The sequence below is a fragment of the Capra hircus genome, chromosome 5 (genome assembly GCF_001704415.2).
Source record: "Capra hircus breed San Clemente chromosome 5, ASM170441v1, whole genome shotgun sequence".
Classification (NCBI taxonomy): Eukaryota; Metazoa; Chordata; class Mammalia; order Artiodactyla; family Bovidae; genus Capra; species Capra hircus.
Window position 1 is genome coordinate 73,317,150 of NC_030812.1, and position 57,232 is coordinate 73,374,381.

At 46.8% G+C, this 57,232-nt stretch overlaps 1 protein-coding gene and 2 pseudogenes across 1 annotated transcript; 2 read left to right on the forward strand and 1 right to left on the reverse strand.

Moving 5' to 3' along the window:
* Positions 11,191 to 28,747, forward strand: LOC102172041 (apolipoprotein L3-like). Its single transcript, XM_018048277.1, has 4 exons — positions 11,191 to 11,305; positions 20,105 to 20,213; positions 24,791 to 24,917; positions 27,421 to 28,747. Exons 2-4 carry the CDS (start codon positions 20,183 to 20,185, stop codon positions 28,223 to 28,225), a joined length of 963 nt encoding a protein of 320 aa, XP_017903766.1. The 5' UTR covers positions 11,191 to 11,305; positions 20,105 to 20,182; the 3' UTR covers positions 28,226 to 28,747.
* LOC102171768 lies at positions 47,176 to 48,150 on the reverse strand (annotated as a pseudogene).
* On the forward strand, positions 51,525 to 52,616 carry LOC108636111 (annotated as a pseudogene).

Here is a 57,232-nt window from a genome sequence, read left to right on the forward strand (position 1 = left end):
CTCTTCCAACAACACAAGAGAAGACTCTACACATGGACATCACCAGATGGTCAACACCGAAATCAGATTGATTTTATTCTTTGCAGCCAAAGATGGAGAAGCTCTATACAGTCAACAAAAACAAGACCAGGAGCTGACTGTGGCTCAGATCATGAACTCCTTATTACCAAATTCAGACTGAAATTGAAGAAAGTAGGGGAAACCGCTAGACCATTCAGGTATGACCTAAATCAAATCCCTTATGATTATACAGTGGAAATGAGAAATAGATTTAAGGGCCTAGATCTGATAGATAGAGTGCCTGATGAACTATGGACTTAGTAATTGTTGTTATTAAAGCTGAATTCCCTAAGATTAGTAAGCCCATAAATTTCCTGCTGGCGTGAAATCTTGTAGTTGTTTTAACACAGCGAGACCATAATTATCATACCAATAAGTAGTTACAGTTACAGGCACCATAATGTAGGATGGACGTTTTAGCACCACAAAGGAACAAACATTATATTGAGGAGTTAAGCAAGATGAAAGCATACATTGTTCACGGGACACTACATTAGGGCCACCTGAATAATTCATTTGTACATTGAGTCTTCCGGAATCACTGGCAAAGAGAAAACCATAAGGAGCGTGTAAACAAGCCAAATCAGAAGAAGTAGAATTATTTTCTGTCGGAGTTCGCGCTGCAGCCGCTCTCAGTCCCACTGGGATCTGGATGCTTATCTTGCCTCTCCTGCCGGCGGGCGGGGCGGCCCTCGCCCTGCCCTCCGCTGAACTGGCCTTGGGCTCAGCAGCGGCCAAGCAAGCACAGACAGATGCTGGCGGGGCTACCGGCTGCGACTGTTCCGTGTGGTGGCAGCGGCAGAGGAGTGCCCTTTCTTTGTTTTTTTTTTTGGCGGTCGCAGCAGTGGAGGCACCAGGTGCCTGGGGGGCTGTGACATGACGAATCAGCCTGCCCGGGATCCAAATTGGCGAATCTGCGTCCTGTGGAAAAATACAAGCACATCCTCCACCGCTAGTTAATAATGGGTCAGGACCCCTCCATTGTCCAGAGAGGAGGTCCTTCCATTTCACCAACGGCTTTGCATTTTGTTGTTCCAGACGAATCAGCATTTAGATTATTAATTACAAAGAGAGCATGGGGTAAAATCTGATGGGGGAAAACTATACTTAAATTCCCTTTCCTTAATTTTTGAATTAACAAAGCATGTGAGGGTAAATGATGCAAAATTGGACCACAATAGTTTCCTATAGCAATCTGCCAGTTTTCATCAAACATTAAATCTGTTTAATGTTTGCATCAATCTGTTCCTTGTTATATGGAATCACCATCTCTGATGGCTCTTTTCCAAATAATTCAATGCTCCGTTTCCTCCCTTTTAATATCAATGTTGCTATCAAGCCTGGATAGAAGCCACTACTTTTTTAGCTTGAGCGAGAAGGTGGACCCATTCTAGGGGGCCGTTTTGCCATAAACCTAATTTTTTTTTTTTTGGTCTGGCTACCCCAGTTACACCTACGGGGGTTTTATGGCAAAGGAATTATCAAGCAGTTGTCAATTTAATTTTTTAAATTTTTAAAATGTATGTTTTAACAACATAAATTTAGGGATATGTTAATTTAGATCTAAACTCCTTATCTCATTTAGGTATACAGATATACCTAAATGCAAAATGTATTTATATATGACAACAAGTATAAACTTATTGACATATAATATATATAAATCAATATACTTGAATTAATCTTTATAATTAATATATTAATTAATATATATTACAGCAATACAACATGTGCACAACTAATACCAACCAACACAAACCAATGTACTGTAATAATACATGTCACACGTATATATTATACAGTATACATAATATGTGTTATCACAGCACACCAATCTATACCAATCAATATCAGCCACATACACATTATATTACTGCAATATATATATAATTATACAGTATATATATAATATGTCTATATAGTATACATATTAATTCATATACAAAAATTAAGTATAGATTTATAAATAGAATTAGGAATACCTTTATTATATTTTATTTATACCCATACCTAATTAGGCAAGCTGTAATTAGGCAAATATATTTATATTCTGCTTTTATAACAATATATAAAGTATTGTTAATTGTTCCACCTATTGATAACTAAGAAATTGAGAAAATCCTTCTCCAAGCAACTCCTATTTGAGACAACACGTCCCTCCCCCATAGGGTAAAGGGGAGCATAGGAACTACATAGGGTTGGAAAGTTCCACAGGTATCCTCAAACCGCCAACCAAATATTTTTGAACTTTTAACTACTGTGGGGGCTTGAGGGCTAATAAAACAAAATTTGACCCCTGAAATCTATCAGGGCAACTTGCCAATCATCACTATTTTGTAAAAGACTTGCAGTTGATCCTCATTGAATGGAATTAATATATTTGCTACTTCTTTTAAAAAGTTCCACACCACCTTTTTTAAATATATATAATTAATTGTGCCACCAAGCTGGGATAAGATAAAATTATTTTTCTTGGGGTCACTGGTCGATGGAACCAATGGGCCTTCTTGTCACAAGCATCCTGTAGGTGTATGTTTTGTGGCAAGAATAATTTAATCTCAATTTTGGTAATATTAATCCTAATTAACTGATCATTTAAAGACTCATCCACTTTAACAAGAGCCGACTCTGTCTCATTAGTCAACTTTCTCTTAGAACTGGGATTAGGATCGCTTTTTAAGCAATCAAACAAAGGCTTTAAATCTGCAGTAGTCCATTTTAAATGTTGGTCGGTTCAGTCACTCAGTTGTGTCCACTCTTTGCGACCCCATGAATGGCAGCACGCCAGGCCTCCCTGTCCATCACCAACTCCCAGAGTTCACTCAGACTCAAGCCCATTGAGTCAGTGATGCCATCCAGCCATCTCATCCTCTGTCGTCCCCTTCTCCTCCTGCCCCCAATCCCTCCCAGTGTCAGAGTCTTTTCCAATGAGTCAACTCTTTGCATGAGGTGGCCAAAGTACTGGAGTTTCAGCTTTAGCATCATTCCTTCCAAAGAACACCCAGGGCTGATCTCCTTCAGAATGGACTGGGTGGATCTCCTTGCAGTCCAAGGGACTCTCAAGAGTCTTCTCCAACACCACAGTTCAAAAGCATCAATTCTTCAGCACTCAGCCTTCTTCACAGTCCAACTCTCACATCCATACATGACTACTGGTAAAACCATAGCCTCGACTAGACGGACCTTTGTTGGCAAAGTAATGTGTCTGCTTTTGAATATGCTATTTATGTTGGTCATAACTTTTCTTCCAAGGAGTAAGCATCTTTTAATTTCATGGCTGCAGTCACCATCTGCAGCGATTTTGGAGCCCAGAAAAATAAAGTCTGACACTGTTTCCACTGTTTCCCCATCTATTTCCCATGAAGTGATGGGACTGGATGCCATGATCTTCATTTTCGGAATGTTGAGCTTTAAGCCAACTTTTTCACACTCCTCTTTCACTTTCAAGAGGCTTTTTAGTTCCTCTTCACTTTCTGCCATAAGAGTGGTGTCATCTGCACATCTGAGGTTATTGATATTTCTCCCGGCAATCTTGATTCCAGCCTGTGTTTCTTCCAGTCCAGCATTTCTCATGATGTACTCTGCATATAAGTTCAATAAGCAGGGTGACAATATACAGCCTTGACATACTCCTTTTCCTATTTGGAACCAGTCTGTTGTTCCATGTCCAGTTCTAACTGTTGCTTCTTGACCTGCATACAGATTTTTCAAGAGACAGGTCAGGTGGTCTGGTATTCCCATCTCTCTCAGAATTTTCCACATTTTCTTGTGATCCACACAGTCAAAGGCTTTGGCATAGTCAATAAAGCAGAAATAGATGTTTTTCTGGAACTCTCTTGCTTTTTCCATGATCCAGCGTTGTGGGTGTATCTAATTAATATTCCCTAATAATTTCTGGAAATCATTTACAGTTAGTAAACAATCTCTCCACAGCTTCAAAGGGGCATTATCAGTTTTCAAAACTTTTGGCAGACCTGAATATGAGAAGCAAGTAAAGAGGTGTTGCACAATATCTTTATAAGCTTCTCCAGTTATCCTTCTGTAACCTAAATCTGGTGTATAGTTTTTTAGATGACAAGCTGCCATCTAATCTTTGATTGAATACCTCCAGCAACGGAGAACTCACTACTCTCCAAGGTTCTAAACTCTCCCTCACCTTTTTCTCCGCAGCACCCCCATCCTGCCTACCACTTTCTCTAATCCCACCAACTCATTTTCAGTAGTAAGTGTGGGCCAGAAGCTGGGCCAGTCTTTCCCAGCAATGCAAGAGACATCTGGTCTAGTGTCTAACAGCCCTGACATTTTATTTCCTTGAATTAAAAAATCTTTTAAAGGCCTAGAAGCTGTAACCCTCCTGCATGCAAAAAGCTAGATCACGAGATCCAAATCCTCTGGGGCCCCTAGCTTGAGAAGTCAAGGTTTTTCTTGTATGATAATAAGGTAAAAGCAAAAGCTGTGTTCTTCTTTAACCTTTATTAATTTGCACAGTTTTAGTAGGCAGTGAGATTAAAACTTTAATTTCCTCAGTATAATCAGAATCTGCTACACCAGGCACCACCGAAATTCCTTGAAAAGAAAGCGAGCTACGCCTAACACAAGTGCAGAATGTCCTCAGGCAGGGGGCCAGCCACTCCCCTTGGAACTGGAGTAACGGCACTTCAGGGGTTAATATTGTTGCCAAGTCTCCTTTCTGCTCCCTTCTCTCCTAGCCTGGGTGAGCACCACCCCCCCCCCCCCCCCCCCCCGCCAGGGGATTTTCTCCTAGGAGCATGCTCTGCATATTGTGTCATGTCCGCTTTCAAAGTTACTTTGTACAAAAAAACTTTTTATCTTTTTCAGCCTTAGGCATTGCTCTGGGAGGTTTTGGAGGCAAACTGGGGAAGTCTTAAGCCCTGGGGAGGCGCAAGTGGAGGAAGCGGTAGTCGCCTTAAATCAGAAAGTATTGGATAAATTGTTAAAGGTTTGTGTGGAGGGGGAAGGGGCTCGCCAGGGCGCCCAGCCACCGCATCCTGTAAGCCCTCTCCTTCCTCGGGAGGTAAAGCACAGTCTCCCCCCTTTTATTCGTCAAGGGCAGAAAATATGATCTGCGTAGAAGGTGGAGACCCACCACCATCCACCGCCATAGCCTCTCCCATAGGCTATCTAACAGCCTCATGACAGGGGTCCAGAACATTTCTAATCATATTCCACAGATCAAAAGCATAGTAAGTTTTTAGCTGTTTCCCTGCCTTCACCCAAGTATCTAAAGTAACAGTGCCCTTTTCTGGAAGCCAAGGACATTGTTCTTATACAAATTTTAAAAAAGGATTTGAACACTAGCCTTTTTAACTTAAATTTCTCTTTTGTTGAACAGTTGCAAAATTAGTTCTATAAAGAGTTGTCATTCTTTTGACTCATTGTTACCCATGTCAGAAAATTAAGTTTAGTAAAGAAGATTCTGTTTCTACATTGCCAAGGTTTCTAACTTAGCCAAGGGGGGTTTCTTTCAACCCGTCGGTTTCTTTCAACATTTAAAACACTTCCCACTCCTTCTAACCCTACCTATCTTATGCAGGGGGGTCCTAGGAACCCGAGTGGCATCCTATCCATCCCGAATTACTGAGCACTTCTGAGACCTACCTTCGAATAGCCTGTTCCAGGCATCACTTGCCAGGGTCCAGCCCCGGTGGATCCAGAGTAATTCGAAGAGGAGACAGAGTCGGCATCTGGGAAAGGACTATTTAATTAGAAAAGAGAGATTAGGAAAGAATAGTGTAGTAGGAAAATTAGTGGAGAAAAGAAGCTGAATAACTTGGGTTACGCGGAAAGCTAATAAAGTCTCAAGACAAGAAACTTGCGCCATCTACATAGGCCACCGGCGCCACCTTGAATAGCAGAGGGTGCCCCTCCTTGAGCTCCCTCTCACGTGGGTCTTAGAAGCCAGGGCAAGTAAGTAGACATGACGAGCCTCCACACTCCAGATGGGAATTCAGCCAGAAAAGAAAAGAAGGAGAAAAGACCACACGGGGGAAACCAGCCTTTCCAGAGGCTGGTCCATCCTTTATTGTCTAGGAAATGTTTTTATACTTTTGGTTGTACATAGAGATCAATGGATAATACAATGCAGGGTCAGCAGCCCTGACTCTTATCGAGACCAGGCTTTCTCTCTGCATACCTAGCTGTATGCACAAGTCTTAGGTGATTTACATCATCTTCTGGCCAGGAGGCCTATTAGCATTTTATGGCCCTTCTCTGATAAGAGTCCATCAACCAGAAAACTTATTTGCCTTAAAAGTGTTGTTCTTACTAAAGTCTGGTGCCACTCTCAGAAAGCACTAATTAAGGTTACATTCTTACGTAGCAAGGACACAACAATTTATAACAAGGAAAGAGGAGCACAGTGATTTATAACAAAGAGAAAGTTCATTAACTCAAAAGTCTAGTATTGCTAACATCAAAACTGCTATATTCTTTTTCTACATCCCAATTACATTGATTAATATCCTCCAGGTGCCTAAAAGTTAAAGAATATGGAGGCCTGGCAGCAGTCATTAACTCAACAATGAAAACTTACACTAATATAATCCTTAGCTCTTTAGAAAAGGCCCTGTATCTTTAAGATGTTTTAAACTTCATGCCTCTCGCGGTTGGGGGGCTGTAAACAATCACAGGCATAGTTGTAATAGTCCGGACATACCAGTCAGGTAAGTTAGAAAGCTCTCAGAGGGGTTTAAGCTGAGACTTTCTTTTTATGCCCAGGAGACTTATTGACTGGAGCTCTAAGTTAATTCCTATTAGAGGAAGGTGGTGGGGGACAGCCCCCTGTTAATGTCAGAGGAGTTGGTGAAAGCATAATGCAGTAAGGCAGGCAGACTCTGGTTTTGGGCATAGATGCTTGAGAAAATCCAACGAGGCCCCCTTAAGGCCGGACTCGCCTTTGCCTGTCGGACCCCTTAACCTCATACCTTTGCCACGGGCGGGACTCCTCGTGCTGGCTCCCGGCATGGAGCTGCTGGTTCCTGGAGGTGAAGCACATCTGGGGGCTCTGGAGGGGATCCCGGCACAGTGGAGGAGGAGGGGGAGGCCTCCAAAATCCTTTCTTATGGCTCCAGGATTACTTATCCACAAAAAGCAGTGAACTACTGATACTCGCAGCCCATTGGGTGAATCTCAAGAGCAGTTTGCTGAGTGAATTTAAAAGGACCAGTCTTGGGACTTGCCTGGGGGTCCAGTGGTTAGGACTCTGCACTTCCTCTGCCAGAGCCACAGGTTTGATCCTGCATGCCACATGGCACAACTGAAAAATAAAAGTAAAAAATTCAAAGGCCAGTCTTAAAGGGTTACATGCTACATGATTCCACTTATAAAATATTTGCAGAATGCCAAAATTCTAGGAATGGAGAACAGATCAGTGGTTGCCCAGAATTAGAGAAGGCCCAGAAAGACGTGACCCCAAGGGATCAGCACAGGGACTTCCTTCGTGGGGACAGAACACTCTGTATATCAGTTGTCATGATGGTTCCATGAATCTGCACATGTGATACAATGTGGTAGGACCATCTCAAAGACATGAAAGCGAGAGCATGCAAAAACTGGTAAAATTTGAGTGCAATCTATATTCTAGTTAGTTGTATTTTGATAGTGACTGCAGTTACATAAAATATCACCACTGCAGGGTAATTGGGTGAAGGATACACAGGACCTCTCTGTAGCAATTTAACAACTGTCTGATTTTGTCTGTGAGTCTATATTTATCATTATATTTTTAGTCTCAACTCAAGAGTTGAGTTGTGGAGGTAAGGCTCGTTGGATAAGTGAAGGGGAGGTGAGGCCAGCTTTGTGACCTTGGGAAATGAAGGAATGAATCCTCTAAGTCTGCTTTCTTAGCCACGCACAGGAATGATGAGAACGGCAGGCAACTCAGGGAGGTTTTGAAAGAGGAAAGGAGGTGATGCCGACATGGTGAGCCCAGAAAACAGCACTTCCTGCTGACTGAGCACCTACAGTTCACCAAGCCCAGTCCCTGCCTTGTCTCACTCATCCTCTCAGTGACTCTACAGGCTGCTCACTCTTTCTATGAGGAAGGAAACCAAGTCACTGCAAAACCTGGGGTAGCCTAAAAGGGCTGTGTGATGGCAAATTCTCTCCCCACTCACGGAAGATGCAGAGTCATGGACGCAGCCAAACGGGGCCCAGAGGCTCTGTGACAAAAGAGTTCAGGCAGCTTTCCCCCTGAGGTGGGGCTGTTCCAGGAGTGAGTTAACGCTTGGTGCCAGTTGCAGTGGGTCCCCATGGCCTCGGTTGGACCCGGCTCCCAGTGCCCACTCGGGCCTCTGGCAGCTGGGCTCACTTCTTAGGCCAAGTGGTATTTGACATTGTGACTCATCTCAAGCTAACAGGGAGCAATAGTGGAAGAAAACTACATTTTTAGACTATTCAAGGATTTAAAGATTTCTCTTCCTCTAAGGAAAAGGCATAGTCCAGAAAACTGACCAAAACAAGAGGCAGGGAGACCCGCACAGTTTCCCCACGTGAGGGGCAAGTCTGAACCTTCGTTTTCCCTTGTGACTCAGGGATAATAAAAGTTGTCAGCAGAGGGCTGTGGTAGCTTACACAACAATGTGTGTGAAAGTACTTTGCAGATTGTAAAGGGTTCAGGTGCTGCTATGTGTTTCCATAAAGTTCGGCTTTTTAACAATTTATTTAAAATTTTTAAAATCATCAGTTACCATTTTAGCCATTTTTACAATTTTTATTTATTCAGTTATTTGATTTTTCACATGGCTGGGTTCTCCTTGCTTTGACGTGCATGCTCAGTCCCGTCCGACTCTTTGTGACCCCATGGACTGTAGCCGACCGGGCTCTGTCCATGGGATTTTCCAGGCAAAAATACTGGAGTGGACTGCCATTCCTTGCCTGGGGCGGGCTTTCTCTAGTTGTGGCCTGCGGGGCCTCCTCTTTGTTATGCTGCTCAGGCTTCTCATTGTGATGGCTTCCCCTGTTGCAGAGCACAGGCTCTAGACGCGTGTGACTCACGTGCTCTAGAGCACAGGCTCAGCACAGGCACCCGGGCTTAGTGGCTCCCCAGTATGTGGAGTCTTCTTGGACCAGGGATTGAACCTGAATCCCCTGCATTAGCAGGAGGAGTCTTATCTGCACCACCAGGAAGTCCTAGACTAGCCATTGCTGAGTGTGGAGTTCAGCGGTGTTAAGGGCACCCACACTGTCATGCACTTAGCATCACCCTCCACTCACGGAATGTTTTAAGTCAAAAGTGAAACTCTGTCCCCATTAAACAGTAACACCCCGCTCTCCCTCCCTTCCACCCCGACAGGTGCCTCTGCATCCTGGGTCTGTGAGTCTGACTGCTCTCAGGACCTTACTTGAGTAGAGTCATGCAGTGTCTGTCCTTTGTGACACGCTTTTCTTCCTCTTGACTGTGGTGAAAGGGTGTGCAGATCCTCACCTTGATTTCAGTGTGCAGCCCCCTTGGTGGCTCTCCTGTGAGCTGGTGTCTATCAAGTCCAGGAACGCCCAGTGTCCATTCTGCACTCTCATCAGTGGACTTTATGATCACCTTCCCATCACTTAAATGGATGTTGAACTGAGTTCTTCTTCTCACTGTGGTTTTGCTTGGCTGTCAAACTAAAGTCATGCTAGTGAAAGAGAGAAGAGTTTATTGGGGGAAAAAGGGACAGAAAAAGAACTTTAAACTAGGAGTGGTATTTGCAAGTGGCAAATCTCAAACTTGATTGAAATCTTGGCTCTTCCCCTGAGTTGCTGGAAGAAATCCCCCGCCTCACCACTCCCCTCTTATTTGCAAAATCCGATCAGACTCCTGGCCTTTGTTCCAGGGTGATTGTAAAACCAAACCATAGTGGGTGGTCCTCATGGTTGACACCCATCACTCCTCTGTGCCTCCTTCTAAGGCTGGGGGAGGTGACCACGACAACACAGGGACATTTCCTGGGATGAAGCAGCCCAGATGGAAGGTCAGGCAGGCCTCCATGGTGAGGGGGAATCCAGCCCACCGCCATTCCTTCTGCTTGGGGCAAAGCAGAAAAGCCCACCAGCAGTCCAGCTGCATGACTCTTGGGCTCTGGGACCTTTTCTTCTGTTTCTTTATCTGAGAAATGGAGCCAACACTTCCTAGACCTGATGTGAGAGCAAAACAGGCAAGGTGTGGACGGCGCCTACACAGAGTGTGGCACGCGTTCAGCCCTCCATACACCTCGGCCCTTTGCCGAATATCCGAACAGGAATTAAGACTGGCTTTCTGTTGTAGACATTCTGAGTTGCCAGGTCACTAGCCTTCTTCCATTCGGAGAAAAGAGGCCTGTAGTCAAGTGCAAATAAGTCAGGGAACAAAGAGCAACGTGCTCTCAGCCCTTTGCACGAACTTGGCATCCATCCACATGGCCTTGACCACCAAGGCTGGGCCTCCTCAGGTGAGTTGCCTGAGGGCACTAGCGCCTGAAGATACTAGTAATGTCGCTGTCAGCAGGGTTTAATCTAGAGGGACGTGATCAAAAAGGTGGGATTGGGGTGTGGACAGAGTGGCTGAGGGGTAGACTTGGGCCCCTCTCCCAGGTACCCTGTGAGCAGAGCTGGGGACAGTGGACTCTGCAGGGAAGGATCCTGGAGGGTTTCTCAGAGGAGGTGATAACGGATTTGGGCTTTCTAGGAAGTATGATTTTTCTAGGTGTTAGGAGTAAATGTCCCTGGCAGAAGGAACTGCATGAGCAAATGCCTAGAACCCACATAGTTGTGGCCCTCAGGAGCAGCAGTATGACCAGTATTCAGTGAGCAGCTGGTATGCTCCGGGAGACTGTGCCAAGTGATTCTGGTGCAAAGAGAAATAAGGCAGGCAGGCTGGTGAGTGGGTGGAAAGGGTGGAAGGAGCCAGGAAGAAGTTCACAGAGTGGGGGAGTGATTGACCAAGGGTTTCACAGGGTGGCAGGTGGCATCGTGAAGCCTGAAACAGGGTGGACCATGCCCAGAAGGACCTGGATGTCAGGACTGGGCTTGTTTTTCTAAGAACATCAGCAGGGAGGGTGAGAATAGCCCAGGGCGGGGCCTGGTGCATAGGGTGTTTGTTTGACGTGAGCCACTCAGAGATGAGAATTTCACTTTCCCTTTCAGTTTTCCAGGTATATCTGGGCTCAGAGGTTGTGTGGGGTTATTGCAGAGTCAAAAAGCTGGTAGCTGCTTTGCATAGCTGAGAACAACTGGATCTTGTTTACATTCAGCCAGAGAAGACTTCTGGGTAAGCAGGCAGGGTGGGACCCCCCGCCCCGCATCTCCCCATTCTCAGGACGACAGTCTGATGATGGTCACTAATTGAGAGAAGAAGGGAAAATGGAAGCTCAGAGAGGTGAGGTCATGGCCGACATGGTGGGTTAAGCAGGAGCAGAGCTTGGTTGTTGAGGCAGGTGAGTCTGATGGCTTCCTCCCACCCCTTGAGCCCCTAAACAGTGCAGAGGGAGGGTGACACCTGCTCAGATGGGCTCAGCTCAGGATGTCGACTTCTGAGATATGAGCAGTGACCCCAGAAGGAAGGTGAGTGTTGGGGGTGAATGTTGGGAAATTTGGAGGAAGCAGAGGGGGTGAAGAAGGGCAGGAGGGTCAGAACCCTTCCTCCTTGTGGCCTGGCCACCTTGAGGCTTCCCCCAGGGGGCTGTGCTGAGGCCAATGGGGCATAGGATTTCTTTTGAGATATAAGGAATCCAGGTTTCATCACCTACCCTCTGACCCCTGCTTCCTAACTGCCTTCTCCGAGCCGGGCCCTGGGGGGAAACTGAGGCCTGGAGAAGCACAGGAGAGCAAATGGGGAGATGCAGGGCACTGTCTTCCTGTCCTCAATGGGCCTCAGCTCACTACGTAGGTGATGAGTGGCCCTGTGTAGGGAAGATGGCCCAGCAGACAAAGTGAGAAGGGCTCACTGCACGATGCCCACATTAAGATCTTGGCTTTGCCATCTTAAGATAAAAACCCAGACAGTAGACAGGTCAGTGTAACAGGAGGGGCATGAGCTTAGATCTATGTGTTTTACAGGCAGAAACAATCTTGGAAATTTTTGGTTTATTAGAACCACAGTATTCCTCTCACATACCCATGTCAGAAGCACTGGTCTTGGCCTCCTCTCTGCCCACCGAGAGCTGTGTGACCCTGGGCAAGTCAGCTCCTCGGGAATCATTTGCTCAGAACTTTTATTCAATTTTTAAAAACTGATTTCAGTCTTTTCATGTGGATTTTAGGCTGTGTGTTGGGGATGCTCACCTTTGTGTACTGTAAATAGTGCAAAAAGCGTCCGTTGCCCTCCCGTTGTATTCTGACCTGCTTTATGGTGTCCATGGCAATGTTTAATTTTTAAGAGGTCATATAAATCAGACTTTTCTTTATGGCTCTGGGATTTGTGTCTTGATGAGAAAGGTTTCGTCAAATTAACATTATTTCTAAGATTTCTTTTCCAGTACCTTTGTAGTCTTTTTCTTTCTGGTTTACATTTAGATCCCTCTTGGAGTCACTGATTGATTAGAATCTTTTTGTTTCTTCCTCTTCCTCCTTCCCCTCCTCTTTCCTCCTTCCCTCCTTGGCATTTGCTTCTTTTCTGTCTTCTTCTCATTCGAAAGAACATATTTAATGGGTACATTTCACAGTCACACATGAACGCACCCTTTTATGTGCCTTCAAAAGAGCATTCATTGCAGTCAGGATATGACTCCTCCCTCTTCCCCTCACAAAGTTTTAGACAGCAGTTAGGGAGCAGAGAGCAAGAGGCTGGAGAGAGCTGGGCTGCGCACCCAGACCTGGCCCAGACACCCTGTGGGAGCAGAGACTTTGAAATGTCCAGCTCAAGGCTCAGGCCGGTATCAGATTTTAGATAAGACCCATATTTCCCCCCAATTCTCTCTTCCTCTTTCTCCTCCTATAAAAATATGTCTGGAGTAAGGAGACATGAGGAAATACAGGTGTCTCCTGCCACCTCAAAGTACAGTGTCCCTACAAAAGCTTCCCTAAACCACGATGACCTAGAGAATAGGCCATGCAGGTCTCACTACACAGGTGATTTTTTGAAAAGCAAGGATGCCCATATATGGAAACACTCAGAAATCTGATAGTGCTATCTGTCAGAAAGGGCCTTTCATCAAGACAGACAAGGAAAACAAATAGAATCACTGCCCCGCAGGTAAAACAAGAGCTGCGCTGCGTCTTTGAGAAGCTGGTTGTTTCACGTCCCTGTAACAGGTCCCACACCTTGTGTTTCAGCCAGGCTGTGCCCGGGAGGGTGGAGGGAGCCACGGTGGCCCTGGAGCAGGAGGAGCAGCAGAGAAGAGACAGGGCCCCTGCCTGGTGCTGGGAACTAAAGAAACTCCACACAAACAGACCCACAGGCAAGAAAGTGCAAGATTCCAGGGGGCCCGAGAGAGGAACTGGGGGAGACAGCAGGGGGAGGAGGATTTGGAGCTGGGCCTCCAAGGTCAGGGAACATTTCACCTGGTGAGGCAGGTGGGGAAATGTCTCACCACCTGCAGGGGAAGGGGCAGCCTGAGCGAAGGCCTGGAAGCTGGGGGCAAATCAGAGTCCAGGGAGCTGGGAGTGCTCAAGGCCCCTGGATCACGCTCTGAGAAGGCAGGAAGGTGAGGAAGACAGGAGTAGGAGCATCAGGAGGGCCTGGGTGCTGGGCTAAGGACTTTGAACTTGATCTTGCCATAACCGCTCCTTTCCCTGCCTGAGGACGATGCCCTGAAGTCACGTGGAGGGAGATGTTTGGTAGAATCTCTGTCTGAGGACTTCCCTGGTGGCTCAGACGGTAAAGCGTCTGTCTACAATGCGGGAGACCTGGGTTCGATCCCTGGGTCAGGAAGATCCCCTGGAGAAGGAAATGGCAATCCACTCCAGCACTATTGCTTGGAAAATCCCATGGACAGAGGAGCCTGGTAGGCTACAGTCCATGGGGTCGCAAAGAGTCGGATATGACTGAGCAACTTCACTTTCACTTTCTGTCTGCCCACGGGAAACGAAGGGCTGTGTCCAGCCATGCAGTTGGGCAGGAATGGGCTTCTCAGCAGTCCTCCCTTTTCTGAGAAACAGCCTTTTGGGAAAGGGGCCAATCAGAGGCTAACAGAGGAAAATGCTCCGGATAGGAATCCAGCAGAGGGAGCACCATCAGCATTCACAGGCAGCTGAGGCCCCAGACAAGGGCCAGGACCAGGACAAGATTGGGAGGGAAAGACGGAAGGATGAGAGGCAGGGCCCACATGCCTTTACAAGTGTCTGGCATCATCCAGGATCAGCCCTTTCTGCCCGCACCCTCCTCCTCTCTCTGCCTTGGCTCTTGGTCCTTGTGTTTCAGTTTCAGTTGGCTGCCCTGGCTCCCAGTGTCCTGCAGCTTCGAGGCAGAGAAGGAGTCAGAGGCCAGCCAGCTCTCCTCTCCTTCCTTCCCTTCCAGCAGGAGGCCCCAGACCCCTCAGCTATCTTCCCCTTGTGTCCTTCAGCAGGACAGAGTCATACAGGCACCCTTCACCATAGAGCAGCCCAGAAAACATCCCTGAGGTCCAGGCCCTGAGACGCGAGGCAGAAGGGTCCAGGGTGAAGGCGAGTGGCATTGGAGGAGGTAGAATTTCAGGAGAGCAGGTGGGCGTGAGGAGCATTCAAGGCCAAAGGAACATTGTGTGTTGAGATCTAGGCTGAGAACAAACAGCAGCAGCTGCGAATGGAGCAGTCAGGGAATAAGAGCAGGGTGGCCTGGACAGAGAAAGGAAGCTGCTTGGAGGTGGGCCTGCCTGTGTGAATTCTCCCCCATCCACACAGTCAGTGCCTCCAGCCTCCACCACCAGGCATACTCCCTAGTGAACAAGCTGATGGTTACTCTTCCTGAAGGGCAACCCTGGCTATTGCAGAGAGAAAGTGTTAGAAAGAAAGATGCTAGGATGGGGGCTCCGGTAAGGGGATTCGGGGGAGGCGCTAAGGAAATAGGGTGGGTCTAGATTGGACACTGCAGAGTAGGGACCGGCAAGAATACTGGTTCGTGTTGCCATTTTCTTCCCCAGGGGTTCTTCCCAACCCAGGGACTGAACCCACGTCTCTTGAGTCTTGCGTCTCCTGCATTGCCACTGAAAGTGAAAGTCTCTCAGTCGTGTCTAATTCTTTGAGACCCCATGGACTGTAGCCTGCCAAGCTCCTCAGTCCATGGGATTTTCAGGCAAGGATACTGGAGTGGGTTGCCATTCCCTTCTCCAGAGGATCTTCATGCTTTCTAACCTTTATGTCTCCCCTTCTGGCCACACTTTCTCTAAAGTCCTCTCATTTAAATATTAGTATGAACTCATGGCCTTTCACAGATTCAACCTGGCCCAATGAAACATATTTATGGTAATCATCATCTTTTTATTTATTATCATCGTTATATGTGGGCACCCCTTTGAGTAGCAGAGATGCCGATCTGTGGACCTCACCTCCCCTGCAGGGGGTCTTCCTTCCTTTGAGTGGACAGAAGGAAGCCCATGGGTGCACATGTGGGTGGGCAACATGCTGCTGGACAATGTGTCTGTGTAAGGCCACAGTTCACACTGATTACTCTGGTTTAACCCTGTTATCATCCCTACTTTTCTAGAGAAGTTGGTTTCATCAACACAAAGACGTCTCCTACAGGGACAGTTGTCACAACAGGAGTCAGGCTTATTTCTTGTTGGCACTTAATTCAACCACCTTCAATCATCTTTTAGGTGGCGGCACTAGAAACCACCCCATTTTGTGGGTTACTGACTGCTATAAAGTGACTGCTGCTGTCTTAGATTTAAAACAATCCAACATCCTAAGTGCATATGTTTAAAATAGATCAATTTGTACAGAAGGTTCTGCTCATTCCTCCCCAAAAAGCTATTCCTTTAGATTGTTAATCAATGTTTTTAAATGATATTTCTACATTGGGAAGTGGAATAGTGTGAGAATGTGTGCTCAGGAGACAGGAACCTGGACTTGGATTCTGGCTCTAGCACTAGCTGTGTCCTTGGAGTAAATTACTTCACCTCTCTGAGCTTCTGCTTTCTTTTTTACAGACAGGGTCATTATGAGAACAAAAAGTGAGTGAATGCCTACCAAGCACTTAGAATCTTGCCTGGTGCAAAGAGAGAAGTCATCCACCACAATAGCTAATACATATTCAATTCAGTTCAGTTCAGTTCAGTTGCTCAGTCATGTCAAACTCTTTGCAACCCCATGAGTCGCAGCACGCCAGGCCTCCCTGTCCATCACCATCTCCCGGAGATCACTCAAACTCATGTCCATCAAGTCAGTGATGCCATCCAGCCATCTCATCCTCTGTCGTCACCTTTTCTTCCACCCCCAATCCCCCCCAGCATCAGAATCTTTTCCAATGAGTCAACTCTTTGCATCAGGTGGCCAAAGTACTGGAGTTTCAGCTTTAGCATCATTCCTTCCAAAGAACACCCAGGGCTGATCTCCTTCAGAATGGACTGGTTAGATCTCCTTGCAGTCCAAGGGACTCTCAAGAGTCTTCTCCAACATCACAGTTCAAAAGCATCAATTCTTCGGCACTCAGCTTTCTTCTCAGTCTAACTCTCACATCCATACATGACTACTGGAAAAACCATAGCCATGACTAAACGGACCTTTGTTGGCAAAGTAATGTCTCTGCTTTTGAATATGCTATCTAGGTTGGTCATAACTTTTCTTCCAAGGAGTAAGTGTCTTTTAATTTCATGGCTGCAGTCATGATCTGCAGTGATTTTGGAGCCCAAAAGATAAATTCTGACACTGTTTCCACTGTTTTCCCATCTATTTCCCATGAAGTGATGGGACCAGATGCCATGATCTTCGTTTTTTGAAAGTTGAGCTTTAGGCCAACTTTTTCACTCTCCTCTTTCACTTTCATCAAGAGGCTTTTGAGTTCCTCTTCACTTTCTGCCATAAGGGTGGTGTCATCTGCATATCTGAGGTTATTGATATTTCTCCTGGCAATCTTGATTCCAGCTTGTGCTTCTGCCAGCCCCTCATGATGTACTCTGCATAGAAGTTAAATAAGCATAGTGACAGTATACAGCCTTGATGTACTCCTTTTCCTCTTTGGAACCAGTCTGTTGTTCCATGTCCAGTTCTAACTGTTGCTTCCTGACCTGCATACAGGTTTCTCAAGAGGCAGGTCAGGTGGTCTGGTATGTCCATCTCTTGAAGAATTTTCCACAGTTTCTTATGATCCACACAAAGGCTTTGGCATAGTCAATAAAGCAGAAATAGAGGTTTTTCTGGAACTCTCTTGCTTTTTCGATGATCCAGCGGATGTTGGCAATTTGATCTCTGGTTTCTCTGCCTTTTCTAACACCAGCTTGAACATCTGGAAATTCGCGGTTCACATATTGCTGAAGCCTGGCTCAGAGAATTTTGAGCATTACTTTACTAGCATGTGAGATGAGTGTAGTTGTGCAGTAGTTTGAGCATTCTTTGGCATTGCCTTTCTTTGGAATTGAAATGAAAACTGACCTTTTCCAGTCCTGTGGCCACTGCTGAGTTTTCCAAATGTGCTGACATATTTAGTGCAACAATTTCACAGCATCATCTTTCAAGATTTGAAATAGCTCATATTAGATATTGTATTTTTCTTTTTCATGATTTAAAAATTTTGTTATTATTTATTTCTTATTGGGAAAAAAATTATTATTTCATTTGTTTGTATGCTTTTTCTTATGCCTTTCCCCACTTTCTCCTAATATCACTTTTTATCACTAAGTTTATACCCTCTGTTAGAAAACTTTGTATTTGTAAGCTCTTTGTTTACTCCTTTATTTCTTAAGCCCTCAACTGAAGCCAGGATTTCTTGACTCCCTGTTTTGTAAAATGAAATATTAATCCTCATACTCCCTTCAGTGCTTCGGCTCCCAACTTGTAGCAGTGTGCCTTAATTTTTATACTGATTAACAAGTAGATTCATTTCTAATGTTTAAATAGTCTTTTATCTTAAAAGATAAAAATCAAAAACTAATGAATAGAAATGAAATACCAACTGTAAAATTTTGAATCACTTATTGTAGCTTTCTGAAAAGTCTGGTGAAGAGTGAAGGCTGCTGAGAATATGGGATGGGGTGTGGGGCTGTGGGCTTGTCCCCTGCTCTCCCCTCGGCCTCCCTCTCATCTTGTTCCCTCTCTGGGGCTCTGTGCAGCGGACCGTTCTCTCCTGTGAATGCGCTCCCTATTTCTCTCCCTCTACTGTGCTCCTCTTTATTCAGCTATCACTTCTCCACCCAGTGAGTCTTCAAACATTTGTTGAAGACTCTGGTCTCCTGTTGCCCCCATGCTTGTTTTTATTAGCAGCAGAGGGGGGAGAGGGAGGCTATGGGTTCTTGAGCCCAGTGAGGAGGTTGGAATCCAGTCTACCAAGGGCAAGACTTCTGACCTTGGGCAAGTCAGGTACCATCTGTGAGTCAGCTTCCTTGTCTGTAAATACTGATACAATGTACATATCTCAAAAGTTAATGAAATGAAATACGAGTTATCGTTGGTAAAGTTTTATGGCAAATAATAATGCAGAACAAAGACCACAAACACAAGTCACTCTTATCAATAGCTGTTATTATACCTATAAGTATCTTTGCTATCATTTAATTCAGGTCTCAGCAGAGGTAGTTAATAAGTGTTCTTAAAAATGTGGCTAAATATAACCAACATTTGCTCTCAACCTTCACTTCCCAAGGCAACACAATCACAAGAAGAACCAAACTAGTCTCCATATAAATATCGAGGTTTTTTTAAATTTATTATCCAAAATTTAATCTTTTGTTTAATATTATATATTCTGATTCAATAATAATCTTATGTGTTTACCATGGGTAAAATTTTAAATTAATTTAAAGTATAACTGAATTTATAATAACATTAGGATTTAGCACTAACCAAAGAATGGATATCACAGATTGAGCTAAACATAAATAGAATTGAAATATATCCCAAAATATCTGGATTTTTGTTTGTTTGTTTTAATAAGTCCACTGAGAATGAGTACGTTTGAAAGGATGGGTACTCTCATATATTATGAGTATGAATGTAAATTGCTATAATTTGTTTGCATAACAGTTTGGAGCTAGGTACGAAAATTTGTTAGGTGGTCATGCCTTCTAATCTGGTAATTATACTTCTAGAAATAGCTTAAGGAAACAGGCTCAAATACAGGTGAAGTTTTTTACAAGGAGAATGTTCTTTGCACTATTATTTACATAAAAGAGTTAGAAATAGCCTAAAAGTCCACCAGTCAGGGGAGGACAGCAGAGTGGGTAGGGCACCATCGGGGTCCTCAGCCACCCAGCAGAGGAATACAAGATTTGGGGCAGGGCCAGAGGGACTCCAGGCTCTTGTGGGATAAAGGGCCTTGTAGAAGCATGGAGGGTGCAGACTGTAGGAGCTGTATCACCACGAACTTTATGAAGGCAGAGACTCAAGCACAGGAGCAAGACATCATTTTAATTAAGAAGAGCTATTTTCCAATAAGCATACATCCACAATTATATATTTTTTTACATTAAAGGGAGTAGAGCATAGTCATCACAAACCTGGGATTTGGATAGGAAACATTTGGGTTCAAGTCCAGGCTCTGGTAGCAGCATGCAAACTTGGGCTGACCCAAGTTTAGGTGAGTTTCAGGAGCCTGCACGTCATAGACAATGGACCGATATTAGTTATTACCAATTTGTAAGCACAAGTGTTCCCAACCTCACATAATTTCTAGAATGTTCCCTCCCCATCTGTTTTTCTGCCTCTGGTTTTATTGCTTTGATAACTTCACAACTGGCTGTCTCCTGTCTGATTATCTTCTCCTTGTGCCCCAACAGGAGGGCAGGACTTTGAGTTGGCTTGGAGGGAGCTGGGAGGAGGATGAGTAACTTTTCTGAACTAGCAGCCAGCAGAGCACAGGAGACAGAGAAACATGCCAGGTTAAGTCCCCAGTGGCATTTGTGGTCATTGCAGGGGAACCTGCCAGAGACCTCGCCCCTCTCTGCTCCCTGAGCCACTGCTCACTATTGATGGAGCCCACAGCCTGATTTCTCTTCCCCAGGGGTCAAGCATCACCTCCTTCCAGCCCGACCCAGACAAGGAGCTGAAGGAAGATCTCTGAGACCCAGCTGCTGCCACCATGAGCTCAGAAGACCATAGGGGAAGCTCAGGTAATCAGCTGCCTCGTCTCAGACTGGTTTCTACTTGTGAGAGTGGTGTTGGGAGATTGTTGCTGAGCCATTAAAGACACCAGGATTCTTGGCCTCTGGAGGAGAGGAATTCAATCCAGGGCCGGTGACAAGGCTTGATGGCTCAGAGCTTTAGGGTAATAAAGATGTATTAAAGTTAAAAGAGATAGAGAAAACTTCTGACATAGACATCAGAAGGGGGCAGAGAGAGTACTCCCCTGCTGTCTTTAGCAGGAAGCTATATACATACTCAGTTCTTTTCAGTTCAGTCGCTCAGTCCTGTCTGACTCTTTGCGACTCCATGAATTGCAGCACGCCAGGCCTCCCTGTCTATCACCATCTCCCGGAGTTCATTCAGATTCATGCCCATCGAGTCAGTGATGCCATCCAGCCATCTCATCCTCTGTCGTCCCCTTCTCCTCCTACCTGCAATCCCTCCCAGCATCAGTCTTTTTCAAAGAGTCAACTCTTCACATGAGGTGGCCAAAGTACTGGAGTTTCAGCTTTAGCATCATTCCTTCCAAAGAACACCCAGGGCTAATCTCCTTCAGAATGGACAGGTTGGATCTCCTTGCAGTCCAAGGGACTCTCAAGAGTCTTCTCCAACACCACAGATCAAAAGCATCAATTCTTCAGCGCTCGGCCTTCTTCACAGTCCAACTCTCACATCCATACATGACCACAGGAAAAACCATAGCCTTGACTAGACAGTCCTTAGTCGGCAAAGTAATGTCTTGGCTTTTGAATATGCTATCTAGGTTGGTCATAACTTTTCTTCCAAGGAGTAAGCGTCTTTTAATTTCATGGCTGCAGTCACCATCTGCAGTGATTTTGGAGCCCCAAAAAATAGTCTGACACTGTTTCCACTGTTTCCCCATCTATTTCCCATGAAGTGATGGGACCAGATGCCATGTTCTCAGTTTTCTGAATGTTGAGCTTTAAGTCAACTTTTTCACTCTCCTCTTTCACTTTCAAGAGGCTTTTTAGTTCCTCTTCACTTCCTGACATAAGGGTGGTGTCATCTGCATATCGGAGGTTACGGATAATTCTCCCAGCAATCTTGATTCCAGCTTGTGCTTCTGGCAGCCCAGTGTTTCTTATGATGTACTCTGCATAGAAGTTAAATAAGCAGGGTGACAGTATACAGCCTTGACATACTCCTTTTCCTATTTGGAACCAGTCTGTTGTTCCATGTCCAGTTCTAACTGTTGCTTCCTGACCTGCATACAGATTTCTCTGGAGGCAGGTCAGGTGGTCTGGTATTCCCATCTCTTGAAGAATTTTCCACAGTTTATTGTGATCCACACAGTCAAAGGCTTTGGCATAGTCAAGAAAGCAGACATAGATGTTTTTCTGGAACTGTCTTGCTTTTTCCATGATCCAGTGGATGTTCGCAATTTGATCTCTGGTTCCTCTGCCTTTTCTAAAACCAGCTTGAACATCAGGGAGTTCACGGTTCACGTATTGCTGAAGCCTGGCTCGGAGAATTTTGAGCATTACTTTACTAGCATGTGAGATGAGTGCAATTGTGCGATAGTTTGAGACTTCTTTGGCATTGCCTTTCTTTGGGATTGGAATAAAAACTGACTTTTTTGCAGTCCTGTTGCCACTGCTGAGTTTTCCAAATGTGCTGGCATATTGAGTGCAGCACTTGCACAGCATCATCTTTCAGGATTTGAAATAGCTCCACTAGAATTCCATCACCTCCGCTAGCTTTGTTCATAGTAATGTTTTCTAAGGCCCTCTTGACTTCACATTCCAGGAGGTCTGGCTCTAGATGAGTGATCACACCATCGTGATTATCCAGGTCATGAAGATCTTTTTTGTACAGTTCCTCTGTGTATTCTTGCCACCTCTTCTTAATATCTGCTGCTTCTGTTAGGTCCATACCATTTTTGTCCTTTATCGAGCCCATCTTTGCATGAAATGTTCCTTTGGTATCTCTAATTTTCTTGAAGAGATCTCTAGTCATTCCCATTCTGTTGTTTTCCTCTATTTCTTTGCATTGATCTCTGAAGAAGGCTTTCTTATCTCTTCTTGCTATTCTTTGGAACTCTGCATTCAGATGCTTATATCTTTCCTTTTCTCCTTTGCTTTTTGCTTCTCTTCTTTTCACAGCTATTTGTAAGGCCTCCCCAGACAGCAATTTTGCTTTCTTGCATTTCTTTTCCATGGGGATGGTCTTTAATCCTGTCTCCTGTACAATGTCACGAAACTCATTCCATAGTTCATCAGGCACTCTATCTATCAGATCTAGGTAGGCCCTTAAATCTATTTCTCACTTCCACTGTATAATCATAAGGGATTTGATTTTGGTCATACCTGAATGGTCTACGGTTTTCCCTACTTTCTTCAATTTCAGTCTGAATTTGGTAATAAGGAGTTCATGATCTGAGCCACAGTCAGCTCCTGGTCTTGTTTTTGTTGACTGTACAGATCTTCTCATTCTTTGGCTACAAAGAATATAATCAATCTGATTTCGGTGCTGACCGTCTGGTGATGTCCATGTGTAGAGTCTTCTCTTGTGTTGTTGGAAGAGGGTGTTTGCTATGACCAGTGCATTTTCTTGGCAAAACTCCATTAGCCTTTGCCCTGCTTCATTCCGCATTCCAAGGCCAAATTTGCCTGTTACTCCAGGTGTTTCTTGACTTCCTACTTTTGCATTCCAGTCCCCTATAATGAAAAGGACATCTTTTTTGGGTGTTAGTTCTAAAAGGTCTTGTAGGTCTTCACAGAACCATTCAACTTCAGCTTCTTCGGCGTTACTGGTTGGGGCATAGACTTGGATTACCGTGATATTGAATGGTTTGCCTTGGAGACGAACAGAGATCATTCTGTCGTTTTTGAGATTGCATCCAAGTACTGCATTTCAGACTCTTTTGTTGACCATGATGGCTACTCCATTTCTTCTAAGGGATTCCTGCCCGCAGTAGTAGATATAATGGTCATCTGAGTTAAATTCACCCATTCCGGTCCATTTTAGTTTGCTGATTTCTAGAATGTTGACGTTCACTCTTGCCATCTCTTGTTTGACCACTTCCAATCTGCCTTGATTCATGGACCTAACATTCCAGGTTCCTATGCAATATTGCCCTTTACAGCATCGGACCTTACTTCTATCACCAGTCACACCCATAGCTGGCTATTGTTTTTGCTTTGGCTCCATCCCTTCATTCTTTCTGGAGTTATTTCTCCACTGATCTCCAGTAGCATGTTGGGCACCTAATGACCTGGGTAGTTCCTCTTTTGGTATCCTATCATTTTGCCTTTTCATACTGTTCATGGTGTTCTCAAGGCAAGAATATTGAAGTGGTTTGCCATTCCCTTCTCCAGAGGACCACGTTCTGTCAGACCTCTCCACCATGACCCGCCCGTCTTGGGTTGCCCCACGGGCATGGCTTAGTTTCACAGAGCTAGACAAAGCTGTGGTCCTAGGGTGATTAGATTGACCACTTTTCTGTGAGTATGGTTTCAGTGTGTCTGTCCTCTGATGCCCTCTCGCAACACCTACCGTTTTACTTGGGTGTTTCTTACCTTGGACATGGAGTATCACTTCACGGCTGCTCCAGCAAAGCGCAGCCACTGCTCCTTACCTTGGACGAGTTGCCCCTCCTGACCTGAACGGGGAGTAGCTCCTCTCGGCCCTCCTGCCATGCAACCGCCGCTCCTTGGATGTGGGGTAGCTCCTCTCGGCTGCTCTTCCTGAGCTGTCTGTCAAGCCACAGTGCTTCCAGAGAGGGTAGGCTTTCTCTTCTCCAGGGGATCTTCCCAACCCAGGGATGGACCCAGGTCTCCCGCATTGCAGGCGGATTCTTTACCAGCGGATCCGCAAGGGAAGCCCTAAGTAAGTGTTACTTGCTCAGTCGTGCCCAACTCTTTGTGACCCCATGGACTGCAGCCCACCAGGCTCCTCTTTTCATGAGATTTTCCAGGCAAGGTTACTGGAGTGGGTTGCCAGTTCCTTCTCCAGGGAATCTTCCCAAGCCAGGGATCTTTCTAACCCAGGGATCGAACTCGGGTCTCCTGCACTGCAGGCAGATTCTTTACCAACTGAGCTAAAAGGGAAGCCCACAGACACCTAGGTGCTCAGTTATTTCCTCCACCCACACCACCCTAAGCAGTCAACACACAGATCTAGTGCTGTGGGTTCCCTCCATGTGAGCCCTGAGTTCATTTCGCCCTTAGTGATACATGAGAAAAAGGAAACCTAAGAACACTTAGTACTTCAGGGAAGAGAGAGAAAGAGATCTGACGTCTCTTCATGTAATAAGGACACTGATATTACTGAATTAAGGCCCCACACTGAAGGCCTCATCTCACCTAATTACTGCCTTGAAGCCCCCTGTCTTCTAATACAGTCATTGCAGAGTGGGTGGGTCTGGGCGTTAACTTTTGAATTGGGGCTGGTGCATACAGTCCACCTGAGACCCCAGAGAAATCCATCAACAGCGTACCAGATGAATGCTGCTCAGAAAGGTGAACTTTAACCACTTATACTCGATACCATTTACATCACACCATAGTTTATTCGAATCTTCAATTTTTATTTTCCTGTCTAGAGAGCCAAAGCTTCTATAAGGATGTCTTTGAGTATGTCCAGAAGAATATGAGTTTGGAAGAACTGCTATCCCTGCTCACTGAAGATGAACCCTGGGAGAATCTTGTGACTGAGGCCAAATTGTCCAGGTAACCATGCAGGTACACCAGGAATGTCACCAACATGCCCCCAGGAAGATTCTCCTAGGCTAGTTTCCTCCAGGAAGATCCTATGGGTGGGGTCGAGGATGTTCCTCCTCAAGATCCTATGTGGAATGTTTCCTCCATGTTATTTGTTGGCATTGAATGACATTGGGTTGAGAAGAGACGAAACCTGCAAGAAAGGGCAGGTCATATGACCTTGAACGAGTTACAGAACTACTCTCTGCTTCATCCTCTGTTCAGTTTTACTGTGAGGACACTGAGATCGGGTATACAAGTGATTTTCATGATTGCTGACACAGAGTAGGTGCTCAATCAATGTTAAATTAAAATAAGCTTGTTGGGAAGAATCAGGGACCTTCTCCCTGGAGATGAGAACCCAGAAGGACTTCCTTTGGGTCAAGTTGGAAAATCCTGACCCAAACACCATTTTGTGTTCCTGGGATTCTAAAACTCTTTGACTCCCTGTCTTAGGAATTATACCAACACTGCATGTTCCTGCTGGCCAATAAGCAGAGATGCTGGAGGGGAACTGGTTGGACCTGGTGAGATCCTGGATCTAGCCCTGCCCAGCTCTGGGCCTGTGGGTTTAAGACTTTGAGTCTCAGATTTGTTATGTGTTATGTGTCCAGTGGGAATAGCAATTTAATCTGATGGATTGTGGTGATGGCCTCAGAGTGAACTGCAGAGTCAGAGGTGGGGAACCAAGTGTAATCATCTCGTCCAAAGGCCCAGGAAGGTCTGGACCAGGGTAAGACCTAGAAGTCAGGGTGGAGCAGAGGGTCCAGGTTGGAGGACAAGTAGGCGGGCTTGGGCAGCAGGGCCAGGACTAGAGTGGGGAGAGTGGGCCCCGAGGACACAAGACTGATGGGGCTGTGACCCTAGCAGAGGTCCTGGGAGTGGGAGAGGGGACATTTCTTCCCTTCCTGACGGGATACCCTCAAGCTGGGCTAGAGGGCCCTGGGTGACCATGTCCACCACACCCTGCCTGGGACATGGATTCTCACTCCATCTGGGACGCTCTTCTGGTCTAGGTGGAGCCGTCATGACAGTGGGAAGGCCGTGTGGCTCAGGGAGCCCTCCAGGGTCACAGTGAGTGGCTGCAATTGTGTGTCATTTGAGGGATTCTGAGGAGCCTCACGCATCCCCACCCAAGAGGAGAGCACTTCCTCCACCCACTGTGCAAGTGCCGGTCTCTTCAGGCTCAGCCGTTCAGATGTGCGTTTCCTCAAGCCTCTTGAACCTTTAGAGGTTCCATAAAGTTGCACACAGCCTTGGGGTGCAGGCTCATGAGGCTGTCACAAATTAACATGTGACCCCTGAGAGGACAGGGGTGCGGGTGCTGGCTCAGGAGTCAGTGAGGTGGGCTGGAGGGCCCACGGGAACAGGGCGCACAGCTCATCTCCTGCTTCCCAGTCAATATGGGCAGTGGCAGACCCAGTGTCCTCCTGCTGAGAAGGCCAAGGGTATCAGGCTTGGGTGAGAGCAGATGCCAGGCAAAATGATCATTAAGGGTCCTTCTAGCTGAGTTTTGATTAAAAAATAAAATCGAGACGCACAGTTAGCCGATCTGAAACGTATGAGGGCACAGTCCCAGCACTGCCCTTACATTTTCCATAAAGGGCAAATTTGGGGGATCCCACAACCACCCTCAGATTCTAGAACTCCATAGAAGATGCACAGACTGACTTAAAGCTTCAGGATCCCAGTTATGGTTTATTACAGGGAAGGGTGCACTTTCCCATCAGCCACAGGGCAAAGTCTGGGCAGTTTTCACACATGAAGCTTCCATTGTCCCCAGGATGCGTTACTGTCCTGGATTCAGTGGGGCAGGACACATGGAGCACTGCCCGCCAGGGACGCTCACCCTATTTAACAGCACATTACCCTGACCTCTCATCTCCAGCCCCTCCCAGAGGTGAGACTAATGCCCTAGCGTCCAGCTCCTCCAGAGGTCAGAAGTGATACCACGGGACCCAGAGGCCCACCACACGTCAACTTGTCAGACTGTCCAGTGGCCAAAGTCCCAGGCAGATGAGGACATTCCTATCAGCCAGAATATTCTCGGTGCCTAGGGACCACATCCTAGCAGCCAACAGCAAAGAAAAAGAGGACTCCTCACTATACACTAAGGTCCCTGAATGAAGGGTTTTCTGCTCTAATCCCAATTCTTTGTTTATCTGTGAAGTTCTCATTTTACACACATTCTGGGAGTGATGCTATTGGTCTGCCTTTGAGGTGTCTTTATCAAATATCTCTCTTAAGTTAAAGGTCTCCTAAGCTGACCTTTGCTTATTTATTCCATGATTGAATAAGTACATGAAGCACTAACAATATCCAAATGAGGGTTTACGGTTGGAAAAATTTTTATATTAGTAAAATTCTTGTGATTTACAATAAAATCTCTGTGGTTTATGCAGGATAGAGCTTGTTGAGCCTGTTTCATAGACAAGCACACTGTCTTCTAAGGCTTTAATGTTCATTGTTACAGGGAAGAGGCAGATGGACTCAGTGAATGTCTGATCAAGCTGCTAACAATCTTGGACAGGAAGAACCAAGAGGTGTCCGAAAAATACCAGCAGAAAAAGCAGAGGTTTTTGAAGGAGTTTCCTCAGGTAAAACAGGAGCTGAAGGAGAGCATAAAAAAGCTCCGTGAGCTCGCAGACAAAGTTGACAAGGTGCACAGGGACTGCACCATCGCCAATATGGTAGCCTCCTCCACCAGTATTGCGTCTGGTGCCCTGAGCATGCTTGGCATGGGTCTGGCACCCTTTACAGCAGGCCTCAGTCTGGGACTCACAGCCACTGGAATAGGGCTGGGAGCAGCAGCTACTGTAACAGGTTTGTCCACCATGGCGGTGGAAACTGTAAACACGTCATCAGCAGAAACCCAGGCCATGCGCCTTAGCAAAGCCACAGCAAAATCCGTAAGTCTTCTCAAAAAAGTTAAAGACTTTGCGAAGCATATTCAAGCCATCAGGGTGGCCAGACGCAACCCTCAATTAGTAGCCACTGCTCAGCGCTTCGTAAAGACCGGGCGACTCTCTGCCCAAAGTGCCCAGCAGGTGACAAGAAATTTCGGAGGCACACCTCTGGCAGCGACTAAAGCAGCCCGCATAAGGAGTGGAGTCCTCTCAGGTATATTCATAGGGCTGGACGTGTACTCCCTGGTGAAAGACGCACAGGACTTGCAGGAGGGGGCAAAGACAGCATCAGCTGAGAACATGAGGCAGGAAGCCCAGGACCTGGAGAGGAAGTTGGAGAAGCTCACCCGGATCTATGAGAGTCTGCAATAGGGCCCGGCTGGGCCACCCCTAGAGCAATGCAGGGACCAGGGTCGTGTGCAGGGTCAAGGGGAGAAACCACGTATTTTGGGCTGAAGAAGACACTGAGGGAAGAATAAGGGAGAGACAGGGAGCTTAGCAATGACAGGCCAGGAGTAGGGGAGCTTTGAAAAAGGGAGAAAGCCAGAGTTAGGATTGTAGAGATCCAGCACAAATAGCAGGGGCTCCTCCATTGCCCTCCCCAGGGTCTGATATTCCAGCAGGAAGGGTTTCCCCCTGCTGATGGTCTCTAGCCCTGCTTCTCCAGCATCAACTCACATTTGAACTCAGTAGGAAGTGACTAGTTTGTTTCCATGTTTAATTAAAGTATAGTTGATTTACAATATTGTATTAGCTTCAGGTGTGTAGCAAAGTGATTCCATTATACGTGTATCTATCTACAGATTTATCCTTTTGAAATTTTTTATCAGTTCTTCAGTTCTGTTCAGTTAGTCGTTCAGTCATGTCCGACTCTTTGCGACCCCATGGACTGCAGCACGCCAGGCCTCCCTGTCCATCACCAGTCCCAGTCAGTTCAGTTCAGTTCAGTCGCTCAGTCGTATCTGCCTCACCAACTCCCAGAGTTTACTCAAACTCATGTCCATTGAGTCGGTGATGCCATCAAGCCAGCTCATCCTCTGTCATCCTCTTCTCCTTCCACCTTCAATCTTTCCCAGCATCAGGGTCTTTTCAAATGAGTCAGCTCTTTGCACCAGGTGGCCAAAATATTGAAGTTTCAGCTTCAGCATCAATCCTTCCAATGAATATTCCCTACTGATTTCCTTTAGGATGGACTGGTTGGATCTCCTTGCAGTCCAAGGGACTCTCAAGAGTCTTGTCCAACACCACAGTTCAGAAGCATCAATACGTCAGCACTCGGCCTTCTTTATGGTCCAACTCTCACATCCAAACATGACTACTAGAAAAATCATAGCTTTGACTAGAGGGGACTTTGTCAGCAAAGTGATGTCTCTGATTTTTAACACACTGTCTAGGTTAGTCATAAATTTTATTCCAAGAAGCAAATGTCTTTTAATTTCATGGCTGCGGTCACCATCCACAGTGATTTTGGAGCCTGAGAAAATGAAGTCTGTCACTGCTTCCATCTTATCCCCATCAGGGAGGGCTGCATGATGCCAAATCTCCCCCCACTCATGGAAGACACAGAGATGGGGACATAGCAGAGTGGGTCCCAGAGTCTCTGTGAAGGAGGAGTTCAGGCAGCTTTCCCCCTGAGGTGGGGCTGTTCCAGAAGTGAGTTGACACTTGATGCCAGTCACAGAGGGTCCCCATTGGCCCCACCAGACTCATCTCTCTGGCCCCTAGGGACTCAGGCCTCTGGGCTCACTTCTTTGGACAAGAGGTAATTGATGTTTATGACTCATCTCAAGCTCACAGGGAGCATTTATGGAAGGAAAGTACAATTTTTAGACTACTGGAGGGATGAAGGATTTCTCTTCCTCTAAGGAAATGGCATGGTCCAGAAAACAGACCGACCTGCCAGTTTCCCCACTTGGGGGCAAGTCGGAGCCTTAGTTTTCCCAGGTGACATTGAGATAGTAAATGTTCCCATCACAGGCCTGGGGCAGCTTGCACGGTGTTGAGTGTGAAAGTGTTTTACAGACTGTAAAGTGTTCAGGTGCTGCTATGTTTGCCCACAAAGGTTCAGCTTTTCAACAATTTGTTTTAATTTTTGAAAATCATCAAATTTACCATCTTACCCACTTTTAAGTGTACAGTTCAGTGGTATTAAGGAAACTCACATCATTGTACAACCAGCAACACCATCCATCCACAGATTGTTTTACATCAAAAATGAAACTATGTCCCAATTATGTACTAATACCTCATTCTCCCTCCTCTCCACCCCTGGCAAGCACAGTGTACCCCTGATTTTTATGAATTTGCCATCTCTCAGGACCTCATATGAGTGGAATTCTGACGGGGTTTTTTTCCTTTCTTTTTTCCTTCCTGTGGTGAAATATACACAACATAAAATTGACCACTTAAGCATTTTTAGTGCACAGGTGAGTGGCATCAAATCCATTCATCTCTTGTGCAGCCATCACCACCATGCATCTCCATCTTCTTTCTTCCTGAAACCTGAGGCTCCACTGGACCGGAACTAACCTCCCCCTCCCACAGCCCCTGACAACCACCACCCTGCTTTCTGTCTTTATGGATTTGCCTACTCTGCAAACCTAATAAACACAGAAAATGCAATAAGTTTTTTGTGACTGTTTTATTTCACTGAACGCAATGTGTTTAAGGCACATCCAGGCTGTAGCATGTGTCTGAATTTTCCTCCTTTTAAAATAATTTTTAAAAAAGAACTTTCTTCCCTTTTCACGAGAGTCATAGTCTGTGGTATGTATACACAGAATTTTTCTTCTCTTATTTTCCTTTCTTCCACACTTTGGCTATTGTGATGAGAGCAGCCTGGCAGAGAGTGGCCGAGACCGGTTCCCTGAGGTTTGTCAGCCTGGAGGGGATCCCCTGTGCTCTGTAGGCCTGGAGGGGATCCCCTGTGCTCTGTCAGCCTGGAGGGGATCCCCTGCGCTCTGCCCCCTGGTGCCCATCTCCATCAGCAACTCTGGTGACTCTGAAGCCCTCAGGTCACATGCTCAGTCTGAACCCCCTACTCACTCCCACTGATCCTATATAAAAGGACAAGGACAGGCAGGTGGGTCGCTGTAGCCATCCTGGGGTACTTCTCTTTTGACGCTGGGGACAAGTGGAGCCCAATTTCATCATCACTGACTGTTTAGGATCTGCAGATGGGGTGGTCTTTCTCCTGCCCCTGGACTGAGGTCTTGCTGAATCCTCACCTTGATCTGAGTCTGCGGCTCCCATGGTTGCTCTCCCGTGAGCTTGTGTTATTGAGCCCAGGATGGTCTGGCATCTCTTGGGCATTCTCAGCAGAGGACCTTCATGACAGCTGGACACAGCTCCTCTGGACTAGCTGAGTTCTGCATCTCAAGGTGCTTTTGCTTAACTTCCAGATAAATCATGCTAGTGGAAGAGAGAAGAAACAGTAGGAGGGAGTTTACTGGGGAAAATATGATTTAAAGGAGAAAAAAAAAAAGGAACTTTAAACACGGAATGAAGTTTACAATAGGCAGTGACAACCTTGGTTTGAATCTTGGCTCCTCCCCTGTTGCTGGTAGAAAGTCCCCTCCTCGCCCCTGCCATCAGATATCTTACTGCAAACATCAGGTCAGATTCCTGGTCTTCGTTCCAGGGTAATTGTCAGACCAAACTGTAGGGTGTGGTCCTCATGGAGTAACACCCATCACTCCTCTGTTCCTCCCTCTAAGATGGGTAGGTGACCATGATGACCGGGCCATTTTCTGGGATGAAGCACCCCTGATGGAAGAGGAGGTGGGCCTCCATGGGGGGGTCCAGCCCCACTGCTGCCCCTTGTGGTGGGAGCAAAGAAGAAAATGCCACCAGGACTGTAGGCTGCAGGACCTTTTCTTCTGTTTCTTTCTCTGAAAAATGGAGCCGACACTTCCTAGAGCTGATGTGAGACCACAACAGGAACGGCGTGGACAGAGCCTGCACAGAGGGTGGCCGATGCTCAGCCCTGCACACACTGCGGCTCTCTGCTCAGGAAGCAAGCAGAAAAGGAGACTGGTTTTCTGTTGTTGGCTTTTGAGGTGCCAGATCACCAGCCTTCCTCCAAAGGCCCTCCATTTTGAGAAAAGAAACTGTGCAACTAGAAATAATCCAGGGTAGAAAATAGCAGCATGCTCTCAGCCCTTCCCACAAACTAGCGTCCATCCACTGACCTTGACCACCAAGGCTGGGCCTCCTCAGGCGAGTTGCTGGGACCTGGAGGCACTAGTTCTGTGCCTGTCAGCAGGGCCAAGCCTGGAAGGACTTGATCAAAAGGAGGTGGGTGGGGCGTGGACACAGAGGCTGAGGGGCAGCCTTAGGCCCCTCTCCCAAGTACCAAGCGAGCAGAGCAGGGACAGGGGACTCTGCAGGGGAGGTTCTGGAGGGCTTCTCAGAGGAGGTGATGCCAGACTTTGGCTTTACAGGGTCAGTGTGATTTCTCCAGGTTCGATGCAGCAGGTGTCCCGGCAGAAGGAGCTGCATGAACAAACCCTCGAAGCCACATGGATGTGACCTTAGGCAGCAGCAATATGACCAGGATGTGGTGAGGAGCTGGTGTGTTCTGGAACATGCCACGTGCTGGTGGCATGAGGGTGAATAAAGCAAGCAGGCTGGTGAGTGGGTGGGTGGGGAGGGCTGAGGGGGTGGAAAGACAGCCATGGGGTGGGCGAGTGGTTGGCCAAGGGACTCTTGGTGTGTTGGTGGCAGGTCTCCTTAAAAGAGCCAAGGCAGGGTGGGCTGTGTCAGAAGGACGTGGGAGGTCGGGGCTGGGGTTGTTTCTCTAAAGGGGCAGCAGGAGGGTGGAAATAGGTCTGGGTGGCGCTTGGAGGGCAGGGTGTTAGTAACTTGAGCCACTCAGAAGTGAGGGTTTCACTTCCCTTTTGGTTCTCCGACTATATCCAGGACCAGAAGGTGTGCGGGGTTTACTGCAGAGACACACAGAAGGCAGCTACATCTGCAGAGCTGACGACAGCTAGATCTTATTCATGCTCAGCCAGAGGAAGACTCCTGGGTAAGCACGGGGGGGTAGGACCCCCGCCCATCTCCCCATCTTCAGGACGACTGTCTGAGCAAACCTTGATTGTCACTAGTTCACAAAAGAAGGAAAAAGGAAGCTCAGAGGGGTGAAGCCATGGCCCGAGGGACAGAGCCTGGATGTGGAAGCAGGTGTTTCTGAAGGCTTCCTCCCACCCGCGGGACCCCTAAATAGTGCAGAGGGAGGTAGCTGCCCTCTCAGGTGGTCTCAGCCTGGGATGTGGACCCCTGAGACATGAGCAGTGGCCCCAGAAGGAAGGTGCATGTTGTGGGTGCTCAGTCCTTTGGGAAATTTCAAGAAAGCTGAGGGGATGGAGGAGGGCACGGGGGCTAGAGTCCTTCCTCCTTATGGCCTGTCCGCCTTGAGTCTGCCCCTGGGTGCTGTGCGGGGGCTGATGGGGGCAAACCTTGTATCTTCTTTTGAGATACAAGGAAACAGCTTTCATCACCCACCCTATCCTGAGTGCCTGCTCAGTGCCAGGTCCTAGGGAAAAACGAAGGTCTGAGAGAGGAAGGACGGGAGACCACGTGGGGAGACGCAGGCCCTGCTGCGCAACGCTCACATGATGATACAGGGTTTACAAGCTAAAGACTAGAAGCCAAACTGTAGATACATCAGTATAGCAAGAGGCGTTTGAGATTAGATCTATGTGTTTATAAAAGTAGAGACAAACCGAGAAATTTCTGGGTTATTAAAATCACATTCCACTCCCCTCCCTTACATACCATGTCAGAAGGTCAGGACTTGGCCCCACTCTGTCCACGGAGAGCTATGTGACCCTTTGCAAGTTGCCTCCCGGGAATTGTTCGTTCACATCTCTTGCCCATTTGTGAGAGACGGCATTCAGTCTTTTCATGTGGATTTTAGGCTCTCTCTGTGTTGGGAATGTTCATCTTTGTCTACTATAAATATTGCAAACAGTGTCTTCCTGGCTCTCCTTCTTTTCTGACTTGGTTTGTGGCTTCCTTTTGAAACATGTAGTTTTCAAGAGGTCAAATACATCAGACCTTCCTTGTGGCTCTGGCAATTGTGTCTTGATGAGAATGGTTGGCCCAATTCAAAATTATTTTTAACATGTTTCCTAATATGTTTGTAGTTCTTGTTCTCCATTTTCATTTAGACCCTTTGGAATTGATTGATTGATTGATTAGAGTCTTTTTGTTTCTTCCTCTTTCTCTTCATCCCCCCTTCCTTTTTTCCTTCTGCTCCTTCTCCTCATTCAAGCAGGACATGTTTAATTGGTACTTTTCTCAGTCAAAGAGTAGGACACCCATTTCTGTGCTTTCAAAATTGCCTCCATTGCAGTCAGGAAATGACTCCACGCTTTCCCCCTCAAAGTCCCAGGCAGCAGTTTGGGAGCAGAGAGTGAGAGGCTGGAGGAAGCTGGGCCCCACAGCCAAACCAGACCTGGGCTGGACATCCTGTGGGAGGGGAGGTTTAGGAAAGTCCTGCTCAAGTCTTCAAGTCTCAGCACAGTGTAGCAGATTTCAGGTAAGCCTCCTGTTTTGCCACAGTTCTCTCTTCCTCTTTCTCCTCTGATACAAATATCATGGCTGGGGTAAGGAGACATGAAAAATGCAGGTTTTCCTGCTACCTGAGATACAGTGTTCATACAAAAGCTTTCTTAAACCAAGATGCTGGAGAGCATAGACCATGTAGGTCTCACATGCTGTTTTACTGGCAGAGGATGATCTTCTGGAAAAGCGTGGGATGCCCATCAATGGAAATGCTCGGAAATCTGATGGCACTCTCTATCAGAAAGAGCTTTAATGAAGACAGACAAGAGAAACAAATGGAACTACTCACCTGCAGGTGAAAGAGGTGTGGTGCTATGTCTTTGAGAATCTGGTTGATATATGCCCCAGTAACTGGTCCCACACCTTGTACTTTAGCCAGGCTGTTCCCAGGAGGGTGGAGGGAGCCCCAGACACCCTGGAGCAGGAGGAGCAGCAGAGAAGAGACAGGGCCCCCGCCTGGTGCTGGGAGCTGCAGAAACTCCACACAAACAGACCCACAGGCAGGAAAGTTGAAGATTCCAGGGGAGACTGGAAGGAAAACAGAGGACGACAGCAGGCAGAGGAAGCTTTTGAGACAGGCCTCCAGGGACAAGTAACATTTCACCTGGTGAGGCAGGTGGGGAAAGGCCTTGGAGGGGCAGCCTGAGCAAAGGCCTGGAGGCTAGGGGCGAACCAGCGTCCAGGCAGCTGGGAGTCCTCCAGGCCCCTGGTCCAGGTCCCGTGGAGTCAGGAGGGTGAGGAAGACAGGAGTAGGAGCAACGGGAGGGCCTGGCGATGGGCTAAGAACTTTGAATTTGACACTGCCTTCACCCCTGCTGTCTCTGCCCATAGAGTATGAGGTGTACCACGTGGAGGAAGAGGTTTGGTAGAATCTCTGTCTGCCCACGTGGAGGGAAGGTCTCTGTGTCTGGCCATGTAGTTGGGCGGGGACAGGCTTCTCTAGGGTCCTCCCCTCTCCCACTGGCAGCCTTTCTAGGAAGTGACCAGTCAGAGGCTAACAGAGGAGGACACCCAGATAGGAATCCAGCAGAACGGAGAACCATCCAGCATCCAAACCCAGTGAGGCCCCAGACAAGGGTCAGGACCAGGACAAGAACTGCAGGGAAGGACAGAAGAATAAGTCAAGGGTCATGACGCATTTAGAAGTGTTCAGCATCATCCAGGATCCAGCCCTGTCTGCCCGAGCCCACCTCTTCTCTCTGCCTTGACCCTTCATCTTCATGTTTCATGATTGCAACTGGCTGCCCTGGCTCCTGGGCTCCTGCAGCTTCTAGGGAGAGAAGGAGATAGGCGACCAGTGAGGGCTCCTCTCTCACCTCTTTGGAGGTGGGTCTGCCTCTATGAATTCGCTCCCACCCACATTGTCAGGGCCTCCAGCCTCCACCACTGGGCACACTCCCTAGTGAGTAACCTGATGGCTACTCTTCCTGAGGGACAGCCCTGGGGATCGGAGAGAGAAGTTGTTACAAAGAAAGATGCTAGGATAGGGCTCAGGTGAGTGGATTTGAAGGAGACTCTAAGGAAATGGGGCCAGTCTAGATTGGGTGCTGCAGAGAATTGGGGTCAGTTCTACCAGTGTGAGTCTCAGTAACTCCCTGTATGGAGACCAGAGTGAGGATAAATGTGTGATTGGTAAAGAAGAAGCCGTGTTGCTTTTCAGCCAAGGGAGGAGGTGTGGTGTTGGTGAGGGCACCATGACAGGTGTTTGCTGTCTCCTTCGATCCTGCTCTCAGGGTGACCCTGTGTGAGGCTGGAGTTCTGTGAGAGCCTTTAAACCCAAAAGGAGAAAAGCATCGCCCTGTTGTGATACTAGGCCAGCCTCCAGATGTCAGGGCCTGTTCTTTCTTTCTCAGTCCTTCATAAACATTCATGTAAATAAACAGAAACATACTAAAGACTTCAAGACTTCTCTTCTTTTTAAACTTAATTGACAATGAAATATTTCCCATTATACTTACTCTTCTTGGCAACATAGAAAAGAAAGATACCTACTCAGTCGTGTCCAGCTCTTTGTGACCCCATGGACTGTAGCCCACCAGGCTCCTCTGTCCACTGGATTTCCCAGGCAAGAATATTGGAGTGGGCTGCCATTGCCCTCTCCAGGGGATCTTCCCGACCCCAGGACTGAACCCACGTCTCTTGAGTCTTCCGTCACCTGCATCACCACTAGCACACTTTTTAACCTTTGTGTCTCCCTTTCTGACCACACTTTATTTAAAGTCCTCTCCATGTAACATTATTTTGAACTCATGGCCTTTCACAGACTCAGCTTGGCCCGATGAAACATCCTTATAGTAATCATTATCTTTTATTATTGTTATTTATGTGGGTGCCCCTTCTGACCTCTTCTCTGATCATCTTCAAGAGCATCCTTGTCTTTGCAGGAGCAGAGATGCCAGCCTGTGGGATTCACCTCCCCTGCAAGGGGTCTTCTTTCCTATGAGTGGATGGAAGCCCATGGGTGCCCATGTGAGTGGGCAAGATGCTGCTGGACAGTGTGTCTGTTTAGAGTTACTGTTCATTCTGATTATTCTGGTTTAACCCCAGTTTCCATCCCTACTTAGAGAATTTAGAGGGCTTCCTTAGTGGCTCAGAAGGTAAAGAATCTGCTCGCAATGCAGGAGACCTCATTCCATCCCTGGGTTGGGAAGATCTCCTGGAGGAGGTAATGCCCACCAGTATTCTCACCTGGAGAATTCCCTCCAGAAGAGCTTGGAGGGCTATAGTCCTGGGCTTGCAGAGTCAGACACGACTGAGTGACTAACACTTCCACTTTAACTTTAACTTTCACTTTCTTAGAGAACTTGGTTTCATCAAAACGAATATGTCTCCCATACTGACAGCTGTCACAGCAGGAGTCAAGCTTATTTCTTGTTGGCATTAAATTCAACCGCTTCCATCATCTTGAGGGTGGCAGCACTAGAAACCACCCCATTTTGTGGGTTACTGACTGCTGCTGTCTTGGAGTTAAAACAATCCAGTCCCAAGTACAGATCAATTTGTACAGAGGGTTCTGCTCTTTCCTTCCCAAGGAAAAGCTTAGATAGCTAATCATGGTCTTTAAATGCTATTACTACATTGGGAGGTGGAATGGTGTGAGAATGTGTGTGCAGGAGACAGGAACCTGGACTTGGATTCTGGCTCTAGCACTAGCTGTGTGCTTTGAGTAAATTGCTTCACCTCTCTGAGCTTCAGCTTCCTTTCTTATAGGATCACTGTGAGAACTAAAAGGAAGTGAATTCATACCAAGCAATTGGGAAGGTGCCTGGTGCAAGGTGGGGAGTCATCAACCACAATAGCTAGTCAATATTTAGGGTTGCATTTTTCTTTCTATTGACTTAAAAATTTGATATTGGGGAGGGAAGTGGGAGGGGAGTTCAGGATGGGAACACGTGTACACCCATGGCGGATTCATGTTGAAGTATGGCCAAACCAATACAATATCGTAAAGTAATTAGCCTCCAATTAAAATAAATAAATTTAAATTTTTTGATATTGTTTCCTTACTTCTGACTTGGAAAAATAAGGATTTCTTTATTTTTTACTTTTTCTTACACCTTTCCCCATCTTCTGTTCATATCATTATCTCACTCATTTGATATCCCCTATTAGGAAGCTTTGTACTTGTGAGCACCTTATTTACATCTTCATTTATTACGCTTTCAGCTGGACCCGCTATTTCTTGATTCTTAGCTTTGTAAACTGAGATATTAATTCTCCTCCTCCCTTTAGTGCTTCAGATCCCAAATTCTAGAAGTGTACTTTAATTTTTATATTGATTAACAAGTACCTTGATCATGGAGGTAGGCTTTCTTGCCTCTCCTTGCTATTCTTTGGAACTCTTCATTCAAATGGGTATATCTTTCCTTTTCTCCTTTGCCTTTCACTTTACTTTTCACAGCTATTTGTAGGGCCTCCTCAGACAATCATTTTGCCTTTTTGCATTTCTTTTCCTTGGGGATGGTCTTGATCCCTACCTCCTGTACAATGTCATGAACCTCCATCCATAGTTATTCAGGCAGTATCAGATCTAATCCCTTGAATCAATTTGTCACTTCCACTGTATGTTAGGAATTTGATTTAGGTCATACCTGAATGGTCTAGTGGTTTTCCCTACTTTCTTCAATTTAAGTCTGAATTTGGCAATAAGGAGTTCATGATCTAAGGCACAGTCAGTGCCCAGCCTTGTTTTTGCTTACTGTATAGAACTTCTCCTTTGGCTGCCAAGAATATAATCAATCTGATTTCAGTATTGACCATCTGGTGATGTCCATGTGTAGAGTCTTCTCTGGTGTTGTTGGAAGAGGGTGTTTGCTAAAACCAGTGCATTCTCTTGGCAAACTCTGTTAGCCTCTGCCCTGCTTCATTCTGTACTCCAAGGCCAAGTTTGCCTGTTACTCCAGATGTTTCTTGACTTCCTGCTTTTGCATTCCAGTCCCCTATAATGAAAAGGACATCTTTTTTGAGTGTTAGTTCTAGAAGGTCTTGTAAGTCTTCATAAAACCATTCACCTTCAGCTTCTTCAGCATTACTGGTTAGGGCATGGACTTGGATTACTGTGACAGTGAATGGTTTGCCTTGGAAATGAAGAGAGATCATTCTAGCATTTTTGAGATTGCATCCAAGTACTGCATTTCAGATTCTTGTTGACTATGATGGCTATTCCATTTCTTCTAAGGGATTCCTGCCCACAGTAGTAGATATAATGGTCATCTGAGTTAAATTCACCCATTCCGGTCCATTTTAGTTCGCTGATTCCTAAAATGTCGACGTTCACTCTTGCCATCTCCTGTTTGACCACTTGCAATTTGCCTTGATTCATAAACCTAACATTCCAGGTTCCTATGCAATATTGCTCTTTACAGCATCGGACTTTATTTTTATCACCAGTCACATTGACAAGTGGGTATTGTTGTTGCTTTGGCTCCATCGCTTCATTCTTTCTGGAGTTATTTCTCCACTGATCTCCAGTAGCATATTGGGCACCTACCAACCTGGGGAGTTCATCTTTCAGTGTCCTATATTTTGCTTTTTCATACTAGACTGGAAAAGGTCAGTTTCATTCCAATCTCGAAGAAAGGCAATGTCAAAGAATGTTCAAACTACCACGCAATTGTAATCATCTCTCATGCTAGCAAAGTGACGCTCAAAATTCTCCAAGCCAGGCTTCAACAGTACATGAACCATGAACTTCCAGATGTTCAAGCTGGATTTAGAAAAGGCAGAGGAACCAGAGATCAAATTGCCAACATCCGCTGGATCATCGAGAAAGCAAGAGAGTTCCAGAAAAACATCTACTTCTGCTTTATTGACTATGCCAAAACTTTTGATTGTGTGGATCACAACAGACTGTGGAAAATTCTGAAAGAGATGGGAATCCCCGACCACCTGACCTGCCTCCTGAGAAATCTGTATGCAGGTCAGGAAGAAACAGTTAAAACTGGACATGGAACAACAGACGGGTTCCAAACCCAGAAAGCAGTACTCTTCGGATATACAAATATACAAAGGCTATATATTGTTAACCTGCTTATTTAACGTATATGCAGAGTACATCATGAGAAATACTGGGCTGGAAGAAGCACAAGCTGGAATCAAGATTGCCAGGAGAAATACCAATAACCTCATATGTGCAGATGACATCACCTTTTGGGCAGAAAGTGAAGAAGAACTAAAAAACCTCTTGATGAAAGTGAAAGAGGAGAGTGAAAAAGTTGGCTTAAAGCTCAATATTCAGAAAACTCAGATCATGGTATCCGGTCCCATCACTTCATGGCAAATAGATCAGGAAACAGTGGAAACAGTGTCACATGCTTTTATTTTTCTGGGCTCCAAAATCACTGCAGATGGTGATTGCAGCCACGAAATTAAAAGATGCTTACTCCTTGGAAAGAAAGTTATGATCAACCTAGACAGCATACTAAGGAGCAGAGACGTTACTTTGCCAACAAAGGTCCATCTAGTCAAGGCTATGGTTTTTCCAGTAGTCATGTATGGATGTGAGAGTTGGACTGTAAAGAAAGCTGAGCACCGAAAAATTGATGCTTTTGAAAGACTCTTGAGAGTCCCTTGGACTGCAAGGAGATCCAGCCAGTCCATCCTAAAGGAGATCAGTCCTGGATGTTCATTGGAAGGATTGATGTTGAACCTGAAACTCTGATACTTTGGCCAACTGATGTGAAGAGCTGACTTGTTTGAAAAGACCCTGATGCTGGAAAAGATTGAGGGCAAGAGTGAAGGGGAAGACAGAGGATGAAATGGTTGGATAGCATCACCGACTCAATGGACATGAGTTTGGGTGAACTCCATGAGTCTGGAGTTGGTGATGGACAGGGAAGCCTGGCGTGCTGCAGTTCATGGGGTCACAAACAGTCAGACACAACTGAGCGACTGAACTGAACAGATACATATCAACAACACTTCAGTTCTAAACAGTCTCCAAAACAATCAAAATCGGAAAACCAGGACTTGAACATAGATAAATTTACCTTATATTAAAAAAACAATCAAACAAAAGAGTTTAGATTTTTGTGTTATTTTAATACGTTTTTAGAGCTAACTTGTACCTTATAGCGGCACATGCTTTTCAGCATAGCTTCAGTTTTTCCTGATGTTTCTAATTGGCCTTGTTTTCACCCCTTGCACTGTTTACCTCCAACATTTCCTCTATTTCTTTCCAACGGTGCCTCATATGATACCGACTCCCCTGTACGCACAGACTCTGGACTTCTTATCCTATTCTGGACTGATTTCTCCCTAGGTCTGCTGCACGCCCAGCTGGGATCCTTGGATTCCCTTTCTTCTGGGTTGATGTTCCTGATTCCTGGATCCCACGTCTATCTCTCTCTTAGGTACCCTTTACTTTTCTGCATAATTATACAAACACACCACCCTTTTTTTTTTCCTGCAACTCATTCTCAAGTAGCTTTCTGAAAAGTCTGGTGAAGGGTGAAGGCTGCTGTGAATATGGGGTGGGCCATGGTGTTGGTAAACTTGTCCCCTGCTCTCCCTTCTACCTCACTCTCATCTTGCTCCCGCTCTGGGGCTCTACCCAGAAGACTGTTCTTCTCTCCTGTCAGCTCTCTCTCCCTGTTTCTCCTCCTCCACTGCACTCTTCTTCTCTCAGCTATCACTTCTCCATCCAGTGAGTCTTCAGACATTTGTTGAAGCCTCTGGTCTCCTGTTGCCCCCGTGCTTGTTTTTATTAGCAGCAGAGGGAGGAGAGGCAGGCTATGGGTTCTTGAGCCCAGATTGTAGGGTGGAGCTCACTTCCAGGGGCAAGACTTCTGACCTTGGGCGAGTCATGTAACATCTGTACTTCAGCTTCCTTATTTGTAAATGAGGATACAATGCTACACATCTCAAAGGCCAATGGAATAAAATACAAGCTATCATTTGTAAAGTTTTAGAGCAAATACCATTGGAGAGCAAATACCATTGCAAAGCAAAGACCACAAACACAAGTCACTCTTATCAGTAGCTGGTATTATAACTGTAAGTATCTCTACTGTCATTCAGTCAGGTCTCAGGAGGAGTAGTCGACAAAGGCTCTTTTGCTTTCTTGAAACAGTAGTTAAATGTCATCAATATTTTCTTTCCTTCCTCATCTCCTATGACAAGATAATCACAAGCAGAGCCAAAATAGATTGTTTATATGTAAAGATCTGAACTGCTCTTTTTTTTTGAAGAACACTGAGAATGGACGGAGAAGGCTATGGCACCCCACTCCAGTACACTTGCCTGGAAAATCCCATGGATGGAGGAGCCTGGTGGGCGGCAGTCCCTGGGGTCGCTAAGAGTCGGACACGACTGAGCGACTTCACTTTCAGTATTCACTTTCATGCATTGGAGAAGGAAACGGCAACCCACTCCAGTGTTCTTCCCTGGAGAATCCCAGGGACGGGGGAGCCTGGCGGGCTGTGATCTATGGAGTTGCACAGAGTCGGACACGACTGAAGCGACTTAGCAGCAGCAGCAGAGAATGGGAAAGTCTGAAAGGATGGACACCCTTATGTATCATGAGTGTGAACATAAATTGCTGCAATTTCTTTGCATAACAGTGTGTCTCTAGGCATGAATAGTTTTTAGGTGCTGATGCCTTGTGGTCCAGCCTAGATAGCTATATCCTAGATCCTATATCCTACATCCTAGATAGCTATCTACCTATGTCCTACTCCTAGATATAGCTTAAGGGAACAGTCTCAAATGTAGCTTTATACAAGGAGAATGTCCTTTACACTATTATTTGCATAAGGAATTAGAAACAACCTAAAGTCCAATAGTCAGGGGAATACAGCAGAGGGGTGTGGCACCATCAGGGTCCTCGGCCACACAGGGCAGGGATACAGGAAGTGGGGTGAGGACGATGGGACTCCAGGCCTTTGTGAGATAAAGGCTCTTGCAGAAGCAAGAAGGGCATGGGCTGTGGGAGCTGTATCACCAGCAACTTTATCAAGGCAGAGAATTAAGCACAGAGAGCAAGACATTATTTTGGAATGAAAGCACTCATTTAACTGATAAATATATATCCACAAATAAATATCTTTGTATATTAAAGGGAGTAGAGCATAATCATCACAAACCTGGGATTTGGCTCAGAAAGACTGGGTTCAAGCCCAGGTTCTGGAATCAGCTTGAAAACTTAGGCTGATGTAAGTTCAGGTGAGCTTCAGGAGCCTGCATGTCATAGATAATGAATCAATATTAGTTATTACCAATTAGTAAACACAAGTGTTCCTAGCCTCATGTAATTTCCAGATTATTCCTTCCTATCTGGTCTTGTCGCTGGTTTTCTCACTCCGATAACTTTGCAGATGGGTGTCTCCCGTCTGATTATGTTCTCCCTGTGCCCCAACAGGAGAGTAGGACTCTGACTTGGGGGGAGTGGGTGGGAATGAGTAACTTTCCTTAACTAGTGACCTGCAGAGCCCAGGGGACAGAGAACCACAGTGTGTTAAATTCCCTGTGGCACTGGTGGCCGTCCCAGGGGAGCTCACCAGAGACCTCACCACCCCCTGCTCCCTGCAGCCGCTGCTCACTTGTGATCGAACCCACAATCTGTTTTATGTTCCCCAAGGGTGAGGTCACACCTCCTTCCAGCCTGACGCAGACAACGATCTGAAGGGAGATCTCTGAGACCCCGCTGCTGCCATCATGAGTTCAGAAAACCTTGGAAAATGCTCAGGGAGGCAGCTGCCTTTTTTCTGTCCAGTTTCTGCATGTGACCCAGAATTGAGGGTGTTTCCTCCTGGCAGAGTTAACCTACAGAGGAATCAAGAACCAAGAAGAGGTTGGATAAGCATCCTGGAGCCCCTCAGGGGGGCCACGTGGAGTACCCCCAACGGGAGTGTGTCCACAGAGCCTCTTTCCCAGCTCTCTCCTTAGGGAGCCACTTGCTAGGTACTCACTTTCTCCCCTACTGCCCTCTAGCAAGTGACTCAGAAGTGAGGCCAGGACAGCCCTTGGGGAGGGGGACAGCAGAGGGAGTCCCCAAGGCCAGACAGGGCAGCGAGGGGAAGTCCCCCAGCATCCCTGGAGCTCCTCCTGCCTGCTCCCTTGGCCTGAGCCTCCTCCTGCTGCCAGACCCTGGGGCATCACCACAGACACCTTTCGTCCAGCTCTCACCCTGCCACCTGCCCAGCCGCTCTGCAAGAGTCAGTGGACACTGAACTGAACCCCAGTCTGACTTTTATCACCTCCCACCTAGAGGGGAGTGGTGACGGGGTTTTACACAGGATCACGTCTGCCTCCACCCCTTCACTGCCCATCCTGAGTCTCTGATCAGCAAGATGAAGCATCTCACATGGTAGTCTTACCCCATGGCAGGTGGCCTCAAACCCTTTTTAAAAATTAGGTAGCATCCGTTTATAACATTCTATAAGTTTCATGTGTACAACATTATATTTCTACTTCTGTATATGCTGCAGTGTGCTCACCACCAAAAATCACTCGCAAAAATCCCTCTAGGTGTACTGCATGGTAGAATGAAGAAATCACAGGAGTTCAAAATAAGGAAGATTCAAGTCATATGCAAGAAGTGTCTGATACCTGAGCTTGGATTCCACCTCTGAGCTTTCTGCTCACTGGCCTTGGGCTGTCCCTTATCCTGTCTGAGTCTCACTTTCCTCATCTGTGAAATAAGAATAATGTATTTGTGTGTGCATGTACCAGGAAACACATCTCACATTGTGACCCAGCCCCACCCTCCACATATATATTATATATATATATCCTAGTTGCCTATGTCTTACCTACAATTCCAGAACCCCTGGGCTTCCGTGGGGGCTCAGACAGTAAAAGAATATGCCTGCTATGCAGGAGACCCAGGTTCCTTTCCTGGCTCGGAAAGATCCTCTGAAGAAGGAAATTGCAACCCACTCCAGTATTCTCGCCAGGAGAATTTCCTGGATAGAGGAGACTTGCAGGCTACTGTCCATGGGGTCACAAAGAGTTAGACAGGACTGAGCTACTAACACCGAGTAACTCCATAACTTCTAGATCCCTGAAATCACACAGGGATTTTGGCAACTCATTTGAGCAGTGATCTTGCTCTGTACTGATCTGAGGCTATTTATTGTCATTACATTCTTTCTCACATTTAATGTGAATATTCTTTTGTTTCACTGCCAGAACACAAAAGCACTCATTTATAGGGTACTGCCAGTCTCTGCTACAAGTAGTAACTAACAAAACACCTCCCTTGTATTCCTTCTCCTGGTGTGTGTGTGTGTCTGCGTGCTCTGTTCAGTTGTGTCCGAATCTTTATGGCCTCAGGGACTGTTGTCTGCCAGGCTCCTCTGTTCTTGGGAATTTCCAGGCAAGAATGCTGGAGGGGGCTGCCATCTCCTACCCCAGGGGATCTTTCCGACCCAAGGATCGAACGCATGACTCTTGCATCTCCTGCACGGGCAGCCGAATTTTTGCCACTGCATCTCCTGGGAAGCCCTCCTTCTCTTTCTGAAGGTTTAAAACTGTAGATTCCTGAAGACACCTAAATCCCAGCATTCGATCATTATTTCTGGAGGTTTGGAAGTCCAAGATCAAGGTAGTAGAGAGGTGAGACTCTCCCCCTGTTTTGTAAATTCTAAATTTTGTAAATTCTCTCTCTGTACTCACATGGCCTTTCCTCTGCGGGAGAGGGAAGGAATAGAGAGAAAATCTGGTGTCTTCCTTTCTAATAAAGATATTTAACTTACTGGATTAGGGCCCAACATTTATGACCTCATTTTACCGTAATTACCTCTTTAAAGGCCCAGTCTTCAAATAGAGTCACCAGGGGGTTAAATCTTCAACATATGAATTGGTGGGTGGGGGGAAAACAGTTCCATCCATAACCCCAGGTGACTCTGCCAAGAGTGCCCAGGTGATCACTGCTCAAGAAAGTGAATTTTAACCAATTTATACTGAATACCGTATTATTAATGTGCTGCAGGATTTATTGCAGATACCATGTTATGATAACAAAAGCAGATAATATTTGAGGCATCAAATTTGTTTATTAATTTAAAATATATGATCCCTGTCACACAAAGAGATAATTTTAAATTTACTTTGAAATTGAACCAATCAACACATATATATGTGGAAACTATGCACCTGATGTGCCAAGTCCTTTCAGTCACATCTCACTCTTTGTGGCCCCATGGACTATAACCCACCAGGCTCCTCCGTCCATGGGATTCTCCAGGCAAGAGTACTGGAGTGGGGTGCCATTCCCTTCTCCAGGGGATCTTCCCGACCCAGGGATCAAACCCGCATCTCCTACATCTTCTGCATTGTCAGGCAGATTCTTTACCACCAGCGCCACCTGGGAAGCCAGCTGTGCTCCTAGTATCATATCATCCCAGAGATAAGGCTGCTGTCCTCACAGAGTACATGGGTCACTGGTAATCAATCCTTAACCTAGTGAATAGCATAAAATATTGGGGGATATTGGAAAGCTAACAGATTCCTCTGGACATTGTTTATCTTGCCCCTCTGAGAGACTTGTAGATCTAGATGAGATTAGTTTGGAAAAGAGGTCTTGTTTAGTTCAGAGAATCGTCAAGGAGTCCAATATAGTTGTGGGCGGCGGCTGCTGCTGCTGCTGCTGCTGCTGCCAAGTCGTCTCAGGCGTGTCTGACTCTGTGCGACCCCATAGATGGCAGCCCACCAGGCTCCACCATCCCAGGGATTCTCCAGGCAAGAACACTGGAGTAGGTTGCCATTTCTTTCTCCAATGCATGGAAGTGAAAAGTGAAAGTGAAGTCGCTCAGTCATATCTGACTCTTAGCGACCCCATGGCCTGCAGCCTAACAGGCTCCTCCATCCATAGGACTTTCCAGGCAAGGGTACTGGAGTGGGGTGCCATTGCCTTCTCCAGCTGTGGGCTAACCAGAGACTAAAGAAACTTTATAAGGAGAAGTAGGCTTGGGAATCAAGCAGTCTTATTTTGAATTAGCATGTTTTAGTCAAAGGTATGGAATTAATGATAAGCATTGGTTAGGAATTTCTGTAATGTCCTCCAATGCCAAGTGACCACTAGCATCCTAGTTCCCATTACGATGATTCCTTGATGAGAGGTAGAAGGCATAAAGAATATTGCCAGCTATAAAATAAACTACACTCCAATGCCTATGATTGCTAAAAAGAAGTATTTTTTTTCAGTAGAAGAAACTCACTGAATCAAATGAAAGCTAAGCAGAGCAAACGCAGTGTACTCAAAACTGAGGTAAGAAACCTCTAATTACACAGGAAATCAATGCAAGGATTAATCATTTTAAGAGAAGAATCATTTTTCCACAGCCCCATAGTTATGAATAATATCTTCATGAGCCTGGGCTGCCTGGGCCAGTGAATACTGGGGGCCTACTACTGGTCTCAACCAATCAATTTCCATTGCAGCTTGGAAGGCTGCTGCAAACTGCTGGACTTCCTCCTTGGAGGGTGAAGGGAAAGCTACTCCTCTTATGCTAGATTCCTTCATCATGGATCCTGTGGGTTTATTTCAGTAGGACCTCTGTGACCAACAACTATTTCTCGTCCTCCATGTGACAAAAAATTCAAAGCATCGCTGAGTCTGACATTAGCAAACATTTCAATAATCACATCAGCTCTTTTCTCACCAACAGATTTCTCAGTTTTATCAATATACTTAGCTTCTTAGGGATTAAACACTTCGTGGGCTCCGTTTTGGAAAGCAATCTTTTGTCCTTCCTCAGTAGTAGCTGTGCCCAAAATCTTTAAGCCGTAAGCTCTAACCATGTGGCATGCTGCTCTTCCAGCTCCTCCACCTGCCCCAGAACACTTCCTCCAGCTTTCACGGGCACTGTGGAGCAGACTCGATAAGCAGTAAAGCACGAGATGCTGATGGCAGCTCCTTGTTTAAAGTCCAGTTTTTCTGGCAGAGTGTCAACAGTGTGATGCGCTTCCAGAGCAAACTCGGTGTAGCCCTCAGAGACCGTCCTGGTAGTGAACGTCACCTTTCTTGCAAGCAGATACAATCTCTCCAGCAGCTTCTACTATCCCAGCCACATCTCAGCTAGCAGTATAAGGTAGGAATGGTTTTATACTGTGAGTGCCAGAGCGGATATATGTGTCCACTGGGTTTACACCACATGCTTGGACTTTGTTAGAACCTGGTGGCCTTTCAGAATTGGTACAGCAATATCCAACTGGAGTTTCAGCACTTCAGGTCCACCAAATTCAAAAACTCAAGTAGCTCTCACCAACTTCTGAACTATCACCATAGTGATCTAGATACATGTTCTAGGCAGGAAAATTAAAATCTGCAAGCCCTCTCCCGGATTCCACAAGGTTAAAAAGACAAAAAAGCTACTCAACACCATTTATTATCCATCACACATTTTTCTTGGCTTTCCCGGTGACTCAGGCAGTAAAGAATCTGCCTGCAACATAGGAGACTTGGATTTGATCCCTGGGTCGGGAAGATCCCCTGGAGGAGGGAATGGATACCCACTCCAGTATTTTTGCCTGAAGAATTCCATGGACAGAGGAGCCTGGTGGGCTATAGTCCATGGGGTCGCAAAAAACCAAAGACCGCTGAGGGCAAACGCTTTCCCTTTTTTACTTCACAAGTTCTAATCTTATTCCCTTTCCTTTCATCTAGATATTGAGATCGTTTTTGAGGATGTCACTGAGTATCTCTGGGACATACTGAGCAGAAAGGAACTGCTACTCCTGCTGACTGATTGCCTGAAGAAATTGAGGTTAAGGCTGGTTTGTCCAGGTAACCTGCACAGGTGTATCAGGAAGGTCACCGGCACCCCGAAGCACCAGGCTAGTTTCCTCCTGGAAGGAACACCTCCTCCAAGCAGGACCTTATGGTGGGGGCTGAGGATGTTCCTCTCAACATCTCATGAGGAGTGTTTCCTCCATGTCATTTGCTGGCAGTGAACAACCTTGAATTGAGAAAAGATGAAACCTGCAAGGAAGGGGCAGGTTATGTGACCTCGGACATGTTACAGAACTGCTCTCTGCTCATTTCCTCATCTGTTCAGTTAAATTGTGAGGGCACTGTGATCATGCATGCAACGAGCTTCCCATAATGACTGACACAGAGTAGGTATTCAGTCAATATCAACATTTTAAAATCTTGTTGGGAAGAGACAGGGGCCAAGAGTCTTCTTTCTGGTGATAAAAATCAAGCAGAATTTCCTTTGGGGCAAGTCAGAAAATCCTGATGCCATTGTTTGTATTACTCAGGCTTCTGCCTAGAGCCTTTCTATTCCCCATCTTATGAACTGTACCAAACGATTGTATCAAACCAAACAGCAGGATCCTGCTGGCCCATAAGGCAGTGAGGCTGGAGAGGAACTGGTTGGAGCTGGTGGGATCCTGGATCTAGCGCTGCCCAACTGTGGGGCTCTGTGCTTATATGTTAGAGTCTCAGACTTGCCTGTGTCTAATGGGAACAGCAATTCAGTCTGATGGACTATGTTCACGGCCTCAGAGTGAACTGTATGGTCAGAGGTGGGGAAGCAAGGACCAGGGAGTCCTGGACCAGGGTCAGACCCAGGGTCAGGGTGGAGCAGAAGGTCCAGGTTGGAGGACTAGTAGACAGGCTTGGGCAGCAGGACGGGGACTAGAGTGAGGAGAGTGGGCCCCGAGGACATGGAACTGAAGGGGCTGTGAGCCTAGCAGAGGTACCCTGAGTGGAAGGGACGGCATTTCTTCCCTCCCTCACAACCCATCAAGCTGGGCTAGAGGGCCCTGGGTGACCGTGTCTGCACACCCTGCCTGGACCTGGCTTCTCACTCCATCTGGGATCCTCTTGTAGTCTCCGTGGAGCCTCCCTGACAGTGGAAGGCCTTGTGGCTCAGAGAGCCCTCCAGGGTCACAGTGAGTGGCTGTGATTGTGTGTCATTTGAGGGATTCTGAGGAGCCTCACGAATCCCCACCCAAGAAGAAAACACTTCCTCCACCTGCTGTGCAAGTGCTGGTCTCTTCAGGCTCAGCCGTTCAGATGGGTGTTTCCTCAAGTCTCTTGAATCTTTAGAGGATCCACAAAGTTCCACATGACCTTGGGGTGCAGGCTCATGAGGCTGTCACAAATTAACATGTGACCCCTGAGAGGTCAGGGGTGCTGGGTGCTGGGTCAGGAGTCAGTGAGGTGGGCTGCAGAGACCAGGGGAACCAGCAACACATCTCCCGATCTCCAGGCAGCTGGGGCAGTGGATGGACTCAGGGACCTGCTGCTGGGAAGGCCAAGGGTACAAGCCTTAGAAGAGAGCAGATGCAGACTAAATAACTATTATGGTGCCTTCTAGTTCTGACTTTGGGTTTGGTTTTTTTTTTTTTTTTCCCTACAAATTCTAAGTCACAGAGACAGTCAATCTGCAAAAGGTGAGGGCACGGTGCCCAGGACTATGCTTTCGTTTGAACCAATGGCAAATTTAGGGGATGCCCAAAAACACCCTCAGGTTTGAAAATTCCCTGTACAACAGACAAGACTCACTGAAAGCCATAGTGATCTCAGTGTATTACAGGAAGCCTGTGGGTTTCCATCAGCCACAGGGCAGAGTCTGGGTGGATTTCACATCCAAAGCTTCGATTGTCCCCAGGATGCATTACTGTTCTGGAACTCAGTGAGTGGCAGGTCACACGGAACACTGCCTGCCAGGGACACGCACCCATTTAAAAACAAATTATCCTGACTTGTGGTCTCCAGCACCTCCCAGAGGTCAGACTAATGTCCTAGAGTCCAGCTCCTCCAGAGGTCAGAACGGATACCACGTGACCCAGGGGCCCCATCATACATCTCATCAGACTGTCCAGTGGCAAGAGGCCCAGGCAGACGAGGACATTCATATCAGCCAGAATATTCTAGGGGCTTAGGGACCACTTCCCGGTAGCCAAGGGCCAAGAAATGACTCCTCACTACACACCGAGGCCCGTGAATACAAGTTTTCTGCTCCAACCCCACTTTTTTTATTTGTGGAGTTCCCAACTTACCAACTCTTTGGAAGTGATGATGTCGACCTGTCTTTGAGGTGTCTTTACCAAATACCTATTTTTTCTTTTTGGCTGAGCCACATGGTTTGTGGGATCCTAGTTTCACAATCAGGGATTGAGTCATATCCTGGGCAGTGAGGGTGCAGAGTCCTAACCTCTGGACCACCGGGGAATTCCGTCAAATACCTCTCTTAACTTACCAGTATCCTAAGGGGACATTTGCTTATCTGTTCCAGGATTAAATGGGGCTTCTCTGGTGGCTCAGATGGTAAAGAGTCTGCCCGCAATGTGGGAGACCTGGGTTCAATCCCTGGGCCGATAAGATCCCCTGGAGAAGGGAATGGCAACCCTCTCCAGTATTCTTGCCTGGGAAATCCCATGGACAGAGGAGCCAGGCAGACTATAGTCCATGGGGTCGCAAAGAGTCAGACACCACTGAGCGACTTCACTTTTTTGTCTTTCTTCCTTTCCAGGATTGAATAAGTCTATGAAGGATCTACAAGGTACAAAACCTGTGTTTAATGTTGAAAGAGAAAAGTTTACATTTGTAAAATTCTTTTCTAATAGGTTTATAATGCTAAATCCATATTTATGCAGAATAGACATTATGGAACCTATTTTGCAGACAAGCAAACTGCCTTTCTAATCCCTTGACCTTCATTGTTACAGGAAAGACGTGGTTGCACTACACAAACATCTACACGAATTGGAAGGAGACTTGATAGGGAAGGACCAGGACACGCTCACGAAACGGCAGCTGGACAGGGGGAGGTTTCTGAAGTTGCCTCGGGTGAAGCAGCAGCTGGAGGAGCGCACAGGAAAGCTCCACAAGCTCGCAGACAAGGTTGACACGGACCACAAGGAGCACACCATCTCCACATGGCGGCCCACACCCCTGGCGCTGCGTCTGGCACCCGGACCCTCCTTGGCCTGGCTCTGGCACCCGTGACAGGGGGGCAGTCTGGCATTCTCGGCCGCTGGGTTAGGGCTGGGAGCAGCAGCTGCTGTGACAACTGCGCCCACCAGCTACAAGGAAAACGCAAGCAGGTCAGTAGCCGAAACTGAAGCCAGTAGCCTGATGTCATCTCGCATCAAGAAATGGAAGGTGCTCCTAGAGGCACTCAGGAGCAACCCCCGAACTGTTGATACAACAGAGAAATTGGCAAAAGCTGTGCAACACATTCAAAAAAATACGCGTGCCATGGAAACAGGCAAAGACAGCCCTGAATTTGCAGCCAATGTAGGCGACTACTTGGGCCCTGGGAAAATCACAGTCCCAGGCACCCGGCTGGTAAGGAAGGCCTGTCCGCTACCATGGCTCCGGCAGCTGTCACGGGAGCCCGGATCGCGGGTGCAGCCTCTGCAGGGCTCTCCCTCCTGGTGGATGTGGGCTTCCTAGTGAAGGAGCCAACGCACCTGCATGATGGCGCAAAGGCAGAGTCTGCTGAGAACCTGAGGCAGCGGGCCAGCGAGCCGGAGAGGAATTCGCAGGAGCGCAACCAGATGTATGAGCTTCTGCAGTAGGGCCTGACTCAGCCACCTCCAGGACAGTGCAGGAGCCAGGATACACACGGGTCAAGGGGCAGAGGTACCTTGTTGGAGGGAAAAAGGAGAGGGAGAGAAAATTGTTGGAGCTGAGTCTTAGGAATTTAGGGTTTCTGCAGCTGAGCACAGCAGGGGAGGGCTGGATGTTGGTGACAGCTCAGAGAGAGTGAAGGAAGGAGCCTGGAGCCTGGGTTGAGGGAAGAGGGGGAACTAGAGAAGGGTGGGGGGTGGGGGGAGATAAACCACTTTTTTCCTTCATACTATGAAATTTTATTTTGTATTGAGGGATAGCCAATCAACAATGTTGTGATAGTTTTAGGTGAACAGTGAAGGGACTCAGCCATACACATACATGTATCCATTTTCCCCCAAACCCCCTCCCATCAGAAACCACTTATTTTGAACTGAAGAAGTCACTGGGGGCAGAATAAGGGGAGAGGCAGGGGAACTAGCAATGAAAGACCAGGAACACGAACGGGTTGAAGATGAGAGAAAGCCAAAGAGTTAGGTTTGTTGGAATCCAGAAGTAGCAGGGGCTCCTCTGTCACCGTCACCAAAGTCTGATGCCCCTAGCAAGAAGAGTCTGCCCCTGTTGGTGGTCTCTAGCCCTATCTCTCCAGCATCAACTCACCTTCGATCCCAGCAGCTTATCTTAATCAGCCAGTGACTTCTATTGCTTGCTTCTTTTTTTTTTTAATTTTTATTTATTTTTTTATTTTTTAAATTTTAAAATCTTTAATTCTTACATGCGTTCCCAAACATGAACCCCCCTCCCACCTCCCTCCCCTGAAGTACAGTTGATTTACAATATTGTATTAGCGTCATATATACAGCAAAATGTTTCAGTTATCATGTATCTATGTATATATCTGTTCTTTTTAATTTTTTCATTACAGATTATTACAAGATACTGAATATTTTCCCCTGTGCTATACATTAAGTTCTTGGGATTTTTTTTAATCTATTTTATGTATGGTGATGTGCACCTTTTAATCCCATACTCCTAATTTATCCCTCTCCCCCTTTGGTAACAATAAATTTGTTTTCTGTGACTCTGAGTCTGTTTTGATTTGTTAATAAATTCATTTGTATTCCTCTTTTTTTTTTTTGGCCATGCCAAGCAGCTTTTGGGATCTCAGTTCCCCGACCAGAGAATGAACAGGGCTTCCCTGGTGACTCAGCTGGTAAAGAACCCAACTGCAATGTGGGAAACTTGGGTTTGATTCCTCGATTGGGAAGATCCCCTGGACAAAGGAAAGGCTACCCATTCCAGTATTCTGGCTTGGAGAATTCCATGGACTATATAGTCCATGGGGTCAAAAAGAGTCGGACACAACTAAGCGACTTTCACTTTCAATTTCATAGCAGTAAAAATACCAAATTCTAAACACTAGACCACCAAGGTACCCCCTGTGCTATTTTTTAGGTTCTCCATATAAGTGATATTATATATTTGTCTTTCCTGTCTCAGTTACTTCACTTAGTCTGATCATCTCTAGATCCATACATGTTACTACAAATGGCATTATTTCATTCTTTTTATGGCTAAGTGATATTCCATTGCATGTACGTGCCACGTTGTCTTTATTCCTTTGTCTGTTTACAGAGATTAAGTTACTACATGTCTTTCTATTGTAAACAGTGCTGCTAGGAACATTGATGGAGAAGACAATGGCACCCCACTCCAGTACTCTTGCCTGGAAAATCCCCTGGGAGGAGGCTGGTAGGCTGCAGTCCATTTTGTCGCTTAGAGTCGGACATGACTGAGCGGCATCACTTTCACTTTCATTCATTGCAGAAGGAAATGGCAACCCACTCCAGTGTTCTTGCCTGGAGAATCCCAGAGACGGGGGAGCCTGGGGGGCTGCCGTCTATGGGGTCGCACAGAGTCAGACATGACTGAAGCAACTTAGCAGCAGCAGCAGCATCAGGAATATTGAGGTGCATGTATCTTTTTGAATTGGAGCTTTTGTCTTTTCCAGATATATTCCCTTAAGTGGGATTGCTGGATCACTCGATAGTTCTATTTTTAGTTTTTAAGAAACTTCCATCCTGTTTTCCATAGCGGCTGCTCCAAGTTACATTCCCACCAGCAGTGCAGGAGGCTTCCCTTTTCCCACATATTCTCCAAAATTGTTTATTTGTAGACTTTTAGACAATGGCCCTTCTGACTGGTAGGGGGTGATGCCTTATTGTAGTTTTATCATTTTTCTAACTATTAGCAATGTTGAGCATCTTTACTTATTCCTGTTGGCCGTCGGTATGTCCTCATGAATGGTCTGTGTAGATCTCCAGGCAGTGACTTCTTGATGACGATGGTGAAGATAATGGTGGTGGCCTCAGTGGTGATGACAACACAGTGGATGGAACATCTAACAAACTGCAAGGTGCTGTTTGGGTCCAGAGTGCACTGAGAGATCAATGCACTGGTCTGGAAATTCCCATGAAATTCCAGACTTTGTGCAGTAACAGAGATTGATTTGGAAAAAAACAAAAAAGAGAAAAAATGAAACCAGTTGGCTGCAACATGTCAAGGAACTTTAGGGTGTGTCAAGGAGATGAACAAGCCTGGGGCAAACAGACGTAGCCCATGGGACATCCAGGGGAGCCCGTGTCATCTGACTTGGGCTGAGCGTGGGGATACTCCTCCTCCAGCCCCGGGGACCAGAATGGACACGGGTCACTCAAGGGTGATGGAGGCAGAGGGCTTATGTGCAGGTGTGAGAGAGGGTCAGCCGTAAACAGAGGGGCAGAGAGAGAGCACACGCCTCACCCAGGCTGCCTTCATGTTTCACCAGGACTCTCGCAGTAGCTTCCAGAACCATCTCCTGTGCTTACCTAAGGCACTGCCCTGTCTCCACCCGTCTATTCCCCACGGAGCTAGAATGACACTTAAAAATATCGACCTTAGCAGCACCCGCCTCCAGCTCTTCCCAGCTCTTCCCCGGCACCCATGACTCTGAGCACAGATGCCCAAAGCCTCCCGGTGTAGTAGGGGCGGGGGTGCACAGCCGTTAGCTCGAGACAGTGAGGAGACTGTTGGCAGACCAGAAGTAGGTGGTTGCAGAGCCCTCCCTCCAATACTCAGCCTGGCAGCGGTGTCCTCACAGTGTAGTGTTATAAGAGGGGAATGGCCGCCTTCTCCCCGGCCCTCCAGGCCTTCCAGCCTCAGGCCTGAAGGTGAGCTGAAGGGTGGGGGACAGGCTGGGGACTGTGACCAGCAGAGCTCCAGAGCCCTCGCTTGGCCGCCCACTGGCCGGGCCCATCCTTGGGAAGACAGTGAACCTCTCATCCATCCCCACCTCTGAAAACTGAGGTGGTGGAGGTCTCCATGGGTCTCAGTCCACAGAGGCCTCAGCAACTGGAGTAATTGGACACTCTCATTAAGGTGACAGATTTAACCAGCTTCAGTCACTCCATTCAAGTTCCAAGAACTGGTCCAGCTGAGGTCAGTTGTTGACCCCAAGAAGGTGCCAGAGGTCAGGGTTAAGTGGCAAGGACATTGCACAGCATCGCTTCAAGTCCATTCTATGGTGGGGGCTGTTCTAAGATGGGCAACAGCTGGGGGTTAGGGATTAACCTGAAGGGCATTTGCTACAACACATGTCCCTGCGGATCCCATGCAATGATCTCTCCATGTTGAATGTGAAACCTGAGGGACAGCTGGGTCTGGGTGCCCGGCTCCCTCAGTGATGACGGCTGGACAGGGCCTAGGGACCTGATGGTGTTGTCAGCTGAAATCTGCCTCCTTATCAGGGCCTGGGCAAGGGTGCGAGGACCTAGACTGGGTGCTGGAAGAAGGCTCTGGGCAGGGTAACCAGCCCATACGGGACCCTCTCCTCTTACATAGGGCCTGGACCTCAGAGAGTGAAAGTTGAGGCTTGGGAATTTGCCCTTTCTTGTCTGAACAGAAAATAACATTTCTATTGTGGAGGTTTTGACAAACATCATGAGCTGACAGTGACCTGACCTTAAGAACAAAGGATCTGACAACAAGAAGTCTGCGAAAACTAGCCACTCCCCTCCCACATCTTTCCAGTCCACGGGCTTTGCTGAGAGATTTCAGGGACTTCAGGATGTTTATGGAATGAGCTACTTCTCATCTCCTTGCATGGCCCAGCAGTAAACCTTTCTGGGCCCCAAACTCTGATATTTTGCTATTGTTTGGCTCACAGTATGTCAGACTCTTGGACTTGCATTCTGTAACACATGCAGCCCAAAGTATTCTTCCGGACCCTGGGGTCCCCCGAGGGCAAAGCTAGATGCCATGTGGAGCCCTATACCACGGCCACAGATACAGAGCTCCACACCAAGCTCATCTCCCAAACTGACTGTGCCCCAGAGCAACCGTTGCCATGAGCCCGGTGATCTAAACCGGCCAGCTCCCCGACTCCATAGTAGGTGAAAAAAAACCCTCACTCTAAAGAATCACCTAGTGCCCTTCCTGCAGGAATTTCCTATGTGTTGAGGCTATAGGAATTGGCCACTGGCCCACAAAGAGCATCAAGCACGCCGGCTGATCAAATGATCGGCTGTCCCTGGTCCATCAGGAAGTCTGCCCACTGTGAGCAGCGCTCCTCACTCCCTCTGCCCTTTGTTCCCAATACTTTCTCTCTTCTAAATACCCTGTATCTGGAAATCCTTTCCAACCCTCACACCACCACATTGTTGTGGCCCATATAGGGACTCTGAGAGGCTTTAGCAGCAGCCCCGGCTTCTCCCCACCAGAGGGCGGGAGCGCCCTCCCTACTTGTGACAACCAGAAATGTCTCCAGACATCCTGGAACATCTGCTGGGTGGGTGGGGGTTGGG

Coding starts and splice junctions, on each gene's coding strand:
- LOC102172041 (XM_018048277.1), top strand. CDS start 20,183: ATGAGCTCAGAAGACCATAGGGGAAGCTCAG. Junction 20,214..24,790: donor AGACCATAGGGGAAGCTCAG/GTAATCAGCTGC, acceptor TTTCCTGTCTAG/AGAGCCAAAGCTTCTATAAG. Junction 24,918..27,420: donor ACTGAGGCCAAATTGTCCAG/GTAACCATGCAG, acceptor TCATTGTTACAG/GGAAGAGGCAGATGGACTCA.